This window comes from Miscanthus floridulus, chromosome 4 (assembly GCF_019320115.1).
Source record: "Miscanthus floridulus cultivar M001 chromosome 4, ASM1932011v1, whole genome shotgun sequence".
NCBI lineage: Eukaryota > Viridiplantae > Streptophyta > Magnoliopsida > Poales > Poaceae > Miscanthus > Miscanthus floridulus.
Window position 1 is genome coordinate 121,215,453 of NC_089583.1, and position 71,327 is coordinate 121,286,779.

At 45.8% G+C, this 71,327-nt stretch overlaps 3 protein-coding genes, 1 long non-coding RNA gene and 1 pseudogene across 5 annotated transcripts; 1 reads left to right on the plus strand and 4 right to left on the minus strand.

Moving 5' to 3' along the window:
* Positions 1 to 2,074: 2,074 nt before the first annotated feature.
* Positions 2,075 to 5,058, minus strand: LOC136550581 (CBL-interacting protein kinase 2). Its single transcript, XM_066542193.1, has 2 exons — positions 4,756 to 5,058; positions 2,075 to 3,920 (listed from the first exon to the last, which is right to left on the minus strand). Exon 2 carries the CDS (start codon positions 3,589 to 3,591, stop codon positions 2,242 to 2,244), a length of 1,350 nt encoding a protein of 449 aa, XP_066398290.1. The 5' UTR covers positions 3,592 to 3,920; positions 4,756 to 5,058; the 3' UTR covers positions 2,075 to 2,241.
* Positions 5,059 to 14,866: 9,808 nt separating this feature from the next.
* LOC136552920 (dolabradiene synthase KSL4, chloroplastic-like) lies at positions 14,867 to 21,781 on the plus strand. 2 transcript variants are annotated; one of them, XM_066544494.1, is made up of 11 exons: positions 14,867 to 15,352; positions 15,420 to 15,600; positions 18,860 to 19,071; positions 19,180 to 19,300; positions 19,387 to 19,484; positions 19,569 to 19,795; positions 19,876 to 19,988; positions 20,110 to 20,205; positions 20,307 to 20,522; positions 20,622 to 20,763; positions 20,869 to 21,781. In XM_066544494.1, exons 1-11 carry the CDS (start codon positions 14,911 to 14,913, stop codon positions 21,436 to 21,438), a joined length of 2,418 nt encoding a protein of 805 aa, XP_066400591.1. In that variant the 5' UTR covers positions 14,867 to 14,910; the 3' UTR covers positions 21,439 to 21,781. The 2 variants fall into 2 exon arrangements, with proteins under 2 accessions (XP_066400591.1, XP_066400592.1); XM_066544495.1 differs by having other exon boundaries at positions 14,868 to 15,352; positions 19,581 to 19,795.
* Positions 15,838 to 18,663, minus strand: LOC136552921 (uncharacterized). Its single transcript, XR_010782890.1, has 4 exons — positions 18,320 to 18,663; positions 17,160 to 17,513; positions 16,487 to 16,792; positions 15,838 to 16,351 (listed from the first exon to the last, which is right to left on the minus strand). It is a non-coding gene; the product is annotated as an uncharacterized lncRNA (long non-coding RNA).
* A 3,002-nt stretch (positions 21,782 to 24,783) lies between the features above and the next one.
* On the minus strand, positions 24,784 to 26,010 carry LOC136549235 (uncharacterized; annotated as a pseudogene).
* Positions 26,011 to 42,802: 16,792 nt separating this feature from the next.
* On the minus strand, positions 42,803 to 47,102 carry LOC136550582 (probable potassium transporter 9). Its single transcript, XM_066542195.1, has 9 exons — positions 46,682 to 47,102; positions 46,294 to 46,528; positions 45,936 to 46,181; positions 45,735 to 45,788; positions 45,058 to 45,318; positions 44,890 to 44,942; positions 44,528 to 44,651; positions 44,176 to 44,430; positions 42,803 to 44,079 (listed from the first exon to the last, which is right to left on the minus strand). Exons 1-9 carry the CDS (start codon positions 46,718 to 46,720, stop codon positions 42,977 to 42,979), a joined length of 2,370 nt encoding a protein of 789 aa, XP_066398292.1. The 5' UTR covers positions 46,721 to 47,102; the 3' UTR covers positions 42,803 to 42,976.
* Between the last annotated feature and the right edge of the window lie 24,225 nt (positions 47,103 to 71,327).

Here is a 71,327-nt window from a genome sequence, read left to right on the forward strand (position 1 = left end):
GGCACGATAAGGCCGCAGATCTGCCAGCCCGCCCCGCCCCGCATCACTCTGAACTGATGATGCATGCTTGGCCACGGGCAGAGGATGGAAAACGGTGGATTCCACGTTCCTGTTACTGCTACGTTCACTTAAGCTGCGCCATCTTTCCATCTGAAACTCAACTAAAATATTTATAGAAACGGATTTCCACAAACCCGAATCGTCACTGATCGAATAGCTGTATTTGTAGACCTATATAGTTACAGCAAGAGTTTAGCTAGACAACTGACACCACTAATGGCATTCATGTCATCAGCTTATGAGTGCACAGCTCCACCAAACAAAACCATGGCCACTCTCGTGATCTCGTCAGAAGCAGAGAAGCTGAAACGTGCAAAACGACGGATCACACTTCACACGTTACTGGCAGCAAGCACAGTGCTATGAGTGTTCATTTAAGCTGACACCCTCTATCTATCTGAAACTTCAACATCTAGAATTTCCCACCCATCCAGTAGTCTCAGTTATTCAGCTGCAACAAACCTCAAGAATTTCGCTTTGGATAATTGACACTAATGAATTATGTCACACGCCTAGCTATCAGCTGAAGGAGAACGCTCCCTGCATGATCAGTACGGTAGGCCAGTGGCTCACCAAAGGAAGCCTATGTGCACCAAAACCTCCTATCGCTTGCCTGCATGGCCACGATCTCTCGTCGTCTCTGTTCCCCTCAAATTGAAAGCAACGGGGCCTGCAATCATCGCAAGAGAACAAGCAGTTTCAACAATGAGCCTCCCCACTCCCCAGCCCACTGGTTCACCGATGAATGCAGACGTCGGCAGCCAAGCACCCATGTCCCCTCCACGCATTGCTCGATTCCATTCCAGTTCACAGCATCCCGGCCCCTTTAGAACGCAGGAATTTCGTAGAAATCTCTTGGAAAGTTTCTAGAAATCCGTTTGTTTCATACGAAGATCACAAGAATCTGGGGAAAATATACATGACCAAGCTATACTGTGTCAAACATCATTCTGGTTCAGCAAAGAGACATCTTTTGGAATTATGCGTAGGCCAGGTTAGGTTGGCGAAGTGTCCTGGTCCTGCCAACAGCAAAGCAAAGCAAAACAACAACCAAATCATGGGTTTGCTAAGCAATCGTGCAGGTAAAATATAGAATTAAAAATGGTTGTACTTGCCGCCTATGATTCCATACAGTTTAGCAACCACGGTTCTTTTTCTGGGTAAATTTACTTATTTTTCTTCTTGTTGGAGATTAATTTAAGACATAACTAATGAGGATGGATCAATTGTGCCATATGTTTGAACCGTGTTTTCCTCATCGCATAAAGAAAAATATGAGTCGTAGTTAGCTTCTCTTTTTTCTTTGTTTTTTTTAAGAAAAAAAACTTTTGTTTGATCTTTGAAAGAGTAAACTTACCGCTTGCTTTTAATGCCAATTGTTAGAGCTAGAGCATACAAATGCAAATGAACTACTTCATTTCAACAATATCGATGGTTTGGTAAAGACTCCAACATAAAAAGACAATGTATGAAACTAGCCACAAATGCGTTTGCAGGCCAATATAAACTTTGGTGCTTCAAAGCATGCCATTTATTGTTCCTTAGCTGTCAAGATGCATCACATATATCGGTTATTTATTTTAACAAAGCTGTCCGAAAAAGTCATGAACTCTCACAGAAAAACAACAACATTGATACATGGATCTAACACATGAGTGTTTGCACCACCAAAAAAAAAAACTCTATCGGTGAATAACATGCACCTTATTTTACCTACTTGATAAACATATAACTCTACCCCTAAACTTGTATGCTATCTACAACTTGTGACATAGTATTGCTCAAATGACGCCTGAAAAAGCATTGTGCAAAGGGGCGCTTTACAGATAGGATAAATCTTTCAATTATCTTAGGCCACGCCAACACAGCTTTGTTATATATATCAAACGTCCAAACCTTAGTATAAATAAAAAGACACCTCTTCTTAGGTGTATCCAAGATAACATTTATAACAAATACCTTCTGGTGTTGAAAATCACAACAAGCAAGGATTCAATCATGAGAAGATCAACACTAAAGCAAACTCTTATAATAACATAAACATGACTTTAAAATAAATTTGTCCTTGGACGATAACACAAGTTTATGTTGATAATACAAGGGGAACAAAAATGAATAATGAAAAAGTGAGAACTACACAAATACATGAAAGATTGGAAATTGTCCAATAAAAGCGTTGCACTAGCTCACAGTTTGTTGCTGCTTTGATTGCTCACCTTGCCAAGCCCATACTATGTCTTTTAGCGCAGGCCTCATTTCTTGGTTCAGGACCTTTTGATACTCTAGAGTGTCGCCATTCGTCTTCTTTATCTCCACAAGATGAAAGTTTGGGCTAACCTCAAATATCTCAGCATCGATACCCATCACCCCTTTCCTTCCAGGCTTCGAAGCTTCCATCTTTAACAAACCACCATCCTTTTTTGTCACCTTCAATTGCAAATTTTTCGCAACATCTTCGATCTTCGATATGATTGTTGAGCTTGTGTTGGTGGATGTGAATTGGGATTCTCTCTTCTTGTCAGATTCTTCAAATAAACCTGAGAGGTCCAAACCAGTTGATAGAGATATTATATCAAATGCATTCATGTTGGTAGGCTTCTTTTCTTCTTGTTGCTTGCTCTCTGCTGTTATGTTGGTGCTCAGTGAATCAAAATCTGCATTCTTGTCCACTTGAGGGGCATTCTTAGTTTGTAAATTATACCTAAGTAGCTTTGCATCTAAACCCTTCCTAAACCATGGATTTTCCATGATTTTTTCCATTGAGATCCTTGTATTGGGGTTAGGATCAAGAATCCTTAGCAAAAGCCTCCGAACATCGGTAGAAAACCAACACGGGCATTTGAACTCTGCTTTCCCAATCTTTTTATACATGTCCATTAAGTTCTTGTCATGGAATGGAAGATAACCAGCCAATAGCACAAAAAGGATTACCCCACAAGACCATATGTCAGCCTTTGCACCATCATAACCCTTTCTGTTAATCACCTCTGGAGCAACATAAGCAGGCGTGCCACAGGTTGTGTGGAGCAGGCCATCTTGTCTTTGGCATTCAGCAAGTGCACTTAGACCAAAATCCGATACCTTTAGGTTGCTATTCTCATCGAGCAAAAGATTTTCTGGCTTCAAATCTCGATGATAGACACCCCTGCTGTGACAGAAGTCCACTGCGCAAATCAGCTGTTGAAAGTACTTCCTCGCTGCATCTTCCTTGAGCCTTCCTCGCTGCACTTTATTAAAGAGCTCTCCACCTTTAACATGCTCCAACACAAAGTATATTTTGGTTTTGGTAGCCATGACCTCATAGAGTTGCACAATATTGGGATGTCTGACAAGCTTCATCACAGAAATTTCTCGCTTAATTTGATCAATGAGCCCAACTTTCATAACCTTCTCCTTGTCAATCACCTTGATCGCGACACTTTCTGAAGTCTTAGTGTTGCGAGCATGATAAACCTTAGCAAAGGTCCCTTGACCAAGCAATTTCCCCATCTCATACTTGTGCATGAGAACATTTCCTTTATGTTCCACCATCGTGCCGTTGTATGCTATGCACACAAAGAGCACTTAGTTATCCCTGACTGAAAACGAACTAGCAAAGAGGCTGAGAGTGGATACTTCAACCGTCTCCCCCCAGATGGTGATCTAAGAAGACGGTTGAGCCGCCACGTCGAACCCCATTGTGCGGAAGCACAAGGAGGAGAAGATGCGTGTACTCTTGAGCTGCAAGGTCATCAAGAGCTGGCAAAGAAAGAATATGGTGTGCTACCCTGCCAAGTCCCTCACAAGGTAGCTCTTTAACATGCAAGCACATCTTTCTGCATTCCCTAAGGTGTTTCCTCTTCCTTACTGAAAACCCAATACTGCCAAAATGTGAAAGAAAAAAAAATCAGTCATAAGCTCACAGAAGTATATATAAATCGTTAATAAAAAGAAATCAAACACAATTAGAAGTTGGAAGCAAATGAACAGATATTTTTACATGGATATGCATGCACAAGTCAGTTCAGCTGATGTTAAGAACTTGACTGATCTAGTCTTTCGAACAGAACTAGCAAAAGCGAAATTCTTCCACCTCTGAAACTAGATTCGGAGGGTTGACTCATGCTAAAAACCGCAGACTACAAAATAGGATGTGGCCTCAATGGTTTTTTATTAAAAAATTCTTACTCCCACAAAATCATAACATTTGAGAAGAGAAAAACAAAAAAAAGACATACGAAAGCCATGGCATGGGATCCTTAGTCTAATCTTATGTAATATTTTAGTACCGCTGCATCATCGAATTCAATTTTAATCGTGGACAGTACATTAAAACTTAAGAAATTAAACACCGTTCTAAATAAACAACCAATAAACAACTAAAGTGGTGGATAATAAACACTAAACATCCCACGCACAACGGTATGTTGTTCTCCTCCTCTAAATCGCTACGAACATACACTACTTACTCTGTCAAAAAAATCTTAATTTATACTATGAATCTAAACAAAACATACGGAAGTGTGGAGCATAGATCGAGCGAAGGTCTAAGTCGAGTTATTAAAATTCGAAACGGTTGCCATATATATAAACAAACAGTAGGAAAGCGTAGACTACGGATCGAGTCAAGTCGAGTTATTAAAATTGAAAACGGAATTGAGGAGCACGACGTGGTATGTATGATACGGAAGCGAAGAGCAGTAAATAGGCACGTACCAGATCCGGTAAAGACTCGACTCGGGAGAGAAGACGGAAGCTGGGACCAGGACGAAGTTCCTTTCCTTCCCTTGCTGCTGGCACCGGAAGAAGACGAAGACGAAGACGAAGACGGTGGGCGCGCACGACGGCGATGAGGCGGAGTCGGTGCTGCAGGCCGGCAGACGGCACGACGGCGATGAGTCTGAGATGCAGATGCCGAGCTGTTGCGATGGATGTGGACCGTGTCAGCCTAGCGGCAGCTTTACTCTTCTCTGCGGCAGGTAGGCATGCAGAAGTCTGGACCTCTTCTCTGGCTTCGGAGCCGCCCGGCTGCTTATAAGGCGTGCGCTTGGCTGGGAATCCCCGTCGCGGAGGACGAGATATTCTGTCGCCCAGTGCCTGCCCACACCGTTCGCTCCTACCCGTGGTTCGGCGCGGCCGGTGGGCCCTATCGGTTAAAATCATGGACCGGTTCCGTTCAATCAAAGCCGCCTATAATTAGGAGGCGGGTGGGGCCGGGCGGGCCCACCAATAATTGCTGGCATTGGGCAGTGGCAGGTGTCTGGTCACTGGTGTGCTGCCAACCTGTCGCCGTTACTAGGATGTGTACTGTACTCCTCTACCACCCGTGACCGTGAGCTGTGGTGTTAAAGCCACCTGGCAGGGTGAGTCGTGACGCGTCTCTGCTCTGAGGGGAAAAACGAATTTGGTTTGTTGGGCATCGTTTGTTCGGTGGGCTCGTTAGCTACTACTAAAAGCACTGTAGATTGATTTTGGGTGAAAAAAATATTATTCATTAGCTAAAAAAAAATATAGCTTATAAACTAAATAAGCCCAGATAAACAGGCGGGGCAGAAACGAGGCACGTGCAGATGGAACAGAGGGACGAGCCGAGGAAACCAAAGCGAAACAGCTCGCCGCCTTCCCAGCTTAAACTCGACCTCCACGCACGGTACGGTGGTGTTCAGTGTACGTACTAGCCATCATCATAGACTGACTAATGGGTGCGTTAGGGGGGTGTTTGTTCCTAATGGAAAATTTTAGTCCCTGTCCTATCGGATGTTTGGACACATGCATAAAATATTAAATATAGACAAAAAAAATAACTAATTGCACATATTGTGGCTAATTTGCGAGACGATTTTTTAAGCCTAATTAGTCCATGATTTGACAATGTGGTGCTACAGTAAATATGTGTTAATGACGGATTAATTAGGCTTAATAAATTCATCTCGTAAATTAGTCTTCATCTATGTAATTAGTTTTATAATTAACTCATATTTAGTTCTCCTAAATAGTATCTGAACGTCCGATGTGACATGGACTAAAATTTAGTCCATAGAACCAAACACCCCCTTAGTTTGCGAAAGTGTGCTGAGGACCGAGGTACTAGACTAGGGGCGCGTTTAGTTGGCCCCCAAGTTGGCGTCGCCGGATATCTACCGGCATTGTAACACATTGTAGCATTTCGTTTGTATTTGGTAATAATTGTCCAATCGTTGACTAATTAGGCTTAAAACGTTCGTCTTGCAAAGTACAACCAAACTGTGCAATTAGTTTTTGATTTTGTCAATATTTAATACTTCATGTATATATTATAAGTTTGATGACAAGAAATCTTCTTTTTACATAATGCCAAAGTTAAGATTTTGAGTAGAACATCCGTCTCTCTTTGTAACCACCGGCGATCTGCACTTCACATCGTACACCAGTGCAGTGCAGTGCAGAGCAGTGACGTTGTTCTTGTAAACAGACAGGCACGCAGAGAGAGAAGGAGAGGGACCATCTGCTGCGGTGCACGAGTACGTCCGAATCAGCGTGCAGTGGGAGGATGGAAAGAATTCTCGAGACAGATTGGACGGGTTTCACTGGTATTAAAGTCGACTATTAGTCTTGACTAATTTATTATGAGAAAAAAATACTATAAATTTATAGCTAATAAGTCGACTAATAAGTTCAAACAAATAGGTTATACATAGGAATGCGACGTCACGTTCTCTCTACCCTACTCGCCTCCTCCCTCCCATCACACTGGTACGGTAGGTGGTACGTAGCGTTTTCTTTCTTTCTCTGTCTTTTTTTCCACACTCAATCTTTTTTTTTCCTTTCCTTCCGTTCTCTCCTTTTTTTTGTCTCCCTTTTTCCTTTCCTTGTGAAATGAAAGCGAGTTACTTTGTTTCAAATGTTTGAATTTTTATTAGGAGTATATATAATTAATTAAATTAAAGGGAAGAGATAATTTATGTTTTTTTTTTCTAATAACCAAACAATGATAAATTATATGTTGTCTGAACAATACTAAAAAAAATGAAGCACCTGAAATATAGAAGAGGTGGAAATAAAAAGGCATGTAGCTTGCTTTCTCTGAACAATACACAGCATGTTCGCTTGGTCGTAAACGATCGTGGATTATAAGCCAGAACAATATTTTTCTCTCACACCAAACCAGTCAGCAGTAATAATCCACGATCGTTTCAGCCGAAACGAAACTATTCGCTATAAAGCCGTTAATAAAAAAAAAGGTTTGAATCTTTGAAATCTAGAATTGCATCATCATCTCGTACCAGCTGCCTTGAGTGGTCATCAGAAGCTTTCTCGAGCGATTGTAATCAAGAGCACCAACCAATAATTATACTAAGTAGAGTCCTGAAGTGAAATGTCCTGGCTCCGCTCCTTTCCTTTCCTTTCCTGAAGGGAAGACGTCATCTAACTCGTCACTCCTGCTGTAGCCGTCACTGTCACTCCACTCCCACGTGGCCTGCGCATGGGCGCGGCACTGCAGGAGCCCCGTCCGGCCGCCTCCACCTTTGCCCCTGCGATCTCCACGAAAGGATTCGGTGGCGCTCTGGGACTGGGACCCGCTACAATACTCTGCTGTTGCAATGGTGGGCGCGACTTGCTGATTCAACCGTACGTCTCCCTCACAGCCCGGTGCCGGTCCTGCCCGTCGAGGGGCGCCGTTGTTCTTGTGTCGGCTCTAATTTGTCAGCCAGTGCTGGGCTAACGGACGAAACAGGCCGGCCGGCCCCTTTCTGAATTTCCTGCACCGAGTTTCCAACGAGCTTATCTTTCGAAAACAGTAAACAAGAGTTTCGTCCCCATAAAACTATTTCTGCTGCTATAAAATTTTCGTCATCTCTCTTAATCAATAAAGTGTGCTGGCTTGCACTCTATTTTTCTTCAGTCAAAATAATATGTATGATGAACAGAAAACAAAGCAGGATGACTGACGACCCCAAATGCTTGAGAATGCAGCGTCTTCAGAGTTCAGACAACGAACGTGGAATCTTTAATTTCCCAGAAGTTTCTGCACATTGGTGTGGCCCAAACCCTATTACTACCCTAGCGCTAGCTCGGTACCTCCTATGATGTCATGAAGCGGCAGGTAGCGACCAGGTCATTTTCGACAACTTAGACTAATCGTCCACTAACAGCGAATAGGAATCTAATGGACCCTAGGTATGCCATCAAATGTTGGACTTGCGTTCTCAAATGCTACCTGTCTGAATCACTCGCCAACTGACGTTTACAATGCAAAATATCTGCCCTACTTTATGTTTCAGGCCTCGGTATTACATCATTCACTCCAAGAACTGACAAGCAACTAAGCTTTCATTATGGTATAAACAAGGCTTTCCGGAAACGATGACACAGTTCAGGATCTAATCGTAATGGCGGTGTTCTTGACTAATAGGAACAAGTTAATGAGGTACAGAACTACAGATAAGAATGGCAGTTTGGTTTTTTCCTCCCAACACCTGTCATATTATTATGAGAGAACATATCTCTGCAAATAAATCACGGTACCCATCCAATTTGACCAAAAAGAGAAAATAAAGATAGTGAATACGTCTTGCTGTATCATATCATTAGTTTCAAGGAAAAATCTATAAGACGAAAAAGTCTCACTTGTAAACTGCACTGCAAGTCTCCAAGGTAGAGAAGAAATGCACCTAACCTAATTAACTTTTTTATCTCCAAAACCACGAGCCAAAAGTTGGGCTTCCTGGTGCTTTCACCTGAAGGAAGCAAGTAGGATTAATCAACTAATAAATATAAACAAAGATGAAACATATAAAAATCTCCCAAATCACTGAGAGCCGCAGAAGCCGCTGCCACAATGATTGCCCAAAGCACGATAGGCCAAAATAAAATAAACTGGTCTCCTACCAAAGACAAGAATCATACCAAGAATCTGTAGTACTCCCTCCTGCGCATGCAAAACAGTACGATGCAGCAGTATACAAGTGCCTATCATGGCACTCCTAACTCCATGATTGTTCTTGTTTAATTCGTTCTCCCTCTGTCCTATGAGTTCCTGATGTGCAGCTATTAACCGGAGCAGGGTGGTACTAGCACGTTCCATTCCATTGCCAGCTGATCGATTTTCATTTAATTTGCATGTTGCAATGGAAAGGACAAGGAGAGATTATTTGTCTCGTGCTTTGACATAACAAAGAATTTTCGAGACCGGTGAATGGTGAGCGATTGTTCCTCCAAACTGCCGCTGGGCTACTAATCATATTCATGCATCTGTTTATGATGGCTAACCCTTTGTCATAGCATACTCATACACGTCGAAGATTCTTCTGTCTCTGTTTCGAAAGCGCCTGCATGTTGAAAACTCTTATAAGAGCACATAATTCTGACCGAGAGGAAAGCAACTAGAGGAGAGTTTTTATTTTGTCCATTGTGGACATTGTTGGAGCAAAATCGTATAACCAAAAACATGAGATAAAATATATATGCTGAAGAAATCATCCTGATAAATATATATCCTGCAGTCCGCACTTGAGTTTGCCGGGGTTTGTCATCGCTCTTCAGACATCACACATATAATACATAGCATGAATGAATAAAAGAAAGAAAGAAAGAAAGAAAGAAAGAAAGAAAGAAAGAAAGAAAGCATGAATGAATAAAAGAAAATATATAGGAAACCCTGTAGGAGTCTAGGACACTAAAGCAAGTAGGACAAGGGAAATATATAGGAAATCCTGTAATGATAAGGCGTGTAGTACATATGCCACTTTTCTGAACCGTTAAGCAACGCAATTGTGTCGTTGAGTCATTGGCTCCTTTCTCTCTTTTGGCTGCGGTGACCGAAAGGTTTGCGGTGCGTCGGTGACGGCGGACGGCCGTGGAGGAGAAGGAGACGAAGGGAGGGGGAGCGCGAATGGATCCACGAGCGGGCAGGCGGGGAGCCATCGGGTAATCCTCGCGGTCGCGGTTCACAGTTCACTGCCCTGCCCCCGGAGGATCCGAGTCTAGATGGAGAAGACGATGCAATCGCCTCGGTCTAGTTAGCAGGACGATCGCGCGATGGGCTGGGATAGTGAGTTTGGGCTTAAGTGGGCCGGGATCACATGAGGGCATGCTGGGGATAGTTCGGACTCCGGCCCAATCCCCACAATAGTGGGCTGGTATTTTGGAATAAGTTTTGGCCCACTCACTAGAGTCCGCCAGGACGATTTTGGAGTAATGAAATTTGTAATAAAGAAAATTATAGCTCTTGCCAACACCTATGAGGTTGTAGTTTTGAGTTTTTTATTTGTTGTTAAGATGTTTAAATAAACTAGTGGCCATGCACGTGTGACACGCACGTGTCTAAAAAAAGTTTGTAAACATGAGTGCAATAGTAATGTCATTTTTACAACTCTTCATCATCATTGTCCACCCCCCCCCCCCCCCCCCCCCCTATCTTCATCTTCTCATGTGTAGTAAAGTCCAACATATGTTTCCTCGAGCAATGACCTTAGCTCTAGACTCACTCTCTTCTTGAATCAGAGGACTGCCATCTGCTTGACAATGCCATCCCGTGATTCTCTTTGATTGTTGATAGAGAAAGAAGTCGATGGCTATGGAAACTTGTAGTTTGCTTGACAATAATGGACAATGTACCCACTTTCCAGCATTGAGCTGCATATAGCCTCGCTAAGTGCTAAAGGCTCAGTCTTCATAAAACTACAGTGAAAAAATAGATGCATTTAGATTTGTGAAAACAAATAATTTTGATATGAAAAACTTCGGTGGGAGTCCCTTTGTGCTAAATGCAAAGACATATTTGCAAGGTAAAAAAATAAATTTCATTTCAAAACTTGTCATTCCATACAAATTTTTTAAATTGCTTCACAATTTCAAGACAATCAAACCCTGCTAGAAACAAACCTAGAATCAATTTTGGAGACGAGTTATGTGGTTTCTTCTGGCTCGTTTGAGAATTGCTTGGTGGAAGAAGAACATGTTTCTGTCACCAGAGATGCACCAACTTTTTTTGTATCTTTGTTGGTGGAACACTTCTTGTATGGATAAGATTATGTGGTGTTGGTGGGTGAGCTCTTTTTGAATGCTTTGGTTTTGAGCAGATAGAGGTTTCATTTGGTGTTGAAGGAGGCTGTCTTCAATGGTTTGAAGCTGATCCAAAATTTTAGGTTTAGATTTTCTCCATACTTTAAGGTCGGCAGCGAGATAAGAATTTTTTTTGGTGGAAAGCTCTTGTCGGGTTCATAAACTCAGGGTCCTCGATGAGCCCGCTTCCCAGCAAAAACTCGGCCCAGCAGACAGCATTACAACGACGCGCGACTCCTGGGCCGACCCAGATACCTAACGACAGGCTGGAAGAGCGATCCAGTCTTCGACCGGAAGGCCTGGCCAAGGAGGGGACGACGCTCACTTCCGACTCCGACCCGCTTTTTCGACCGGGAATACACTAAACCCCTGCTTACAGCCCTTCTCCGACCGGCGCGGTCGAAGCCGACTGGGAACGACCAACCGGGGACGCCCGCTCGTTAAGGACCTAAGAAATATGCGGAGCAGACAAGGCAAGGCGCTCAAGTCAACCGCAATACTGAGGACCGTACCCTGCACACCTACAGGACAGTACCACCAGGCCATGCCAGAAGAGTGCTTTGCAACCTTTTAGATATGTCAGAACACGAACAGTGTTGTGGACGCCGACATTTGTCCTACAGTATGGTAGACGCCGACATTTGCCATACCAGAAGAACACGATGAAGCCTGCCACATGCATCTAGGCGTCAACAATATTGTGGGCGCCGACAAACCATCTTGTACCCAACGGCGTGGGCAACAAGACTTGATAGCACACACACCCTCTCTCTCTCTCTCCAAACTTGTAAGCCTGTCCCCTTCACCTATAAAAGGGGATGCACTCTCTCCTAAAAGAAGGACGATGGTCATTCCGACTCTCTCTCTCTCTGCTGAGCTCTAGAACTCTAAAGTTACACAGAGCATACGATCCAATACTTAGCGCACGTTGGAGCTCCCGTTACTCTTGGCCCTTCGGTTCAGAGTCCGACCGGACCTTCGACACCCCCTTCTTATTTCTATTTGTTTGTAACCCCACAACAAACTTCGAGCACCTGGGCTTAGGAATAAAGTCATCGACCGACTGAAACTGGACGTAGGGCACGTTACCTGAATCAGTATAAACCCTGTGTCATTGAGTGCTAGTCCACATCCGATCACAACGTACGGCAAAACTACAAATATTTACTTGTTAGTCACTTTTTGCACCGACAGCTCTGCATCTAGATTTTTGCCAACTTTGCTTCGCAGTTTTATGGAAATCATTTTCAAGCAACCACCATTTTTCAAAACGGAATGTTTTTTGGATTTTGGACGGGGGTATTCAAGGAGAACCAGAATAGGTGCATGATCACTTTTCATCATTGGAAGATGATAGACCAAGGTTGCAGGGTAAGTTGCACACCATTCTGCATTGCAAGAAATCTGTCCAAACGCTCATAAGTAGGATTAGTATTAAATCTCTTATTAGTCCATGTGTAAGCAGGTCCATTATATCCCAAATAAAAAAGCCCAGTCTTTGATCATACAACAAAACTCAGAAATACATTTAGCATTAGCTGGATTAGGATCCATCTTTTCATTAGCATGCATAATATTATTATGATCACACATGCATATTATAGGCAAGTTCACATATGTTACAACAAAATTTTGAACTCGAGCCCAAATGGTAGCAGTTTGCTGGTGATGTGGATCACCATACATACGTACGAAACCAAGACCCTATTCTGCAGCACTACTTCAGCAGTACTTTTCAGCGAACGAATATTGTTTTTCTCTCACAATAAATTAACATAAGCTAAATTTTAGCGAAATGAACAGTATTCAAACTTCTTCAGGTTTTGCTTATTTGCACACAAAGCAAGGAAGAAGTGGTTACTAGCAGAAATTACTTCTACTTCTACATCTTGCGAGGAGAGGAGCTAGAGGCCACCCGATTAGCCTTGAGCTAGAATAATGAAAGCTTGATCAACGTTGAATCTTTTAATCAGAGCATGAGCAGTGACTTTGGAATTCCAGTTTCGCAAATGAAAATTATTCGAACTTTTATGGACGAGATAAGGCGGGCAAGATGAAGCATCTTAGAGCTGCCAAGGTTTCCGCCTGAACCACGACAGTTCCACGCCAGGAGAGTCGCGGCGCCCGTGGCGCCTTGAAGGCTGGTGCCAGAGCCTGTTGTAGGGTTTTCAAGTCCGGTGTGAAAAGGGTCGGGCTTTGGTCAAGAATCGTAACCTGTTGAGACATAATAGCAGCGAGCCCAGCGGGACTCTGAGGACAGCCAGCGCTCGCATGCTGATTATGCAGAGCAGCGCCCTGCGGAGCAGCAGCCCGCACTGGTGCCTGGTGGACCGGGCCGGTATTGGTGACCATGCCTTCTCTCAGCTGGGGGTGTTATCTAGATGCTAAAGTTTAATCCATGTTACATCGGATATTCGGATGCTAACTAAGAGGACTAAACATGAGCTAATAATAAAACTAATTGCACAGAAGTAGACTAATTAGCGAGGTGAATCTATTAAGTCTAATTAATCAATCATTAACAAATGTTTACTTTAGCACCACATTGTCAAACCATGAACTAATTAGGCTTAATAGATTCATTTTGTAAATTAGTCTCAATCTGTGTAATTAGTTTTATAATTAATCGTATATTTAATACTCGTAACTTATATCAAAGATTCGATCAGACAAGGCTAAACTTTAACCCCGTGGAGACGAACACAACGCACTGTTGCCTGGTGAAGCACAGCAGCATTCTTGACCAGCCGGAGCAGCAGTAGGGGCAGGAGCCTGTGCGGCCGCATGATGCAAGCTAGAGCACTGATTGTTGTCCGTGGCAGCTGGGAGTTGGTGCATTTGACGCCGGTTAGGATACGGAAGCAAATCCCAATCTCAGCTGGCGAAGTACTCGAATTTGGCGCACTGGAAGTTCAGAGATCTTGAGTCATCCAGCATGGTTGCGCTGCCCCTTCCACATGACGCGGTCTCCAACAACCTGACCCCGAGGGATTCGTGCATCACACAGGAAGAGAATCCACAGAGATAATTATTTTGATAAAGCATCAGAGGTGAGACAAAAAACTGGACGATTGGTCCTAGAAGATCGATGCCAGCAGTAGACCAAGAACGAACAGTGCGCATGTGTGGCTTTTGAGTTTGATCGTGGGTTCGTTCGGTGCTCTCCTCGTCGGGGATGTTGGAGTCGGCGGCGGAGACGAGGTAGAAGCGCTCGAGGTCGTTTCCGCCAGGCGGGTTCCCACGGCCGGCGTCATCGTCCACGGGCAGCGAGGGGATGAGCGCACCGAGGCATTCGTCGCCGCCGTGCTCAACGTGCACGACGCGCTCATGATGCTCCGTCTGGACACCAAGATCGAGCTCTCCACGCCGCACTCGGAGGCCGTCTTCGCCAACTCCTACCCTCCGTCCGCCTGCGTATTCAAAGACGAACTCATGGTGTACCTCCGCCCGCTGGCCGCTGCTCAACTTCTTCTCCAAGACCGGCGCGCCCTTCTACGTCAACGCCTACCCGTTCCTCGCCTACATGAGTGACCCGTCCCATCACCATCAACTAGGTTGTTCCGTTAATTTTCCATGCGCATGTCTTCTCACATGTTTTCTGCCGAAGACTTGAAGAATACACGTGAGCTGACCGTTGTCTAGTTTAGCTGAAGTCTTACCGAGACTTTGACATAATTAATGGCATCATATATCACTGAAGAATTCAAGCAAAGTTACATCTTGATGAGTGGCAAATCAATGCCGTTTGCCTTTGCTTTATAAAACCTAGCAATGTCTTGCACAAACAACGAGTGGGTTTAGCTACGGCCCGTTGCTAAAGGTGTTACTATGACGCTGTTGTGGTACTCCTCACCTCACCAGCCCTTCCTCGGCTACCAATCCTCCAATGTTCTTGGTCACAAGCCTCAGCTGTTCCTGCGATCACGAACGCGACGGGCCGTAACTGCTGAGCGCAGCAGCAGCAGCAGCACAAGTGGAAGTGGGCGAGAGCTGGAGGACAGGATCAGGGAGCAGCTCGTGAACGCCGAGCTTTCGCCGTCGTCATACGACACGGCATGGGCCGCCATGGTGCCGGCGCCCGGGTCCCCTCTGGCGTCGCGCTTCCCACAGTGCGTGGATTGGATCCTGCAGAACCAGCGCAGCGACGGCTCCTGGGGGCTGGGCTGCGGCGAGGACCAGGCCTCGCTAGGCAAGGACGCGGTCTCGTCCACGTTGGCGTGCGTCCTCGCGCTCAGGACGTGGGGCGTCGGGGAGGAGCACGTCGGGAAAGGTTCGTTTAGTGTTTCAAATTGCCGAGTCTCGTGCTGATTTGATGATGCCATGTATATCGATCGCAGGGCTCCGCTTCATCGGGTACAACTCGTCCTTTGTGACGGACGACAAGTGCGACACGCCGGCAGGGTTCAACGTCATCTTCCCCGGGATGCTCGAGCGCGGGATTGGCATGGGGCTGGAGATCCCTCTGGCCCATGCTGACGTTCACGCCATCCTCCGGTTGCGTGACACGGAGCTAAAAAGGTTTGTCCATCTCAGAGCGTCTCCAAGAGTATCCAACGCACTCTCCCATTCCAGGTTTTTTAGCAGGATAGTAAAAAAATAATCTCCAACAACTCCTAATCCTACCTCTCAATTTTTGACACTTGGGAAAAAAAACCCTTCCATATCCCCTCCCGTGCAGATCTAAACCGCGTATCCTGCGGCCAATCTAAAGGTGAATAAGCGGGGAAAAAATAAAGAGTAAGAAAGGATTCCTGATGCAAATGTACAAGAGAGAAACAATATATAAAAGTGGTTAGGATAATTTAGAAATAACATAGGATTTCTGATGTAAAAAATTATATTCTATATTTTAGGAGTGAATTATTGAAAACTGTTGGAAATGATCTTATCTATTCCTCCTAATATTTTTTAGGGAGTTGGAATACTCTATGGTTTTGGGAAGAAAATATTGAAAACTCTTAGTTCGGATCGCCTTGCTGTGGCTGTGCTGCGCTGCAGCTGCAGCAGCTCTCAGCAGGCCACCAAATATATAGCAAATTGCAGCAGCTACAGTAAACGGCTGCAAAGTATTGCTGTGACTTGCCAGTTTGAAACCCCATTGCCTTCTTCATCCTGCTGTTCCTCTTTGCACAGCTGCTGCCACTGACTTGCCAGTTTGAAAATTGAAACCCCATCGCCTTCTTCATCCTGTTGTTCCTCTTTGCACAGCTGCTACTGGGTGGCAGCTACAGCACCAGAGTCACATACAGTTATGTGTATCTTTAATTTCCTATAAACCAACAATCATAATTAAGACCTGGAAATAATTAATTCAAATAGCTTCCTATATTTGTAGCTCAAAGCCAAAAGAATAATATTCGCCAAGATAGTAACTCCGATGATAGCAACACACATGCTACATTACCTCTAAATTTCTAATTTTCTCAAAGAGAGGGGAAAACTCTGAACTCAGCTCTGAATTATCTTCTCAAAGAGAGGGAAAACTCTGAACTCCTGAACGCTGAGTACATAAGCTCTGAATTTCTAATCTTCTATCTTTGGGGTGGGGGTGCTCTTAGCTCCTGAACGTTGAAACATTGTGCCAGGATGCCTAGTACAGACTGAATGTCAGCTTGATGAAGTGCCCATATTCTGAGAATGCCAATGCATATTTAATGTGTTGATTGTTTCTTCTGTCTGCAAACATGAGGCTGCTGAAGGTGGCAAAGATCTGTAGAACATATTGCTCAAATTAAGAGAGGTTTCAGAGTATTAAAAAGATGTTCATCCTATCGGAGCGTGCATATTTAAGTATGTATTTGAGAGATTGTTTGAAATAAGCAAGTAAACAGAAAAGATTTAAGTTAATTAAATTGGGAATAAGCAAGCAGCTTACAATTAAATTAAAAATATTAACTCAATGGAACACAGAGGCAAGAAATAAGTGACTAAAGATTATCACATATACAATGAATTCATGCTAAATTGTAAAAATCAAAGGAAAAATGGTTAGCAGTACATTCGATCTGTATGTGACCCCTCAGTAAAAAGGAAGAGAACAAATCCAATTTTGTGATAACAAAGAAGATGGTTCCTACTTTGCACTTTTGCAGGGGCTGTAGTTCACCTTCTCTGTAAGGCCAGTGTGCTTTGCACTTTGGAGTTTGGAGATGGGTGCATGAATATATCTTTCTCTAAAAAGTACATATTAATTCACCAAGCTCTTGTAAGAACACATTCTCTTAAAAAGTCAAGAGTGCAATTTGAATCTTTGTTCTTTAAGTCCTCTAGCTCCAGTGACGACAAAAAATGGTGAAGACGCTCCCGTCATAGCCATAGATACCGTGTTCAGTCTGGTGACCTGTGCATTGTAGCTACAGAGTGCTTCCAGCACCTTGGTGAAGACACCAGCCTTATTGCATTAGATCTTGAGGAACCAGGTCAATCTGACACTGCGAAGATGTATGGCACAGTGAGTCTGTGAGGATCAACGAACACTAAATGCTCTGTTCGCTTGGCTGATAAGCCATGGCTGAAAGTATCGTTGGTTGATTTGTTGTGAGAGAAAAATACTTGGCGTTGGCTGAAAAAGTACGGCTTATAAGCCAAGCGAACAGAGCGTGATTCTGCTGCAAAGTAGAGATGGCCCAATAGTTAATAGTCTCAGGTTTTCTGTTCTCGTTCATTCTAAGAAACTTGAGAGCTTAACCTTTCAGGACATGATTGGTTGATAGCTTAAGTCTAAGAATATTCTACTACATCAAATAAGAGTCAATTTGAGGAAATTAAAATTGTATTGCTTCAAGCAATTGCTGGTGGTTCTCAGACACTGAAAGAGTGGAAGTGACTACATTAGTATTCAGATACTGAAAGAGTAACCACATTTATTTCAAAACATTATCTGAATTTTTGGTTCAGGTGATGCATAATTACTAATCCTAAAGTGTAAAGTCCAATGTTACCCTAACATTTCTCCTTGAACTATTATTTTCCCATCATTAGTTGAACTACCAATATCCTTAATTGAAGATAATGGAAATGTGCCTCTTCTTCTGTAGTTAGTATACAAAGACCAAAGCACAATTTCAGCTTATATTGAGTGGCGAAGAAAAGAGGCTTCAGGGAAGGGATCCGCAGCGAAGGAGGCGATGGGATCCGTAGAGGAGGAGAGGAAGCTGGGGAGAGGGCACGGAGGGGGGGTCTCGGGTTAGTGTTCGAGTGGGATTTGGTGGTGGAGGAGGCAATGAAAGTGACGAACCTAGGTCAAGGAGCGTCGGCAAGCCCACCGAGACCGCCGTCGAGCTCCTCCGATCGTCCCAGATCGAAGACGGATTCGAACGATGCCTTGCTGGATCGGCGCACCATTGGCGACGATGGCCGGCGTGAGTAGAGGAAGGGATGGGGGCGGCCACGTGTGGGGAGAGGAAGGGGTTGGGGGCGCAGGGCAGGACCCGGGGGGCAGAGCCACGCCGTTTGCTGCGCCATCGTCGATGCTGACCGGCGTTGGGGGAGGAAGCCGCCCAGGAGCCCGCATCACCGGCGGCGACATCTAGCAGCCGCTGGCGCCTGCCCTGGGCGTGGAGAAGAAGGCGGCGAGGCCAAGAAAAGTCTGTGGTGGGTGGAGGGATCGTGGGGCGCGGGGGAGCGGGAGACGAAAGCGAGAGCTGTTTTTTTTTTTTTTTTTTTTTTTTTGGTTTTGAACAGATGTATCTAACTACATACATGCTCATTTCTTGTGGACTATCTATCCACACAGATGATGGACTTACATTAATTTTATCATCGACGACACGTACAGCATGGCTTCCGGAAGTAAAGCAGCTTACATGGCCTATATAGCAGAAGGTTTGGGGAACCTACTGGACTGGGATCAGGCCATGGCTTACCAGAGGAAGAACGGGTCCTTCTTCGACTCACCGGCCACAACGGCCGCAGCTGCGATCCACAGCTACAATGGGAGAGCAGTCGATTACTTGGATCTTCTCATCACCAAGTCTGGCAGCTCATCAGGTGTGTCCATGCATATGGTCGTCATTTTAATTTGCATACGAGAAAGATAGAGATTTCTTCCTGACATGTGTGTCCATGCATATGGTCGTCATTTTAATTTGCATGCAGTGCCGGCTGTGTATCCACGGAACGTGTACAACCAGCTTCGCATGGTGGACACTTTGGAAAAGATGGGGATCTCTCCCAGCTTTTCCTATGAAATAAACAACATACTTGACACGACATACATGTCAGTTGTTAGTTTGTGATGAAACCCAAACCTGCTGATCGATGATGAGCTTTATTTTGTTTGATACACGACTTGCATGCATGCAGTTCCTGGCTGGCCAAGGACGATGAGATAATGCTGGACATGGCGACCTGTGCAATGGCGTTCCGGCTCCTTCGTATGCACGGATATGACGTCTCATCCGGTAATTTTTCTTGGTTTTTATTTTATGTTTGAACCCCCTGACATGACATCCGGAATCGATCGAACTCAAGCCTGAAAGTGCTAGCTGTGCATGCAGATGGGCTGTCCCAATTTAGCGAAGAATCCAGTTTCCATGATTCAATCCAAGGGCATCTAAATGATACCGAGGCATTGCTACAACTGTACAAAGCTTCACAGGTTCAGATCTTGGAGGAGGAGTTGATCCTAGAAAACATTTTTTCATGGTCACGTAAACTGCTGAGGCAACAACAGTGTTCCAACAAGATATCAACATGTGTAGACCCGGCAGAGGTTCGCGATGATGCTTTTTCTATTTAATTGGCGGTGCATTTCAGATGCATTTGTAATTAATAAATAAATATACTTTGCAGGTAGAACATGTGCTGAAGTTCCCCTCCTACGCGACCCTGGACCGGCTGGAGCACAGGAGGAACATACAGCATTTCAAGACAGGGGGCTTCCAGATGCTAAAATCAGCATTCCGGTGAGCGAGGTCCTTGCCTGGCTAGCTAGGCCTGGAAGCAGCAGCTATGGACAGATTATTTCACTTCCGTTACATACATACATTGGTTACAATTTTGAACCCACCGACTCCGTCGGATCAGCGTTTCTCACGCAGATGAGGAAATTGTGACGCTGGCTACCAACGGATTCCATTCCTCCCAGGCTGTGTACCAACAAGAGATTGAGCAGCTCAACAGGTCCGTGCATAACGCAAACTTATTAGAAAAATCGCCTTGTGTATATTTTGGGTTTTTTTTTTTCTCTCACGATCTCTTGAATGTCTGATGCATATATATAGGTGGGTGAAAGAGGTGAGGCTGCCGGAGCTGGAGTTCGCAAGAGTACTGCCTCTGCCCATCCTTTTCTCGGCAGCTGCCACCATGTTCCCCGCCCAACTATCGGAGGCTCGCATTGCGTGGAGCATGAGTTCCGTGCTGACCACCATCGTCGACGACCTGTTCGACACCGGGGAGTCAATGGAGGAGCTGGAGAATCTCGTCACGCTCTTCGACCTGTATGCATGCAGCAAACTCGAGAAAAAAAAACATTGACCAGACTAATCCACATTTCGACTGATCCACCGTTGCCTTCTGGTCGATGCTGTGGCTGACAGGTGGGACGCGCACCAAGAAGCTGGCTTCTACTCGGAGCGCGTGGAGATTGTTTTCCGCGCCGTTTACGACACGTGCAAGCATCTCGTGGGCAAGGCGGCGTCGGTGCAGAACCGCAGCGTCATGGACCACATCGCCGAGCTCGTAAGTCCTATCTCGTCTCATAATTTCAGCTCCAGTGCTGGCCGCCGGTGCCCCGGTGATCGGTAGATGATGACAGAAGGATGATGCTCTCGCGCATGCACGCAGTGGGTGGACATTGTGAGGGCCATGATGTCCGAGGCGGAGTGGAGGATGAGCGGCCGCGTGCCGTCCGTGGAGGAGTACCTGCCGATCGGGGAGGTGTCGTTCGCGATTGGCCCGATCGTCCCCGTGGCCGCCTACTTCGTCGGGCCAGAGCTCCCGGAGGACGTGGTGAGGTGCCCCGAGTACGAAGAGATGCTCAGCCTCGTCAACTTGTCGGGACGCCTCCTCAACGACCTCCAGACGTACCAGAGGGAGAAGAAGCAAGGGAAGACCAACAGCGTCCTGCTGCTCGCTGATCCGTCCTACGGCGGCTCCATCGAGGCCGCCAAGAAGGAGGTGAAGAGCATCATTGAGGCCTCCAGGAGGAAGCTGCTGAGACTGGTGCTCAGAGAGGGGGCCGCGGTACCCCGGCCTGCAAGGCAGCTGTTCTGGAACATGTCCAAGGTGCTCCACCTGTTCTACATGGACAGGGACGGCTACTCGTCGCCGCTGACGAATGCGATCAACGACGTGTTGCTCAAGCCGCTCCAGGTATGGAGGGAAGAAGATCAACTCCCCGGACGCGAACCGTAATACAAAAATTAGGGCGCATCTTCCGCGACGGCGCGTGCCTGTATGATCCGGCGGTCTGGTGGCCTTTCTTTTTTTTTTTTTTTTTGTTCCTGGTCTGGCCTTGCATGCTAGCTTGTCGTCTGGCTGTCCACTAGTATGTAGCGTGCGCAAGGGCATGGACAGCAAAAATTCATAGAAACATGTGGATTTTTGATAGGGTAAGCGACTAATAAGAGCAATGGAAGAATATATGTAAGCATACATAGTGTCATATAGGAGCATTCATGCTGATAATTATAGACATGACATACACATAGCATAAAGTATGTTAAGTTCATTCGGAGATGGAATCTGCAGTTCTGAAATTTTGGAGCCCCACAACGCTCATATATGTAGGCAGACGCACTAAGTTCGTGTTCTGCTCCTAAATCTTGACAAAATCACTGATGCAGTATTGTGGTTTCGAACCTGTAATGCATAGAACAGGTTGTTGGTTCAATCAACATAGATGGTATTGCAGTGTTAGCTGGTTCTGAATCCGTAATGCATATAGGTTGGTAGCTCGATATCGTGCTTGTTTAGGGCGTGTTTGGGACTGCTCCGCTCCACATTTTTCAGCTCTCCTCCACGTTTTTTAGCCAAACGGTTTTAGCTCCACGCACTCTGCTCCAGGAAAAAGGGTGGAGTTGTGAGAGCACCTAAAGAGGTACTCCACAAACTCCAGTTTTTTGTGGAGCTGCTCCACGGTGGAGTTTGTAGAGCAGAGTTTGTGGAGCAGTCCCAAACACCCCCTTAATAGACCAGCTGACCAGCCCGGCTTATTGAAGAGATCAACTGATCAGTGTTGCTTATTATATTTTCGTCCTAGGTGCTTCATTCTTCATATAGCTCCGATATATTCCATATGAACGAAAAAAAACAACAAGGTAAAGGGGCAAGCCATTTGGTTTAGAGCACACAGTCTGTTCAAATTACTGCCTCTCCAAAAAAAAATAACCTTCACAATGGATCCATATGAATGGAAAACTATCGTTAGGTTTCCCTTGTGCCCTGCCCTAAAATACAGTGCACATAACATAGGCGGCTTCTACTCTATGTGCAAATTAAAATAGAGGAGGCCAGAGGAAGACAATCTACTATATCAAACACTAAGGATCACCCTAATTTTTTACAATTTGGTCTTTTTTTAAAGAAAAATTACGTTTGGCTCCCTAACAGACGTAAACTCATCTTTGGACCCTGGAGGTCGACGTCAAGACTCATGGGTCCGAGGTAACATGTCTCGGCGCCACAGATCTTGGCTCCAAGGTGCCTGGCCATGCACAGCAGGGCATCCTAGGTGGCGTTGACGTGGCCGGTACCTCGGAGCCATAGATCTTGGCTCCGAGCTCGGCGCCAAGATCTATGGCTCCGACCTCGGAGCCATGGATCTCGGCTCCGAGCTCGGAGCCATGGATCCTAGCGCCGAGCATGGATACAAAACCAGTCAAAAGGCACACGCACACCATGACACCAGTCCACTCCTGCTGGTAGCTAGCTAGATATATAGTAGATGCATGGACATATTACCTCGGAGCCATGAGCCATGAGCCCCGGGGTCAAAGATGAGTTTACGTCTCCGAGAGGGCCAAACGTAAACTTTCTTCAAAAAAATGACCAAATTGTAAAAAATTAGGAAGGATCACAGCTAACTGAGCACAATCTGACCCAAATTGCTAATTGAATTTTAAGAAAAAAGACGGATGAGAGTAAGAAAAGAACACTGCCTTATAAAACACTAAAGGGCCAGAACAAACACATCCTAATCAAGTAATGGGCAAGATGACCTGGGAACTTTATTATATTCCATGAAAACTGAACATATGTATAACTGAGACACCAACACTCTTCGACTACTAAACCTCATGTTTATTTGGCTGACGGTATGTAAATCTAACAGAGGCATTACAACATCGAGGAGGCAACTATACATGGGGATAAACAGACCATAAACGCATCTACAGCTGAACAAAGGATGCTACGTTAGCAACCTCAATACTGCTTCACTAACAACACCCACAACCAGATACAATCGAGATGGAAATTGGGCATAAGTAGCAAGCAAGGGAATAAGATGCTAGAGGAAGGTACTAGAAGGATCTAGAAGGACTGAAAGTAGGAATCAGGATACAAGAGGAAGAGGGGCTGGAGGAGGAAGAACTACAGTAACTAGAGAGGAGATGTGTTTGTTCTGATATTCGTTGATGCCGTCCTTGGCCTCCTGGTTCCCTTTTGTATCTGAAGTTCCCCTTGACAGCCTGGCATGGGCCCACACGACAGCCATACTATGACCTTCCCCTCTCCTTGAATTGCGGCTTGCCCCTAAGCCGCGCATAGGATGTGCGAGGGTTGTAATGTTTGCCTGTGTACCTGAAGTCCCTGATTGCGTGCACTGAACAAACAGCTTGGAGCACGAGGTCCATCATCAAGTCTCTTGAGAGCAGAAACTGCAGCTCAAAGCTCAACACCACTATAGAAGACTGGCAAGCAGCTTCAGCTAACTGATCAGCCAACTTCTGATGACTTTCAGATATAGCCCTCTTTAAAGCCTGAATGTCAGTTGTGGTTAGAGTTCCCTGCGGTTTGGCACCAGCAGCAATCCGTTCTACCTCATCCAAGGCATCCAGTGCTTCATCCATTCCTCCTTCGTGTTGGGACATGGATATGTGAGTAGCGGAGGCTAGATCCCACTTTGGACTACAAAAACTAACGCCAACAGGTCGCGTATGTGATGATGTGCAGGAACCCCTAAAGGAGCCTTCGCACGCGATCAACGGTCTGGCAAAGACCCCGGACGCGGCGGCGAAGGCTCCCGGGCATGGTCTGAGGCAGAGGTTCAAGAAACAGGAGCGGAGGCTCGGACAGCAAGGCGGTGGAGATAGCTCGAGCGGAGGCTTGGCGGTCTCCGCCGATTGAAGGGAACTTCCACGGCGCCTTGGCTCTGGGCCGGAGATGGGCCTCCCATAGGCCAACGGCAAGGCCCAAGAAGCAGAGGCGGTGCAAGAAGAGAAGGCCTAGATTGCCCCCGGCAGTTAGTATAGGTGCGGGAATATTCCAAGAATGTATCTTAGCTGGCGCAGGGTAGAGATATAAAAAGAAAATCTAGCAAACAGTGCCCTATAAAAAGGAGGAGTCAAACCCTGTGTATGGAAGGTTGGTGGATTCATTTATGAAACCCTAATTGACTCTGGGCCCACTTACCCACTCACCTTCGCCTGGGGCAAAGATTTTGTTATCTCTAACCCCGTCGGAAACCCTGTTTTCCAACACTTCGGCTAGCACAACAGCAAGTATGCCAGGGAATTATGTGGACCATTTCCATATTTTTTATGGCTCCTGCACAGAGATTGCTTTTTTTAGGAAGAAGAGATGCTCCTGCACGACAAACTTGACATCTCCAATGCTCACTGGGCTCTGCTCCTCGAGATCACTCTTGTTACGAACCAGCATGATCACAATGTTCTTGACATCCTGGGCTTGTGCATCTAGCCAGCAGGGTATATGATGGAAGCTCTGGCGTCTGGGGATGTCATAGAGCAGCAAGGCTCCCAGTGCACCTCTGTAATAAGCACTTGTCACAGCTCTGTACCTGATTTGTTGGCGAAGTTGTATCGGCCATGGTGGTTTCCAACTAATAACCCAATTCATGGAACAACTATTGGTCAAGGTGAAAGAAATACAAAACTGAACTGAGTCTTGAGGTTTTGTGAATATTAGATTTGTATTGCTACTGCATCCATTGTGATTCTTCTGCTTTTGCTCTTGAATTAGCTCACCAGCTAGCAACAGAATTAGGACATTTATATCACTGGCCATATGGACACATCCTGTCAGAACCACACAACAACATAGATCGGCAATGAAACATCCATCTAGGAAGCAATCTCTAGTGACACCAAGATGTGTTGGCTCCAAGCAAACAGCACACTGCCAATTCTCCTTGAGCTTGAGTAATTCTAGCAATTGCAGCACAGTGGTGGTTGCACAACAGAGAAGAACTGTAATGGCTTCACCATATAATATTAGAAATGTCATCATTATGTCAGCAAACCACTTGGGCACCATTAATCTATTCTTATGCCAAGCAAGTCTAAAAGTACCACCACACTGTTGTTGCATTTCTTCCTAAATGAGCACATGGAGACTCCACTCTGTTATCACCATCTTGTGTTTCCAACTTTCCACAGTTTCAGCATGCACAGTTCTGAGATATTGATGAGCTGGGGGTGGCCATGGAGGCTTCCTGGACAAACTGTAGCACTTCCGAATAGCAAGCTCACGAACTACTGTGGTGAAAGATGGCCATGAAATGGAACGTATATCATCACTGCCACATTCAAACTCAACTTGCATGTGTGGCGGTGGCCAAGAGGGCTTTGACCATATGACATCCGACTCCGCGTCAAGAAGATTACCAACAACTGGTCTGTGCATACCTTGCTCGTTGAACACTTGAGCTTGAGAGGGTGGCGGCCACAGTCGCTTGTCAAAGTTGTTGTCGACCTCAGCGGACACCCAGGTTGGAGAAGACTTGCTCAGTGCTATGGTCAGCATGGAAGTGAAGACACTACAGCAAACATCGAACACTTGGTGGGCACGTAGTCAGCTGTACTGTATTGTTGGGGGCGACGTGATGTAGAAGCTAGCAGAGGTCGACTGGAAGAGCTTCCTGACGGGCGTAGTGGCGAGCTCAGTGTAGGCGAAGCCGAGGACGAAGTGTTCCGGCTTAGGGATGAGCGTGACGTCGATGTAGAAGCTAGCAAAGGTCGACTGGAAGAGCTTCCTGACGGGCGCGGTGGCGAGCTCGGTGTAGGCGAAGCCAAGGACGGAGTGGTCCGGCTTAGGGATGAGCGTGACGCAGGCGGTGGGGAAGCAAGTGGTTGTGTCGGAGCGCACCAGCGACACGAACAGAGCGGGACGCCAGATATGACTCTAGCGGCAGGAGAGCACCGCCATGCGCGCGGCGTCGTTGATGGGGAGGCGGGAGGTGATGTTGCCGATGGGCACGTCGGGAAGGAGGCTAAGGCGGTCGAGCGACAATCTGCAGCCGCCGGTCCTCACACACGGGCGTGAATCCTCGGGGAAGACGCGCGTCGACGAAGGCGAGCGGCGTGCATTGTCGGCGGGAGAGCGCAGAGCGTGGCCAAGGCGCTGGCAGAGTCTGCGGCGAGGTTGGAGGAGAGCTCCGCGAGCACGCCTGCGACGTCGGCGAGGAGGCACGCGTACTCGACGCTGAACCGCGCCGGGATGCGGCTGCTGCGCGCGGACTCGAAGTCGAGGGTGGCGGACTCGAAGTCGAGCTCGAACCAGGAGCCGTGGAGGCCATCGTCGTCGACGCTAACCTGCGTGGTGCCGGACGGTAGGGGCGTATGCGGGTCCACCGCGGGGTGCGAGGAGAACTTGGCGAGGGAGACGGACGCCGGGGAAGCGCCGCCAAGGTGGTGGAGGTGCTGGTAGCCTGCTCCCGACTACCAGTGCCAATGATTGAGGGGGCTGCGTCGGAGGGTCGTCAATGGCGGCGTCGAGGAGGAGGACGGCGCGTGGAGGAGGTTCATGCGCTCGGCGGAGTCCTGGCGAAGGACCGAGGTGGGCGCGCCGTCGGGGAGGACCGTGGGCTTGCGCTCGCTCGAATCCTGGTTCCCGTCGGCGTGCTGCTCCTCGCTGACTAGGGCAAGCTGCTCGAACAGCCCATCCCAGTTGTCGGCGACCACCACGGCATCGATCTGCTTGGTGGTGGTGCACGCGGACGTCGCAGCGCCAACGGCGAGCTGCTCCGGGCAGGCGAGGTCGGACTCGAGGACGGAGCCGAGGCACGACGACTTGGAGCTGTGGGGCAGCGCGATGGCGACCATCTGGACGGCGTCGAGCGGCGCGTCGGGGTCGGTGGAGGTGACGAGCGCGCCCATGGGGACGGCGCCAGAGTCGTCGTTGCAGAAGGAGGGAGCGCATCCGCGTGCGAGTTGCTGCAGCCTGGCGAAGCGTCGGTCCCAACGAGCATCAGCCTCATCGAACCTCCTGTGGATCTCATCGAGGAGGCACTGGGTAGAAGGAGAGATCTCAGTACAGGGATTCACGGTGCTAGGTTTCGAGTAGCAATCTCAATACTGCTTCACTAACTAGCCCTAGGTAAATTTTATCGAGAACCAACAACCCTAGGTCTGGTTTAGATTGAGGTTAGGAATTAATATTTGATAATGTAGCACTTTCGTTTGTATTTGATAATTATTGTTCAATCATGGTCTAACTAGGCTCAAAAGATTTGTCTCGTAATTTATAATCAAACTGTGTAATTAGTTATTTTTTTATCTACATTTAATACTCTATGCATGTGTCCAAAGATTCGATATGATGAAGAGACAGTGAAAAAACTTACAATCTAAACAAGGCCCCAACTAAAAAAATCTAGAACCAAACTGAACTGAATTTACCGAGAACTGAAGTCTCGGTTCGTTACGTAGGGGATCATGACGCCTAAGAGAGAGAGGTGAATTAGCTTAAAAATTTAACTCTAAACTATGATTTTTTTTCTAACCTTAGCAAAACCTATTTAAAAGATAAACTATTTAAATATGCAACTACGGTTTTGCTAGTGTGTTGCTATCTCTACCGCAAAAGGAGTAATATAATCAATATAAATGCGGAAGCTAAAGAGCAAGGTAGAGATATGCAAACTTTCGTCGACGACTCCGGTATTTTTACCGAGGTATCGAGAAGCGCGCAAGCTTTCCCCTAGTCATCGTTGAAGCCCCTCGCAAGGAATCCCGGCCAAGCTCCCGATTGCATAACTCCGTAGATAGCCTCGGACCTTCCCCACGTGCAAGTGAGTCTCCGACGTGCCTTCTGTCAAGCCTCTCCCGGATGCTCTCCGCCGTCTTCACTATCAAGCTTCCGGCCAAAACGCCGCGGGCCTTGTTCCTTCAGGTACACGGTGGCAGCCACACCACAAATGCGGTTGGTGTGATCTCGCAAGACTACAAACCCCTCTGATGTACAACAATAGTGCTCGCAAGCACCGAATGGTAAGAGGTATGCAAACCTCACTAAACACTAGGTCTAAACCTAGAGGAAGCGCATAAGCGGTGGTCTAATCAACCTAAGCACTTCGCAAAGCACCTACGCTAATCATCTAATAAACACTAAGCACTATGCACATGGAGATCACTAAAATGGTGTATCAACATCCTTGATATGTTTCCGCAGCCCCACTCTTCTTAAATGGCCGGTTGGGGGTTTTATTTATAAGCCCCACTGAGAAAGTAGCCGTTGGGGACGAAGTCCTATTTTCTTGCTACTAACCGGACGCTGATCACGTCCTGATCGGACGCGTCCGGTCGTCCCGACCGTTGGAGCCGCGAACAACTGATCGGACGCTGCCAGCGTCCGGTCACTTGCCACCGGACGCGTCCGGTCGCAAGTTCGCCGCTCTGGAACCTCTATGTACTCGATCGGACGCTGTTGTCCTACGTCCGGTCGGTTTGCCGCCAGCATTCGGTCGCTGCTGCTGTTGCCGAGCCTCCTGATCGGAGCGTCTGGTCGCTTTCCGTCAGCGTCCAGTCGCTTTCCGTCAGCGTCCAGTCGCTGCTACTATTGCCGAGCCACCTGATCGGAGCATCCGGTCGTTTTCCTCCAGCATCCGGTCCAGCGTCCGGTCACCTCTGTGAGCCGTTTCTTCGTGATCTTGCGTGCGGCTTGGTTTCTATCTTTGTGTTTGGACTTTGCTTGATATCTTGGTTCTTTTCTTGTGCTCCTAAGGTCTTGCTTAAGGTGTTGATCATCGGATCATCACGTCGCCTTTGTCCAAGTCACGTCATGTATCCTATTGAACTACAAAGCAATCACTGGCAAATTCATTAGTCCAATTTGGTTGTGTTAGTCATCGAACACCAAAATCCAAAGTAAATGGGCCTAGGGTCCATTTTACTTACAATCTCCCCCTTTTTTGTGATTGATGATAACACGACCAAAACAAGCAAATAATATAATTTTAAAATTTAAAAACTACCTACTTGCTAGGATGCAATTCAAGGGGCAAGATTATATGATGCTAAAAGATACTACTTGTACGACTATATGAAAAACTTATCTTGCCCTTGCAAATGTCCCCATGTGGTATTATGGATTTAAGCCTTGCTTCCTATAAATTCTCCCCATTATATAGGCTAATCCATAATCCACTATCCGTCCTTTCTCGGACCATTACCACTTGTAGACACCACTTGTAGACCATTACCACTTATAAAAGATTAAGCTTTTGGTCCTACAAATTAATGCTTGCTTTTGGTCCTCTAAATTCTCCCCCTTTGAAATCAAACACCGAAAAGGAAGACATTAGTAGCACAAGGGATGGTCAAACTTTGTGATCCTTTATATGTAGAGTGAAATAGGTCACAAAATTTGACTATCATATTATATAGATTAAGCTTCCCCTAAATATATGCATACATATGGTAGAAGACAAAGCATATGCATAATTAGCAAATTATTGCACAAGGAAATTTAATCTATATAATGCATGGAGAGCATGTAAATATCAAAATAAAATCAACATGATGATATCGGTTTAGAAATATCACATGTGGAAACCAATTTGAATTCTACCATTTGCAATAGGTGGTGGATATTTGAAGTATGATGCTTAACTCTGGGGACTCTATTTTTCTTGCAATGAGACTACTGCACACATGATAAGCTTGAAAAGGTGTTAGTCTCAAGGCATCCAATTTATAGAGCAACCTCTCTCTAAATTTATGCACACAAGTATGGAATACTTATTGAAGACATGCACATTGATTTTAGAATCAATAATACTACTTGAAAGATGACATCTCATGAATGTGAGAATCATTTTTGAGGATGATATTCGAGAGAAAATATCTACAATTTGGACTTTGGCACATATTAGATGAACAGATGTAAGACAAGCTATGTGTCGTGCTTCTAAACAATTTTAAACCATGTAGGTTTGCTCTAAGGGTTAAGAATGAAACCGAGCAAGCCTACCATATGTTATACCTAATGTATGCATGACAAGAAATATTAGAATTCAAATACAAACCTAGGCATGAAGAGTAACTAGATGCTAAAAGATATCGATTATAGGAAAATTTAAATCTAATACCATATGAAGGAAATTGAATCTAGTTACCTAACATGGGGAGGAGAATTTGGGTCCATAGTATTCACTAACCCACTTGGCAATGATTTTGTCCATCATGATGTACCCCATGAAATGCATCCACACTTTGCCAAGTCTCCAAATTTCCCGACGTCCATCGGACTTCTCACTTCTCTTTCGGGATCCAAACCTTCTTGGTGCTTTTTATGTAGATGATTTCCCTTAGCACCCAAAAATGTTTGACCCCATTGTTGGCTTGCTTGTTCACCTTAATGGCCACCACCTTATCATTTTTCTTCTTCTTTAACAAGTATAGTGTGGATGCCTTCTTGTCCACCTTGTTAGTGTAGGTGTTGGAGAGCTTGCTTATTTGCTTTTTCTCCTTCTTCTTTACTCATCCCGCATTCTTCACCTTGCACTCATAGGACTTGTGACCTTCCTTGTGGCACACGTAGCAAACCACGGTTGTCCTTCATTAAGCTTTTTCACTCCCTTAACGATGTTATCTTGATGAAGTTGGGCTTGCTTTGCCTTGCCTTTCGCTTGAGTCAAGTCCTTGGTGAGCCGAGCTACTTCTTGCTTGAGTTGCTTATTCTTCATTGCAACCTCTTGTGTGCATGTATCTACAACAACTTTCTCAACACAAACTTGGTTGCACAAAGATGAGTTTAAACATAAATCATTACAAAAAGTAGAGGCATCCTTTTTAGACATGTTAAAGATAGAACTTTTCTTTTTAGATGCCTTGGTGGGGGTTGTACTAACGGCTTCAAGATTAACAACTTTATTAGTTAGCTCATCACAATGTTTGCACATGGTTTCCATTTTAGCAAGCAAACTTTTATCAGCATCTTGTGAGCTAGCTAACTTTTCTTTTAATCTTTCATTTTTCTTTACAAGTTGCTCATCATTGATTGGGCATGCATTTGTTTTTACACTAACCTCAAGTCGCTCAATTTTAGTCGATAGTTCAACATTGAGATTAGCAAAGTTCACATATTATTCAAGCAAAGTTTTGTATGCTTCTTGTGAACTATCTAGTTTTTCTTTTCTTTTTCGAACTTCTTTTATTGATTAGTGCAAACTTTAGCATAATTAAGATTTTATTGCACAATTTCATCAAAAGAAGGTATTTCATCATCACTATCACTCTCACTAGAGGATGAGTTTTCGTTACCTCGTGCCATAAGGCACACACGAGAAGAGCTTGATGATGAGTGCTTGCGCCCCCGCCTCTTGTGATGGTCTTCTTTTTCGCTTGAAGAATCATCACATGTTCTTATTGATGTGAGGGTTTGTTTCTTGCATGCCTTCTTCTTTGTCTTAGGTGTGGGCTTATTTGGACAAACTTCCACAAAGTACCCCAACTCGCTACATCCATAGCATCCTCTCTTTCTTTGCTCTTTTCTTTAATTGGTGAAAATGAGATCTTAGATTTGGATGGGCACACCTTTGACATTGAGCTTTTGGATCATCTTCTCCACCTTGTTGATTAGTTTGATTGATTCTTCATCAAGGTCGGAGGTGGAGGAGGAAGATTTATCATCACTTGAATCTTCATCATCATAATAACCATCCTCATTTTCTTCATCATCTTCACTTGAGGAGCTTGAGTTGAGCTTGTCTCAACTTGCTTGCCCTTCATCTTCTTTTTCTCGCTGCATGCGAGAGCTTTACCTTTGCTTGATAAAGAAGCTTCTTCTTGACCCATCTTTCGTGACATTTCAAATGCCACTATCTTGCCAATGACTATGGGCGGGGTCATGGTGCTCAAGTCCTCCATGTTGTGAAGGATGGTGATGATGCTTGCATATTTCTTTTGTGGTAGCATGGAGACGATCTTCCTCACAATGTCCGCATCATCTAGCTTTGTTAGTCCTATTGAATGGAGCCCATTGATAATTAGATTCAAACGAGAATACATATCACAAACAAGCTCATCATCATTCATTGTAAAGGAATCATAATTTTATTTAGCTAGACAATATTTTTGCTCACGAACATTAGATGTGCCATCATGGAGCTCTTGGAGTTTTAACCATATTTCATATGCCGTATTTAACATGAATACTTGGTTAAACACATCCATGCTAAAAGATTCAAATAAGCAATTCTTAGCTCTAGCATTAAAATAAATTTTCTTTTCTTCACTCTTTGTGGGTTTATTGGGATTCTTAATAGGTTTCATCTCGTCCCGAGTGACTCTCCAAACTCCAAAATCAACCGTCTCAAGGTAGCAAGCCATTCTAGCTCTATAATAGGGGAAGTTAGTGCCGTCAAAGTGCGGAGGCCTAGAGGTATCCATTCCAACCAGTCTAAATAGCGTCGACTCAAAGGCGGTTAAGCCAAAGGTCCAAATTTGAGCCAGCCGGCTCTGATACCACTTGTAGGGGACCGTGACGACTAAGAGGAGGGTGAAATAGGCAACTTAAAAATCTAACTCTAAACTATGGCCTCTTTTTCTAATCTTAGCAAAACCTATGCAAAAGATAAACTATCTAAATGTGCAACTACGATTTTGCTAGTGTCTTACTATCTCTACCGTAAAAGGAGTAATATAATCAATGTAAATACGGAAGCTAAAGAGCAAGGTAGAGATATGCAAACTCCTGTCGACAACTCCGGTATTTTTACCGAGGTATCGAGAAGCACGTAAGCTTTTCCCTAGTCCTCGTTGGAGCCCCTCGCAAGGAATCCCTCATAAGGGCCAAGCTCCCGGTCGGATAACTCCGTGGATAGCCTCGGGTCTTCCCCATGTGCAAGTGGGTCTTCGACGTGCCTTTCATCAAGCCTCTCCCGGATGCTCCCCGCCGTCTTTACTATCAAGCTTCTGGCCAAAATGCCGCGGGCCTTATTCCCTCCGGTACACGATGGCGGCCACATCACAAACACGGTTGGTGTGATCTCGCAAGACTACAAGCTCCTCCAATGTACAACAATGGTGCTCGTAAGCACCAAGTGGTAAAAGGTATGCAAACCTCACTAAACACTAGGCCTAAACCTAGAGCAAGCGCATAAGCGGTGGTCTAATCAACCTAAGCACTTCGCAAAGCACCTACGCTAATCACCTAATAAAACACTAAGCACTATGCATGTGAAGATCACTAAAATGGTGTATCAACACCCTTGATATGTTTTCTTAGCTTCACTCTTCTCAAATGGCCGGTTGAGGGTTGTATTTATAAGCCCTACTGAGAAAGTAGCCGTTGGGGACGAAGTCCCGCTTTTCTGCTACTGACCGAACGCTGATCACGTCCTGACCAGACGTGTCCAGTCGTCTCGACCGTTGGAGCCGCGAACAACTGATCGAATGTTGCCAGCGTCCGGTCACTTATCACCGGACACGTTCGGTCGCAAGTTCGTCGCTCTGGAACCTCTCTGTACTCGATCAGACGCTGCTGTCCTACGTCCGGTCAGTTTGCCGCCATCGTCCGGTCCAGCGTCCGATCGCTGCTGTTGTTGCCGAGCCTCCTGATCAGAGCGTTCGGTCGCTTTCCATCAGCGTCCGGTCTAGCGTCCGGTCACTGCTACTATTGCTGAGCCTCCTGATCGGAGCGTCCGATCGCTTTCCTCTAGCGTCCGGTCCAGCGTTCGGTCACCTCTATGAGCTCGTTTCTTCGCGATCTTACGTGCGGCTTGGTTTCTATCTTCGTGCTTAGTCTTTGCTTGATATATTGGGTCTTTTCTTGTGCTCCTAAGGTCTTGCTTAAGGTGTTGATCATCGGATCATCACGTCGCCTTTGTCCAAGTCACGTCTTGCATCCTATTGAACTACAAAACAATCACTTGCAAATTTATTAGTCCAATTTGGTTGTGTTGGTCATCAAACACCAAAATCCAAAGTAAATGGGCCTAGGGTCCATTTTCCTTACACCTTGTTCGGTTCTCATTTCCGAGGAACCGAAATTTGTTCGGTAAAATCGGTTCTCCCCTCGGTTAACCAAACTAACCTAGGAACCAGCCCATTAGGCAGTAAGACCCAGCCCAACTGTCTTGTACTCTTACTGAATGCTGATGCCTTACTTTAGAAGTTAGCACTCTATTTATGTATTTGTTACTCTGTTTGATTGTTATATTTGTCACTATGGTTTTGTGTGCAATCATGTTGAAATGCTGTCAAAATTTGCTATTGAACATGCTGTTACATGGATTTTGGGTATTGTTCGGTTTTTCGGTTCTACCCGGAATCGAACCGAAAGAACCGATACCGAACTTGGTCGGTTCCATGTTTTTTGAAGAACCAATCGGTACTGGTTTTCTAAGAACCGAACTTCTTCAAAAATCGAATAACCGATCAGTTCGGTTCGGTAGAACCGAACGCCCAGGGCTATCACTAATAACACCCACAGCCAGATACAATCGAGATGGAAATTGGGGATAAGTAGCAAGCAAGGGAATAAGATGCTAGAGGAAGGTTCTAGAAGGATCTAGAAGGACTGGAAGTAGGAATCTGGATACAAGAGGAAAAGGGGCTAGAGGAGGAAGAACTACACTAAGGCTATGATGAGGACATGGCACCTTCGGATACGAACAATGATTATAAGGTACGCTCGTTCCTACATTTGCATAGTGGCTTTGGTTATAATTCACTTGGTTCCACATGTACATGTCACTATTTGATTGTAGGTTCAAATGTGTTTCATAATGGAAGTTTATCAAAGTTGAACTTTTGGTTCATCGATAGCCCGATAGTGCCTCATTGGGAAGGCCATAACTCATCCATCCGGAGTGCGATCGAGGTCAATAAGCACTTAATGGAAAGCTTATTTGATAAGCTTTCAAATAGATCTGGTTCCATCTCAATATCACATCGTCAAGACCTTTAAATCACCAATATATTCTGTCACTGTTTCTGCTGGGAGCTACACTGTCGTTATGGGCTTGTTATTCATCCTTGGGACCCTGGCCCAAGTGGGAGCATGCCCTAAGGACTTGGAGAACCCACCAAGAAAGCCTTTGGACGTCCTCCTCCTTGGCCACCACCTTAGGAGGCCAGCAAGGACGTCCAAGCCAAGCCAGAGGCCCAGTCCAATCCGAGTTCGAGTCTGCCTCGGCCATCAGGACCAGTCTGCAATAAAACGGATGCCCAGGACGCATCCAAACTCAGTTTTTGATGATCCACATATGGATGGAAAGATAATTTGATAAGGAAGCCAATCCAAGTGGTTTAATATCAAAAGCTCTTCGGAATCAACGGGAATCATTGAAACAAGTCAGCATCCAGAATCTATTAGGGTGCTGCGACACCTTCTTTTGGGCCGTTGGGCCTTGTAACGTGTTGGGACACCTTTAGGACGTGAAGAGAGATCCTTGGATGTCCCTTAGGCTATATAATCAGTAGCCACCACCTACTTTAGGGTTTGGGTTTTGCTTAGATTATTCTGTCAAGAAACAGTTTTGCCGTTCTTCGGTTTGTGAGACCCCAACTCGTGAGATTAACCTTTCATCTGCAATTTGGTTGCGTTCTTTCTTGTTCTTGCTTGTGTTCTTCATTGCGTAGGTAGGGATTAGCCTTCTTGGCGAGGTCAACCTGGTCCATGACTTGGTTGATAACCAGAGGAGCTATGGTGCTAAGATTGCAGGGTTCGATCTTTCAATCTGAAGCCGGATCGGTGTGTCATTCTCCGCCACAACGATAGTTACCATCACCTGATGGAAGATCGGAATCCCCGTCCCCATTAAGTGGTAATCAGAGCTAAGGTATACCGTCAGGTTCACTTTTATTCCCTAGTTTGAGAGTTTCACATTCATCCTATAGTCTAGTGCCATACTTTTATTTCCTATCCTAGAACCTTCCGCGCCATAGCCTTTGCATATTTCAGTTTCAGATTTCGTTGTTGAGTTTGTGTCCTAGGTCAAAGTCTCGTTGCTAGTTTAGATTGTGTTCTTTTCTAGTTTGTGTTGATCCCTCCACCCGTCGCTATTCTGTATCACCATCGGTTTGCATCTTGTGTCCACTAAAACCCTTATTCGAGCAGCTTCCTTAAAACAGTCATAACTTTTGCATCCGAACTCGAAACGGGGAAAATTTTATATCTACGGAGAACGCCAGAAAATTTTAGATCTATTTCATCCCAGCATAGCTGGGTTCGCAAAAATTAGATTTGTGAAATTCGATTAGAAAAATTGAGTTTCTGGGCCCACAAGTTTTGGTATGCTTTTTAGAGCACAGTCCTAATTTTCTATATGCCACATCTTTTATTCAATTGAGCTCAAATTTTTTGTGGTTTATTCTTGTGTGCTCCTTGCTAAGAAAAAATATCAAAAGAGCAAAAGCAAGAAAAAAAGATTGGACAAAAAAAATAAAAGAAAAAAATAGTAAAAGAGAATAGAAGATATCGAAAAGGAGCACATAAGGAACACTCAATAGCTCTATTGTTTGTGGTACCTTTTGCCTTGTTCATATCCGTTGCTACCTTTAATACTTGTTTCCTTTCATCCTTGTTTCCTCTCTTGTTTATCACAACTGGTGATAGGAACAAGTATAGGCCAGCAACTAGGACAAGTGCTCTAGATATTTATTCAATATTGCTGTCTGTCATTGACTTGTGTGCCACATATATATATTTGTTCTTTTTCGTACCTCCCAAGCTCCACATATACTTCAGATCGGTACAGAAAAAGACCCTTGCAATCTCGGTACCACTGCCTCACAGGTATCACGAACCAGCTGCCGGTTGTACCGCCACTGCTTGCGTTGGTAAGAACTTTGTAAGAGCTTGGTAAGACGCTTCCACTTGTTGTGAAAAGTGACACCACTACAACCACGTAGTCATTTGGTAGGAATAACTTTCACCGTTTGTTCCTTGTTTTTGTGTTTACAATGACAGGTTATTCGTATCCACCGACTTATGATGGTATAGGTGCTGATGAGTACATGGAGTGGGAAATTGCCATCGATAACATATTTGCTACTCGCTTTATGTGTCCAAGGAGAAAGGTAAAAAATGCAGCTAGTGTTTTGCTACATTCTGCTTTATCTTGGTGGGAGTCTTTAGATCCTTCTGATAAGCCTCAAACTTGGAATGATATGAAACTTCTTATGCGAGAAACCTTTGTTAATCCACCTCCTGTTTTGACTTCATATGATGAGGTGCACCATTTAGAGGAAGAGTCTGTTGTTATTCCTCCTACTATGCCTAACCTTTTGCAGGGTTCGATCTTTCGATCTGAAGCCGGATCGGTGTGTCATTCTCCGCCACAACGATAGTTACCATCACCTGATGGAAGATCGGGATCCCCGTCCCCATTAGGCTATCTCCAACAACACCACCTAAAACACAAGACCCATTCGTCCTTTGGGTAGCGCTACAGGCAAAATGTTCAATATCTATTCGGTATCTTCTCCAACAACAAGACCCAAAAGAGTATCCTTTCTGTAAATAGGTTTCCAGGAGAGATGATGCCCATATTTGGGTTGTGCGTCTCAGGCAACCAAAAATAGGTCTCTTGTATAGATACTATGTTGGAGACTGATTTTAGGTCTCTTGCTACCCATTTTAAGTTTAGGTGCCCATATAAGTTCTTTGTTGGAGACAGTCTAGCCAGTGGGGAGATGTGTTTGTTCTAATATTCGTTATGCCGTCCTTGGCCTCCTGGTTCCCTTTTGTATTTGACAGCCTAGCATGGGCCCACACGACAGTCATACTATGACATGCTAGATCATGCAACCTGACAGATAACCTCATTTTGAAGCAAGGATCAAATAGGGAAAGAGACAAAAGGGGAGAGAAAGAACTGTCATTATGAATGCATACGAACTAGTGATGATGCATGATCACTAGTTCTTTGGTCATAAGCTTTTTTTTCTAGGAGTCATTGTAGGGCGCATGATGTTCTAGTGGTGATGCAAACGTACCACCGCTGGGACACTAACCTAGTAGTCCTAGAGCAGGACGAACCAGTGAACATGCCAGAATCAGAATCTGATGAACAACGTCACACCAAGCAGCCGCGCACAGTGACACCGTGGAACAGAGTGCAATCGCTCACGCTTGTCTGACCGATCGACTATAACGTCCGAGCGACGAACAATGACACCGAAAGCTTTGCGGTGCGTCGGTGGCGGCCGTGGAGAAGGAGACAAAGGGAGGGGGAGCGCGAATGGATTCACGAACGGAGCCATTGGGTAATCAATCCTCGTGGTTCACTGCCACGCCCCCGGAGATTTGAGGGCTGGGATATTGAGTTTGGGCTTAAGTGGGCCGGGATCACATGAGGGCATGCTTGAGATAGTTCAGACTACGTCCCAACTCCAACAATAGTGGGCTGATATTTTGGAATAAGTTTTGGCCTACTCACTAGATTACGCCAGTACTATTTTGCAGTAATGAAATTTGTGAAGTACTTGACAACATCTATGAGGTTGTAGTTTTGAGTTTTTTTATTTGTCACTAGTAGATATGCACATGCATCACGCACGTGTCTATAAAAATATCGAGATGGATGAGTAAAAAAAAGTGTTTAACAATTGAATTCCTACATATACGGCACGCACGCGTTCATAAAAAGGTTCATTCTTAATGGAGGAATTACGGTGAAAATTTTGAGAAATAATAATACACATTCAAGAGGATTCATATAATAGATAACAAGAATCCAAATAGAAATAAGAATGTGTATTTGCAGCAGGAGTTTGCTGCTCAATTTATATACCGAATGGAAATAAACAGTGTATTACAACAAGAGTTGGTTGGTAAGCACCAACACCATGTTTGAATTCATATCAAAATCCAACCCACAACTAAAAGGATAACTTTCTTTCACAACAACGGTCATTTCCGTTATGGTACGCTTCAAAATTTCAATTGATTGAATTATCAATTATACAAGGCCTTAGATGAGTAGGCTAAGAAATTTCATGATATACTCAGATGTTCCACCATAATAATGGTTCTGCAACATAGCCTGCTCTTCCCTTGCCACTTGCACCAGCTCCAATATCAGTAACATCATTAATTAGAACAATCCATATGAGCCAGCACCAGGTGGGTATTCAACCATACACAATGATAACAGTACCTACATATAAAAATAAAATCAACAAATTTATAATAAATAATTGACTATATACATTTATCATCGTACTCTATATACACTTCTAATGATGACACCAGTGGGGAGTGGGTTCGTGCTATCTGCTATACATACCAACCACCTCAAAATAAACATATACAAATTGAATCTACCAATGTGTTGACATTCAGTGTGCTGTGATGACGCGGCCATGCCCTTCCTTCCAACAAGACCGGTGATTTTCAATATTTCTTCGTGCTGTTAGGCCATTTTGTATAAATAGTACAATACAATGATAACGCGGAATAAGAGACATTAGACAGAATGATGAAACTGAGGTTGGAGGTGCTACTCTACTGCACCAGATTTCTATATGAAAATTCAGAGTTGAATTGCCTGGGTCACAATTTGTATATGAAGTTATGAACCTAAACTCGACTCAAAATGATATGAGCATCAATGATCTATCAAAAATAGGAGCGCGGCAAATCAATACCAGTTAGAGCACTGCAATGCTTATTCTCAGGTGTCAGTGACAATCTAAAAATGAAAATAGGAAGAAAATAAAATATGTTAGTATATGTATGGCTATCTCGCTCATGCATTTGCACTGGAATATTGATGAAAGGATGGTTCAAACCCACTTTTAAGAAATCATTCCAGGCGTATATTTTCATCCCAATATGATCTGCGTCTTTGATTTGTTCATTTTCGAAGTGAATGCCACCAATGTTGTAACCATGTGTTGGATAATAATGTTTGAGAAAATATAGTCTTTCTAAACTACAAATGGACCCTAAAATTTTTGACACCGCTTACCTTTGTATCCTCTTATTCACATACTTACAATTTGGGGATAGTATCTGCATATGAAAAGCTCTCTTGTAATGTCAGAATTTATTTAAGATGAAAGATCCTAAAGATAGCAACATGGATAATTTATTTTAATTACACCTCTTTTATTTTATTGCCCTGTATAAACACAACATCAATCTCAACATGATCAATGATATATTAATTATAAAATTTAATGCATTACTTGTTTTCTCATTAAAAGCATATGTGTTCCATTTTTTTGTTTAATCTGAAATAGTCTACGATGTGTGCCTACTATTTAATGGTCTCCTACTTACCTAAAGTATCATATAGTAGGACACAAATTAGACTATATAGCCATTAGAAGCCTAGGAAATTAATAGTGGTTTGGCACACAGAAAAGATCTGATGGGAAAAATTAAATTTTGTACATGTCACTGACGGTTGCCACTATCCACTGAGGATAGTTTCCTCTGTAGATCTCAACTCAAGAACCCTGGTATTAGTGTGTGGAATTAAACTGCACAATATCCTCTCAGATTCTCAAGTCCAGAAAAGAGACATTCTGTTTCCTGCAAACAGAAAGCCGGTCAACATAGATGCAACTAATGCTATCAGAAACAACAGACCAATCAAAGTTTCTAATAAAAAAAGACGTTCCTGCCCTGCAAGGCTAAGCAAAAGAAAAAAAAACATGTAGAAAGATTTAAAATAAGTCTACTTAGGCCGGCGCCCGTCCCTCCGCAACTTTCTTTGCCGCGGGGGTGCTGCTGTGCCATCGTCTTGGCCTCCTCCGCCGCCGCGGAGAACGAACTTATAAAATACAGTAAAGGATATCAACTTGTATCCGTAAACATCCATTACAAGAACTGCAACAGTAGAAGATGTTGGAAAGCAAAAGATGGAGGAACACGGGGCAGTCATTCAGGATTACGTACCTACCTCACATGCATTGCCTCACCAGCGCTATCTTCAAGCTTGAGCTTGCGACTATCTGGATCTAAAGGGAGATGAAACCAATAGATGAATGGAACGGGGAGCATTGGAGCCGAAAAGAGAGAAGAAAGAAATAGATGGAACTCACGCTGGCTGGTGCAACACATCGCACGTGGTGTTGAGGAGCGCATCCGCCGGTCTTTCGTCGCCGAGTGACTGCAGGCGTCCAGCGTCCCCCAGCGTGCAATGGAGAGGAGAGGGGAGGAGGATTGGCGGCGCCGGGAAAGAGAAACAAATAAATTAGCATCACCGAAGCAAGCGGCGGCAGAAGAAAAAGGAAAGAAGTGGTTGCCGATGGGTATGGGCGGGCGGGTATGCTGAAGACGCGTGGAAAAAAACACTGTGAGAGAAGGGACATAAGAATACAACGGCAAGAACGAGTAAGATTTCACCTGTAAGATGCGAGATTACAGATGGTCCACCATCAAGTTAATATACGCCATTGGATTTAAAGACAACTTACCATCCAACAGTTGTAAGAGAAGAGGGCTATGATTTTTTGGGTAACAACTATTTTTTAATTACTTCGCTCTTTTATAGTATAGATTAACAGCCTATTTGGCTCGACTTGTCTCACTTGTTTCACCTTGTTTCAGCTTATTCTCTCTCACAGAACACTATTAAATCAGTTGAAACCAGCCGGCACCCGCCGATACACAGTAGTTTTGTGTACCAGCCGAACACCCACTAAGATGTTTAAATAAATTATAGAAAATTGCAGCAGCGTATTAATCACGTACCGTGCTCGTCCCGTTGATAAATTTTATCTTTCTCGTACAGAGTCGAATGGAAATGATTTTTTTTTAATGAAAGCTATAGCTATCGACTATGAATACTAATTTAATTCATTATTCATATTTGTATCAGTGTATATATTTGAAGTTCAGTTCACTGCTTTGAGCAACACAATAATGGGAGACACGTCGGCAACGGCGGGCGTGGGTAGCGAAACGCCCGGTGAGCATGTCACGTTATCCTACGTAGTAGGTTACGAAAAAATTGGATGGATACTGTATCCACGGTGCTCCATGTGGACTCGGATAAGGCACGTAACCAAGTTTCAAGACCAAAATATCATTTTATAAGTTTCGTGAACTGCAACACCTCACCAAGTTCAACGACTGCTTGGACTAAAAATATCAATTTTGAGAGTATAGACCAGGATAATACCCGTCGTGAAGTTCAAAGACCGGTCATGAATTTTACTCTGTAGCTCATACGTAGCATATGGAAGTGGGTTAGGCCCTTTTTGCATACAGATAAGAACTGAAACCAAGTTCAGAGACCTAGAAATATCATTGTCCGAAATGACACTCCCTGCTATTGAACTTAATCATTTTTTTTTGTGTTTTTTTATTTTGTATAAAGTTAAAATGGTATATAATTAGGACTGGTGTACCATAGTCAACTTAATTATCACCGGGAAATGCCAGTGCATCCTCTATTATCATTGCATCTCGTTACAATTTAAACAAACAGGTAGAGATCTGCATACTGCACGAAAGCAGAGGGATCCGTAATTTAAGCAGCGAAAACCGGACGCAGAGATCGCAGTCACCCATCACCGCCACGTTCTGATCACAGCACGTACACCATGCCCACCTCGAGCAGCGACGCCGGCGGCACGCGCAGCGCCACGTCCGGGCCGCGGCAGTTCCGACGCAAGAAATTGTAGCCGACGCCGACGGCCAGCCTCTTGAGCAGCGACGACCCGGGCTTGGTCTTCACGTGCGAGTGCCCCAGGATGAACGCCGTGCCGGCCTCCCGCGCCTCGCACAGCTCGTGCAGCTCCTCCAGCACGCTCTCGTCCACGCCGGGGCTCCTGGGCGGCGCCACCGCGAACCTCACCTGCTTCTTGACGACCGCTGGCGCCGCCGCCGCCGCCGCGAGCTCTATACCGTCCACGCGGTCAGAGTCAGACGACGCGCCGTCGTGGGAGTGGGAGTCGTCATAGCCCAGGCCCATGTGGCGCCGCAGCGGGTTGCTCCCGATGACCGTCAGCGCGTTCTCGCGCTCGTAGTAGTTGCTGTCCCGCTGCTCGCCGCCGCCGGCGTCGCTGCAGCGGAACAGCGCGTCCAGCTTGATGAACGTGGCGAGGCTCTCGACAAGCTCCGTCTCGAAGGAGTCCACGTTCTGGTGCACGTCGCGGTAGCCGTAGCGCACGATGCAGCGGTAGGAGCGGTGTCCCGGCGGGCCGACGCGGCCGACGAGGTAGCGCTCGGCGGGGAGCACGTGCGGCACCGTCACGGACTTGACGCAGACGAAGACTAGCACCCGGTGGAACGCCGGCAGGTTGGTGACGAAGCGGGAGAAGTTGGCGGGCACGCCGGAGGTGAGGTCGGTGTAGACGAGGCCGATGCCCGGGACGCGCACCATACCCAGCTTGTCACCCAGCGCCAGCAGCCACTCTAGGGTCACCTTGTTGTGCATGTCGTACTCGTACTTCTTGATCGTCGTATGGTGCCAGACGAACATGACGGCCAGCAGGATGAGTGCCAGGAGGATCGGCAGCCACGCGCCTTCCAGGAACTTGATCAGCGACGCCGAGAAGTAGAGCGACTCGATGGAGCCGAAGAAGAGGAAGAAGGCGAGGGCCAGCCATGGGGACCGGTCCCAGCACAGCATGATCACCAGGGACATGAGGCACGTCGTCACCAGCATCACCGTGATCACGGCCAAACCTGCATAACAATTCAGAAGCAAAAGTTCAGGTATATGGTTTGATCAGTTTTCTGCACATGATCATCAGTGCCAGGACAGCAAGATACTCTACTCACCAGACGCGTTTCCCATGTGCTTGGTGTTACGGAAACCAACAGTGACAGCAATGCAGAGGACCATGAGGATCCAGTTGACCTCAGGGATGTATATCTGGCCATGAACTTTGTCAGACGTGTGCACGACTTTCACCCTGGGGAAGCAGCTCAGAGACTGGCTCTGGCTGATGATGGAGAACGTGCCGCTGATGATGGCCTGGCTGCCGACTACCGACGCCAAGATCGCCAGCAATAGCACAGGCCATCTTACACTCTCTGCATTCATCACAGAGGCAAAAGCCTGTGAATGTCTGAAACTCTGAAAGCGTAGTGTGATGTGAGAATAAACCAACCATGTAGTAGTGTGGCGTACCAGGAACTGCAATGTAGAATCCAATTTGGTAGCTTGCGTCAAGGTTATGGTGCTGGGACAAATAAGCAGCTTGGCCCATGTATCCCAGGATCAGTGAAGGGTACACCAAAGAATTGAAAGCAAGCTAAAAAAAAAAGGACAGACTTCATCAGTTCAGAGTTCAGATTTACTTACACACTGAGGCTTTGTTTGGATGCACATGTATTCATCTCAATCCACATGTGTTGGAGTGGATACACATATGGATTGAAGTGGATATACATGCATCCAAACAAGGCCTAACAAAGAATGAACCATGAAATGAAACATGCAAATATTCATAGAGGAGGTCAAGTATAAGAAGTGCAGGGTCAGGGGATTGCCTGGATCGCGCTGTAGGAGAAGTGTCCAAGATCGGCGAACATCGCTTCAGATCCTGAATAATGGCAGACATGTCACACACGATAAGTTCATCCACCTGCTCTGCTTCTGCAGCTGTTGCGAGTTGCAGACGAACGAAATGGTCTATTTTATCATAGAGCAAAATTTACCTGTCATGCACAGCAGAATTCCTCCCAGGGACATCCAGCCAGACTTCTTTGTCTTCCTGAGGAATCTGATCATGTAGGAGGGATTGAGTGCCGTGTAGACCTGGGGGTTCCAGCGGATGATGTTGTACAGGCCGATCGTGCTCATGCAGAGCAGCCAGGCGAGGATGATCGGCGCGAAGAGGAACCCTACGCGATGGGTGCCGTAGTGCTGGAGCGCGAACAGGAATACTAGTATGGCGCAGGTTATCGGAATGACGGCATCTGCGAGGGAAGAAACTTCGATGAGCATTGGAGAAATCCTACAGGCAGGGTTAAAATAAGATGTTTCTGAAAGCTAAGACTAGCAGCTTCTAGGTAGCATGTGAAGGTAACAGTCAGGTGATGGAGATTAGTGAAGAGATAGATAGAGTCACATGCCATGTGCAAGAACCTGCCCTTCCCATACCCTGTTTCAGTTTAGGGCCCATCAGTTTAAGAATTCTGGGATGCGAAGTTCAGATGCAGATTGAGACAGAAGATGCTAAGTCTAGATGATCGGATTACATAGTCATGAACTCATAATATTGGCACCAAACCTAAGAATAGGTAGTTCTAGGATATGGTGGTATGTAAACTATAGGAAGCAAGTAAAAATTAAAGAAAAACGGCTTGTGTTGTGTGATTTTAAATAAACTTACATTCATGCTGATCCTTGGACAAGGAGAGCTCGAGCCCTGAGACGGCGGAGAACACTGAAGAAGCAGGGAGAAGAAAAGGCAGAGAGGTCGATCAGAAACTGAACTGAAGTGAACCATCGTCAGCATAATTCTGACGAAGCAGCAGGCAAGGCATGGTGGACAGACAGAGAATTAAAGGTGAGCGACGCCGACTGTACGTACCAGAGATGGCGGGCGTAAGGACGCCGTCGCCGATGACCATGCAGGTGCCGATCATGACCATGACGAGCAGCGCGGTGTGCAGATTCTTGTGCTTCTCAAGCCAGGCCTTGATGCCGGACCTCCCGGCGGCCTCGGGCGGGCGCTCCAGCCTGTAGGTGGAGAGCTCCTCGTCGGCGACCTGTCGGTTGGGGAGGAGGCTGACATTGGCGTGGCGGCAGATGAGGGAGTAGAGCGCGAACGTGCCTCCTGTGGGCATGCCGGAGAGAGAAGAGATGATCAGAACAGAGCTGGCTGGTGGTGCTGCACTGCAGGGTCAGGGTGTAGGCTGCAGCTAGCGGTGGCCGACGCACGTACGTACCTTCGCCGTTGTCGTCGGCGCGCAGGACGATGGTGACGTACTTGAGGAGCGGGATGAGGGTGAGCGTCCAGAAGACGAAGGAGAGGGCGCCGTAGATCTCCTCGTTGCCCTCCGAGTGCGTGATGTCCTCGGCGAAGGTGCTCTTGTACACGTACAGCGGCGAGATGCTGAGGTCGCCGTACACCACGCCGAGGCTCTGGTACGCCAGCAGCAGCGTCGTCCGCCACGGCTCCCTCTGCAATCAAAACAACCACAGGACGCACCGAGGTTGCGGCAGCTGGGTTCAGAGCTCTGTCTGAGCAGCAAGCACTGCATACCCCCTCAGGTGCTGCCTGCTGCTGGAGCCTGGAGGTAAGGCAGGAAGGATTGGGAGCTGGGTCTGACTGACCTTTCGTGGCGCCGTGCCGACACCAAACTCGGGATCCATGGCGGCGCGCGCGCGGGACCGAGATTAGAAGCCTGCTGCTGCTAGCCTCTGGTCATCCACATCCAGGAGAGAACACGCATGAGCATGAGCAGGACAGGGCAAGGCGAGCAATGTCGTACGTGTGTCGTCAGCCGAACGGATTGAGTCGCCGGCCGCCGGCCTTCGCCCAGCTGCAGCAAGATTGCAAGAACACACACGCAGAAACGTGGATGGACGGCAGCGGCAGCCGGCAAGAGACAGACAATGCGAGTGGGTGGGGAATGGGGATCGATGCGGGGGGGCGGGGGGGGAATATAAATAAAGATAAAGAAACACAATAGAAGCGAGAGGGGGAGGGGAAAGCGCCCGCGAGGAGGAGAGACCAAGGAGCTCGAGCTTGGTACCGTGCCTTGGAGGAGCTGCAGCCCCACAGCCGGGAGGGGATGAGTGCAGTGGAGGATGGATCAGACAAAGAAGATGGTGAGATGGGCAATGTGCACGTGCGGTGCGGACGAGGATGAGCAGTGTAGCTACAACTCTGTAGCTAGCCTCTCTAGTGCTCCGTCGGCCCACTCCCCTGCCTAGCTTGTTCCGTTTGTCTGCCGGCTCTGAAAGCAGCTTTCCGAAATGGAGGCAGGCCAGGAAAGCCTCCCCTGGATCACACAATTCACAGCACATCCACCTGTCACTGCTGTGTCAACACGGTGTGACTCGCTTGGTGGCCGTGTCTACTCTCCTCCTCGTCCAAAAAAGTACTCCCACCGTTCACATACAATTCTCAGATAATTTAAAATTTAATCAATGTTAACAGAAAAATACTAACACTTACTCCCTCAGTGGCGGAATATATTTTCGCTTCTCGATAAGTCGATCGCGCTTTTAACTTTGATCAAATATTTATATAAAAAATAAGTCATACAAAATTAGCACCAGTAAATTAATTATAAAATATATTTTCGAGGTAAACTTAGTCGGCAACATAAATGTTATATTACTAATCATTATAAACTTGATCAAAGTTAAGCTATTTTGACTTATATCAAATCTAATAATATGTTCTGTGATTAATCTAATAATACTTATACGAAAATGCTAACAAAAGAGCGCACAGGCTCCACTCGTTCCGCCCGCACGACCTTCGCGCACCCGCCCGCACGGCCTCCATGCGCACGCTCCACTCGTTCCTCCCCACTGCACCCCTCTCTCTCTCTCTCCGGCGAGCATCTCACCGGTGGCCTCCGCGCCCCACCGGCTCCTCGCGCCTGCGCCTGCGCCCCACCGGCTCCTCCGCGCGCGGCCATCATGGATGTGGCTGCGGCGACGGAGGTGGATCCGCCGGATCTGGCGGCAGGTAGGCCTTTCTCCTCCTCCTCCTCCTCCTCCTCCTCCTCCTCCTCTCTCCTCTCTCCTCCTGGATCCGCTTTTCTAGGGTTCCGGCGAGCTCTTCCCTTTCTTCTCCAACTCCGGTGGGGTATAGAAGGGCCGGCCGTGGGGAGACGAGTAGGTCAGGCGGTGGGGAAGGTCGACCGACAGTTTAGGGGAGTTGGCAGCAGTCGTGGCGGCCAGGCCAGGTCGAGGCGGGGGAGCTCCGGCCATGGTGACGGCAGTGGCGTCGGCGGCAGAAGGGGGGGAGGGGGTAGGGGAAGAAGGTGGCGCCGTGGGCGAGCTAGGGTTTTGCCAGAGCGGCCCTAGCTCACCGGAGCTTCAGCGAAACCCTAGGGCGGCGGCGGCGACGGCGGCGGGGGCGAGGGCGTCGTAGTCGAGGAAGAGAGAGCTGCTAAGTTTTTTTTTTGCGACTCAAATCTGTGCTGTAGAGGTGTGCGTGATGGAAGTTGAAATCCTGCGCGTGCATGCTCTAGCAACGTCCATACTTATACGGTACGTAGTTGTTAGTGCTATTTTGTACATTTTGTTAAATTAAAGTTATTTTACTCCTATAAGAGTGAAAAGTGCATTCTTTTTTTAACAGACTGAGAATACTTCTTCTTATAGTAATCAATACTAAATTACTAATCTAGGACTAGCAAACATTTGCCTTTTACCGTAACCACTGTAGAAGGTAGCGACTGATCTGTGATCTGATCCATGCTAGAAAAAGTTCCCGCCCTTTTTTTCAGTCAGCGGTTCAGAGTTGGGCAGGAGGCCAGGTCCAAAACGACAAGAAAAGCGGCGGCCGATGACGAAACGGGCAGTGAGTACTGACTGTTTGAGTGTTTTTTCCGCGTCAGCGTTTTTGTCTCGTAACAAAACATTATTTTAACTTATTTTTTCAGCAAAGTAATGAACTTTAGTTATTTCATCGTTTCCTTTGTTTTTCTTTTTTCGTTTTTTTTTTTGCCTGAAGCTTCCACGCACAATCGAGCAAGGAACGGCAACAAGAAACAGCAGAAAGCGCCAGCCAAGGGATCGAAAGCAAGAAGATTCTTTTCTTTCAACAAGGGTTTGTTTGATGTGTATGTATTTATCTTAATTCACATATGTTGAAGTGGAATTAAACAAAGTTTTATGTCAACCCACTCCAACACATGTGGATTGAAACGGATACATGCGCATCTCGGCTAATCCGTTGCGCAGTAAATTTTGGATTATTTCGGATGGTTTAATAGTGTTCTGTGAGAGAGAATAAGCTGAAACAAGCTAAAACAAGTTGGAACTTGAGCCGCCGAACTATGGGGGACTGGGGAGTGATGGGTGCAAATTTTTGTGGCCTTTGTTTTACCAGGACAAACACAAGTCGCAAATGACAAATGAGGCTATATATTTCCATGATACGGATCCAATACAATACAAGCAATGAGGCGTACTGTCCCTCCCTTCCTATATAAGTGTCACTTTTTCTATACAGAGCAATTTAAAAAAATGACTATACTGTATTTATATAAAATATTAACAATATTTATATCTTTAAATATATTTATTTTAAAACATATTCAACAATTAATTTAATAATACTTATTATACACCATAAATATTAATGATCTCTGGTATATATATTTATTAAAGTTAAAAGCGTTTGCCTTCTCAGAAGAATGACACTTATTTTGGAATGGAGGGAGTACACTTGTAGCCCTGTTATTCAGCAGTACTTTTCAGCGAACGAACAATGTTTTTCTCTTACAATAAATCAGCATAAGTCAAATTTCAGCGAAATGAATAGGGGAGACGTGTACCCCCCTGTCCAACAATACAAGAATCAAATAAAGAGTCTCATAAAACGCTAACTTGTCTATTAAGTTGTCAGGTTCATAAATATGGGGTCCCTAATGGACCCGTTTCCCTACAAAACTCGGTCCAGTAGGCGGCGCAGCGACAGCACGTGCCTGGACCAGCCCAGATACACAATGACAGGCCAAGACCACGATCCGGTCTCCGACCGACACCTCCGGCCAGGAGATCTGATCGGAGGTGCGACCGAAAGACCTAGCCATGGTGGGACCGCGATCTGACTCTGACCCCCTTTCTCCGACCGAGAATACGGTAGGACCTCTGGTCGCTGCTCTTTCCTGACCGACACAGCCGGGGCCGACTGGGAACGACCGACCGGGGACACCCGCTCGGTGTGGGCCTGGAGAGCAGGTGGAGCAGATAAGGTAAGGCGCTCAAGTCAACCGCAATACCGAGGACCGTACCCTGCCATGCCCTGCGCACCTGCAGGACGGTGCCGTCGGGGCATGTCAGGCGAACACGGTAGAACCTGTCAGACGCGTCAGAGCATAAACAGTATTGTGGGCGTCGTCGTTTGTCGTATTAGGCGAATACGGTAGAGCCTGCCAGACGCGTATGAGCATAAACAGTATTGTGGGTGCCGTCGTTTGCCGTACCAGGCGAACACTGTGCAGCTCGCCAAATACAACAGAGCATGAACAGTAGGGTGGGCGATGGCGACCATCCCGTACCCGACGGCGTGGGTAACAAGACTAGGCAGCGCCTGTATACACTCTCTCTTTCTCTCTGACTTGTAAGGCCATTCCCTTCAACTATAAAAGAGGATGCGCTCGCTCCTACCAGAAGACTCGAAGACTCGAGGACAACAACTCTAGAGCTCGACAACTACACAGTCTACACGCTCTCAACAGCTGATAAGCTCGGACATACAGAGCATACGCTCCAATACTTAGCGCACGTTTGAGCATCCGTCACTCTCTCCTATTCGGTTTAGAGTCCGACCGGGCCTCTAACACCCCCTTCTTATTTCTTATTCGTTTGTAACCCCACAGCAAACTTCGAGCACCTGGGCTCAGAAATAAAGTCACCAACCGACCTCAACTGGACGTAGGTCCTGTTGCCTGAACCAGTATAAATTATGTGTCATTGAGTGCTATGCCACATCTGATCACAACGCACGGTAAAACTACAAATATTTATCTGTTGTCCACATTTTGCACCGACATAAGTACTAATTAGTTAGTTTGGTTGTCAAATTGATTAATGTCCTAGTGATGCATAGTTTTAAAAAAGATATTGATGCATGTCACCGATTTCCTTGGTGTTGACATAATTCTTAAACAGGACAATGTGACCAGAAAGAACGTTTTAGTCAACACGATGTCGGTGTTGACATTTGAAACCCTAATGCTTTCATCTGTAATGGAAACAATGTAAATCAGCTTGACCTAACAAACAATCTCTGTTAATGGAAATAATGTAAATCACCTACCCGATCAAACTCATGGCCCGAGAGCCCCTCGTCTGGTTCATCCAACCCAGTGGTAAATTTAGGATGCGCACCCAAAGCTCCAATTGGTCAAAGGTGATCTCAGATGCGGTGAGCTTCTCATCATAGTTTTGCAGCAGGACCGCATACCTCCCAACCATCCATGGCGAGCCAGCCAAAACCTTTCCAGATCAACGCCGCTGCCAAACTCTGCCACAAATAGGTTATCACCCTTCTCTCCGATCGCCCTAAATTTTAGGCCGATCGGGTTTCCCCAAGCGGGTTTCATCGTCGATCGCACAGTGCTCACGTGCACTGGCGAGGGCGACAGAACCTTCCCCACAAGCACCCACTGGCGCTACCTCCTCGTCTTCCTCGTAGTCACAGAAGTCCACCATGGCTTCTTCTTCCTTGGTGAGGTTAAGTCTCCGCAGTAGGTCCGCCACATTAGGGTCGGGGGTATCATCCCCTCCCCCCATACGGCCACCTCTTGCCGCCGCCATGCGATCGGAGAAGAGGGCAAAAACTTGGTGGAAACTGCACGTGGATCAGCGCAGCCACAACGCTCTCCCGACCTAGGGTTCCTAAGTAGCTTAGTTCCCTAGGGGAATTCTATGGTCGACGGCGCCGAAACAGCTAACCGTCGATTTGCGGTGTCCGGCACCAACTGCAGGTCGGTGACGGGGCATGGACGTCGAGACCGGAATGGTTGCCGGCGTAGCAGATCACGGGCACCGGCGGTGGTGGCCTAGATCGTGGTCAGGGGCGGAATCGCACTCAGGATCGCCTGCTTCGCCGATCCGAAGTTTCCAGACATAACCCGCGGCGATTCCATCTCATGGTAAAGAAGTACTTAGTTTAGAAGGAAAGTACTATCTCCATTTCAAATTATAAGATGTTTTTTTTTTTTTTGTTATGCATTTGGATATATAATATCTAGAAAGATGAGCTCTTTTACGGTGGTTAGTAGGTACCTTTGTGTACCTAAGCATCCCATTTATTCTGACCATCCGTTGAGTTCTTTTACGATGGTTGGTAGGTATCCCTGGGTAACTAAGCCTCCGATTCATTCTGACCATCCCATGCGTGTAAAATATTTTAGGAATTAATTTTATTTGTTTAAGGGTAATATGGTAATCGTAAAACCCCCTGTGGTTGGTAGGTACTCGATGTGTGTGTTCGTTGGTCCGAGAGAATCAGTTGGGTAGGAACAGAGAAGACGTATAAGATATACTCAACTGATTATGCCTCAATTCACGACTTACTAATGAACCCTTAATTAAATAATAAAAATAATAAAAATTGCTGATAATGGACCCACATTTTAAGTACTTGTCCCACCAGTTTAGTGTATACTGGGTACCTAGTACCTCTATTTTTTTTAGCCATTCGATCACTGCTCACCAACGGTACTCTTTTCTTTAACTATATAATTTTTTAAAGTATATTAGAAATATGAATGTTTTATAATTTAGGACAGAGGAAGTAGTATTTTTTCTAAAGATAGTTTAATATAATCTTACTTATATTGTTTAATGGAGAGGAAGGAAACCCCGAACCTAAGAGCATCTCCAAGAGTTTTTTAAATCCCTTCCTAATATTTGGTTTTTAGCAAGATAAGAAGACCCCCTCTCTAACAACTCATAATCCATCCTCCTAATCTTTTATTAGAACTTGAAAAAAGTCACCATGTCCCACATAAAGTTAGGCGCTTCTAAGTCGTGTTATCTTCTCTCTCCCGTGTGTATTTGTGGGCTAATCTAAAGGTGTAAGGACATGGAAAGAATAAAGAGTAGAAAATAGTTTTTAATGTAAATATATAAGAGAGAAAGAATATATAAAAGTGGTTAGGATAACTTACAAATAGTACAAGATTTCTGATGTAAGATTGTGTGGATTGTTAGAAACTCTTAGAGATGATCTTCTTTATTTGTTCTGATACTTTTTTTTAACGAGTCGTAAAACTTGATGTTTCTAGGGAGAAAATATTGGATACCTGGAGATCCTCTAACGCAACGCGATGGAACACAATCGGGAGGAGCACATGGGCGGATAGGATGATGCTGACTGGGGCTGTGATACTCCTGCCTTGTGCTCGTGGACCTCGCGAGTCCCAATAATAATGCACCGTATCCAATTTCCTGCCATGCGTCTGCATTCTGCACCACATGAACGAAGAGAAACAGAATCAGCGGGATCGTGGCGGGATCGCACCGCAATCAGTCTATCACGTGAAATTTTTGTATTTTTGCCCCTTTTGAAAACATTTTTTTATAAAAAGACCTACGGCAAAACGTTTGCTAAAAATAGACTATTTTTCGACGTCTTAGGACATGACACCGAGGTATGTGGGTCGGCGTCGACTGACACGACGTCGAGGTCTTGCCACGTCATGGACGACCCCGGTCGACGGAGACACGGTGGCGCGTGGGGTCCGAAACGTCGACGTCGTGTCAGCCAACGCCACAGGCCGAAACTCGGCGTGTAGTCACGCCGCGCCGAGCTATTGGCACCCCTCGGCACGCGGCCCAGGCGGCCCAACAACCCTTCGTGGCCCAATAGCTCGGCGCGGGGTCAATTAACGCCGAGCCACCAGGCTCGGCGTGGCCCGACTCAACGCCGAGGTCTGGTCCCTTGAAGCCGCGCTGCGGCCCCCTTCTTCTTCCTCCCTCCATTCTGAAGACCGCCGGCTCTCAGTCTCCCAAATCCCCCCACGTCCCCCACGAAACTCTAACCCCCAAATGCGACTCTAGGTGCCCGGATCTCGTCTCTCGAAGCTTCCTCGAGGTAATGGTCCCTCCCCTCCTCCAATCTATCCGCGTAGATGTGCTTGCATTGTCTCTAATCATGTGGAATCATGGGTGTATGGTATTTTGGTATATGTGTGTTTGCATTTGCAAAATGTATGGCTTAGGATGATTGAGTGCATTGTTGTTTAACTGTTTTATGTGCTGAACATGTTGTGTTAGTTTGATTTCTAGTTATTTTGGTCATTAGGGTTCTTTGTTTATTGTAGGTGTCATTAGGGTTAGTTATTTGTTGGTCATTAGGGTTAGTATGTATTTTAGTTATTTCTTGGTCAGTAGATTTTAATTTTTTATGACCAAGGCGTTTTGCCAAGGTACTACTCTTTTCGCTCTTTCATTTCATCCATTTAGATTCGGTTTTTAACTTGGCATTATAGGTTTGGTTCATGTTCATGTCATTCGTGCAATGTTTGGTGGTCCAAATGATTGAATGACACAAATATATGATTGTTGTTGTTGTTGTTATATATGTTCTGGTTTATAATCATTGAGTTAAATTTTGTGTTTATTGGGATTCAAATTTGCTTAGGGTTTGTAATGAAAAGCTTATTTGGGAGATATTGTGATTTAGTGTTAGTAGCTTTACATTCGTTGCAAGGTATTTTGAATTGATTTTTTTCTACGTAATGTTAGGATGCCAAGACGTGGTAAAGCTCGTATTCCAAGGTAATCCCAATGTTTATTCATTATTTGTGCAACAAATAGAAAACCCTAGGTTTAGGTTTGGTTCTCCGTTAATATGACTAAATTTTTTCAATTGTAGCTATGGTCGCCAGAGGGCAAATCCCTACGACCTAAAGCCTCTCCCTGAAGGTGTTCCTCGACCAATGTGCTTTTGTGGTGATCCTTGCAAGGTAGACATCTCTGAAGATGAGGAAACATATAGACAGAGGTACTGGATGTGTCCCAATTATGCATGGGAACCTCCAAAGCAACAGCGCCGTGCATCGTTTGTGAGGAATTTTTATTGTGTGATAATTAATTTTCTTGTGATATTAAGTATTGCTTATTTATTTGTTTTGTAACAATTTGTTTTTCTTGCAGACCGTTCCACCACTGTGTGACTTTGAGCAGTGGATTGACACTGAGATCAAGGAGTCAGACAAACAGCATCTAGAAGGCCTGAAGGAGTGGGATACGGAGGTTAAGGAGAGGTTTAAGCAGAGACGCAAACATGAGGCTATAGAAAAGGAGCATAAAGAAGAGGAGGAAAGGAGGCGTGTTGCTGCGTACAGGGCGGAGAGGGAGAAGAAGCTTGAGCGTGTGCGCCGAGCGAAGGCAGCGATGGAGGAGAATCCCGATGCCCAGAGGAAGAGAAAGTGGCCTCGTTGCACTCAGTAGGTATTTAGTTTATTCATGAGCGATGTCCTGTAGCCCTGGACTTTTTTTACTATGTTGTAATGCACTTTGCTTTTATTTTAGACGAATTTATTCCCTGAACTTTTTTTCATTATGTTGTAATGCACTATGCTTTTATTTCAGATGGTCTTATGCCCTATACTTCGTTAACTATCCTAGGACTGTAGTGTTACTGTTTGTATCACTGAAAAGGCTACTTGTGTTGTTGCAGTCACTGAAAGGGCTACAAGTATTGTTGCAGTCAATGAAAAGTCTATTTGAAAACTCACTGAAAAGCCTAGATTCGTTTACTGTTGTATCCGTATACGTAATGAATTAATATCAGAGTGATGTACTGCATTTAGATGAAGTGACAAAACATAGGTGTAGCCTTTTCAGATGAAATGACCAGTCATGGTTGTAGGCTTTTCAGATGAAGCATCTAGCCTTTGAAGATTCAATAAATGAGTACGCACACAAGTTTTATGTCAAGTAACATTCATGGTGAACCTGCCTTCATCTCTATATATAGTGGTCCATGTCTTGCTCCATATCCACACAACTTGTTTTCTGGTTTAGTTTTAGCAAATGTCGAGCGGAGGTTCCTCGAGTGGAAAGGGTTTCGGCGGAGGGAGAGGAAAGGGGGTGAGGAAGGGACCTCCGATTATGTGGGAGGGTTCTCTGGGTCGTGATTCTTTTGAAGAACCAATAGAGGAATTTCCTTTGGAGAGGAAGAGTGACTTCACCTGTGAGAGACCTCTTAGATCATACGACAAGTGCATTGAAGATTGGCCAAAATGCCACCACGGTTTGGATTGCGTTATGCAGATGTACAACGACTGTGACAGTGGAGGCCATCGTTTCTTCAGATACCCGCGAGGATTTGTATTTCCTTTGAACTCTCTCCTTTTTTAGATTTGCATTTGGTTTGTAGTAGTACTTATTGGTAGATGGGTTTTCAGGATTCAAGCTGTCCAGATAACTGTGGCTTCACTAGATGGGTCGACCCTCCTCCTATCTATCCCTATCAACAGTACATCACATATCTACAGGGACGCATATTTGACCTAGAGTATGGCCCTGGAAGTGGTAACAGGGACAAGTCGAACGACGATAACAGCAATGATGCAGAGGAGGCACTATGCAATAATCCGTACTGCGAGTGCCCGTACCATAAGAAGGACGGGCCTCCTTCTCCACCGCCACCACCACCGCCGCCGTCAATTGGAGGATACTATGGGAAATGCGCAACTTAGTTCAATATGTGGGAGCATTATTAGGACCAACCTTTGTTAGTCAATCCGAATGTGGAATGCTTGTATGAGTTGTTCTTTTCAATCCACTAAGGCATGCTAGGTTTAGTTTGCAACATGCCATTGTTAGTTTTCATGTGAGTGTGTGCCCTTTGCAACGTCTGTATCACTTGTTTCTTTCAATCCCCTAAGGCATGCTAGGTTTAGTTTGTGACATGCCATTATTAGTTTTGATGTGACTGTAATCGTTGTGCATTCACTATTTCATAAATTGCAGTTTACCTATCTCTAAGTTTCATGTACTATGGTGGATTCCCAAACTGAAAAAAAGATTTGACACTCTCTAAAAATAGGGGATTGAAATCGAACCAACCTTCGGTTTTTCCTGCAGGAACAAACATACAGACATAAATATAGCATGTCTACTCTTATTAGTATAACTCGTGTTAGTAGAAGAGGAATCGTTGAGAAAGATTTTTTCATTTGAATCATGCAAATAGGATTTCAACCTATACCAAAGGTTTAGAAGACCTCTGTCTTTAATACTTTATTCTTTCTTTTTTATGATTCATAGTCTCGGCGTCAAGTCAGCCAACGCCGAGGTAGATGACCAAGGCGTTGATTCGGCCCACGCCAACCCTAGGGTTTGGCTCGGCCGTTTTCGTGTTGGGCTGAGGCTCGGCATTGAGTCGGCCCACGCCAACCCTAGGGATCACAACGGCCCGCGCCAGTTTTGGGCCAAACCTCGGCGCTGAGTCGGCCCACGCCAAGATTAATGGCTCGACGTCAATTTACGGCACGCCGAGCTTGGGCACCTTGTCGCTTCGAGGCAACGGATTCCAGTATGCACCAGGGGTCGGCGTCAATTGACTAAACGCCAAGGTGCCCACACTCGGCGTGTGTTCAATTGACGCTGAGCTCCTGGGTTCACCAAAAAATAGTTAACTATACACATAACACATAATACACAGAATACATGAGCATACAGAATTTCACATAACAAATGACCACACCGACTTACACATTCATTCAACATCCATACATACATAAGGTCCAACACATTCAACATCCAACATAGTCCAACACATTCAACATCCAACATAGTCCATACATATGGTTCATCAATCAACCAACATAGTCCAAACATAGTACAAGGTCCATACATAGTGCATTACATAAGGTCCAATGCATACATAGTTCATGCACAAAATATAGCATATGAAGTCTTTGGATCTTTTAGCTCGGTCCTTGTACCTTAACATGGACGGCGAGCGTAACGCTTTCCCCTCCCAAATGGATAGGTATCTAGAGTGTACCTATCTACTGGTCTGAGCGTCCTGTGTGGACGTCTAGAACTGGAGGGGCCTTGAGTTCCTTGGGATGCATCTCCAAGCTAGGACATGCCAATCTCATCATACTCATGATCATAGTACTCTCCCTGTCCTTCATCATCTTCATCATCATAAGGACCATGTCCTTGACCACTCTCTGCACTACTTGCTGCACCATGTGAAGAAGAAGTCCTACCAACATGTGCACCATGTGAAGATGAAGTCCCTCCAACATGTGCAGTAGAAGGTCTAGCACCAAGCTATTGTGGGATTGCCACATTTGGGGAATGTCTACATCCAAGGCGTGCAGCTACCTTTTGGAGGCGATGCATGGCACGCTGCATTTTGAAAGCACTATTAGTAAGTGGAGTTGGTCGCAAAACTAAATAAAGATGTAACATCAACTGAATGAGAGGAGACTACCTGAATGTGTTGTCGTAACATGGAGGCCTCATCAGGATCGCCCACAGGAATCATCAATGCCCTTCCTTGCTCGGCCACTGTCCTCATTATCTCTGTGCTCTATGCAACAAAAACAAGAATTTAAGTCTCCATCACAGTAAAGACCTCAAAGATGGAAATAGTTGTATCACTTACAGCTCTGGCTAACACAGGGGTGATCTCAACTTGCCTGCCTTCTCAGGTAGCTTGGTCATATGGGTTGTTGCCCTCATCCTCGCTCGCAATGTTAGCAATGTCTTGCTCCGTCCAAGCGGGCCTCAATTGAAGCCTTGTTCGTTGACCAAGCCAAACAAGGTAATCATCGAATTCCTTATCACGATGGACGGTGAGGATGCCCATGTTGTTCTGCTCCATCAACATCCACTCATTAATATAGCGCTGGTGCTCCAGCTGCCAGTTGGTGATCTTCTTATTTTTTTTGTCTGCTAAACCTGCAAATTTTACACCATAGCGGCAATATGAAGGCCTACTCAATGATTCATTCATGTGAAATGAATAAAATATTGCATGTTACGTACTTGTGGAGCTGCCAACCGGTGGAGAAATCCTCGGGCGGAGAAGGCTGCAGCCTACCAAACTACCGTGCTACATAGTGAGGGAGATGGTACTCCACTGCATAGAAACAAATAAGGGGGTCCTCATCGTCCAGATGTCCTCGTTTTCCATGCACAAGGAGCTCAAGTTGAGATCCGTGACTTGCCTCCGCCGATATGGGCACCATTGAACCTATACACAATGTCGTCATCAACTAGTCGACGCTCAATTTGTGCACATATCCTCGATTAGGCCAAAAGGGTGGGAAACTTACATGCTGTGGCAAAAGGGTGTCCAGCTCGTTGGTGAAGCTGATGTACGCGTGGCGTGACACATGGTAAGTTCCATGGGCTCGCTCGTAGAGGTGTGCCACGGTAGGGGTGACAACTGCGTCTCCTTGAGGAAACCAAGGTTGTGGGGGATCAAGCTGATGCGGTCTCCCAACTGGAAGCCTCTCCCACATCCAAATCTACAAAAAAGAGTGGAGACTTGAATGTTAATCACTTTTGTTAAGAAAAAACATTTAATTGTAGTGGAAACTTGTACAACTTTGCTTTATTACCTGCAATAGTGTGATGCACCCTGACATTGTAGCATGCGCGCCTCCAGGACAGCGGCAAGCCTCGCAAAGCTGACGGTACAAGAAAGCAAGTATAGCCGAGCCCCAACTCCTATTGCCGACATCCTCCCAGTTCCAAAGGCATTGGATGTACATCCAGGACGCCGTGTCTCCAGTGCCGTCAAGGAAGAGAACCATACCAAACATGTGCAGGACATAGGCCCGACAGTAGTATGTCACGGTCTGGGCGTCTACGTTGGGTGGGCACTCTCGAAACTGCTGACGAAGCCACCTTAGGGACACCCCACTACTGCGCCGTTTCTTGCCAGCCTCAACTGCTTCTAGGGGATGTCCTAAGAAGTGGTCAACCCGCTACTGCCATCCTTCAGACTCCGTGTCTCCTGTCACTGGGAATCCTCAGATTTTGACTCCAAGGATCATGGCAACGTCCTCGAGAGTGACCGTCATCTCCCCGCACGATAGGTGAAAGCTGTGTGTCTCCGGACGCCACCGATCTATCAACGCCATCAGCGCCGCTGGGTTGAAAGGTGGCATGCCTCGACGATAAACACGAGCAACAGTAGCAAGGTTCGCCAACTTCAGGAGGGGCGTGTACCTCTCATCGTAGACCATGGTCGTAGAGGCCTCATGTGTCATTGGCCTCAGCACATTCAAAACCTGCAAAAAAAAGACAAGCATGAAAAAGTATTAGTTCATGTCACTTTATAAAGAGCATGGAATATAGAGCAAAAGATGAACAATGCACTATTTCATACGAATTATTGAATATACCTCTCCGTTCTCGATCCTCCGAGCCCGGTGGTGCTCATCGAACCTTGGATCAAGAAGGGGAAACCGATCCATCCTGCAACATAAGGAATGCCAAAGCATTAGTATAAGTTAAAGCATGTATATGTGGTATGAAGTAACATAACAATAAAAAAACAAAAGTAAACCAATGCACTATTACACAAAGCAATTCAAGTAGCAAGCTTGGTGGATACCTGTTGTCTAAGAAGTTCAGGACATTTTCTCTTATTGTGGCCTGTCTTATGGCAACCAGAGCAATGGCTCTTTTGGGTGTCCTCTATAAAATGTCTCCCAACCTTACTCGTGGTTGATCTACCTTTCATGGCTCGGTCCATGTCCATCCTGAACCGCTTCCGTCACCTAAGTCCTCTACTCTTCCAGAGTAAACCAAGATCAGCCACATACTTGGGGCCATCATAAGTAGGCCATTGACTCTCGTCAAGAAATGGCTCGAACTGAGGATTCCAGGTGCTCATTAGGTTCCTCAAAGAGAACTCCATGGCCATACGGGGAGGGACCTCAGCGTCAACACGTCTAAGGCGACAGGCCGTAATCATGCGGGAGCAAGGCCTATGGTATATGGTCGGTTTTCCACATGTACACTTGTTCTCATTGATCACTACTTTATGTTTTCGAGCACCCTGGTCTTCACCACCAATGTTAGTTCCACCACCCTCTAGAATCTCATATCCATGGTTGATCGGATCGAAACATGAACCCTTCTATCATTTAGACTTTTTCTTTGAGAAAGCTAGTTCCTGAGATGCTAAAAGTGGCCAAGCTTTGCTTGTTGTCCATAGAGACCTCACATGCTTCTTCCTCGAAACAAACCAAGCATTCAACTTGTAGAAGGTGAATGAGGCAATAGCAGTCACAGGCAGACCACGACAACCTCTTAGAAGGCTATTGAACATCTCTGCCATGTTACTAGTCATGAAGCCCCATCTCCAACCTCCGGTGTCATATGCAAGTGACCACTTATCCTTCGACGTCATCAACTCGCTCAAGAATTGCATGCCATCAACATTTGTGGCTAACTTCAGGGTTGAAAGGTCCTAATATGGCTAGAGGGGGGGGGGTGAATAGCCTATTTAAAAATCTACAAATCAACTAGAGCAATTTGATTAGTATGACAAATAGCGTAATGCAAACTTGCTCTAGCTCTACAAGGATTTCAAGCCACCTATCCTACAATTCTAGTTGCAATGATTACTTAGGCAAACAACTTCAAATGTAATTACTCACTAAGAGCTCTCAATCTTGCTACTCTAAAGAGCTCCACTAGATGAATATAAATAATAAAGCAAGCTCTCAATTCTAATTACACTAAAGAGCTTGTATCAACTAGTTTGCAAGAATGTAAATAAGTGAGTAGGGTGATTATACCGACGTATAGGGGATGAACCAATCACAAGATGAATATATAGCCAATCACCGGGAGAATGCCAAAGACAAGAGACAATTGATTTTCTCCCGAGGTTCACGTGCTTGCCAACACGCTACGTCCCCGTTGTGTCGACCAACACTTGGTGGTTCGGCGGCTAAGAGGTGTTTCACAAACCTCGTCCATACGATAGGACACCGCAAGAACCGACCCACAAGTGAGGTAACTCAATGACACGAGCAATTTACTAGAGTTACCTTTCGGTGCTCCGCCGGGGAAGGTACAACTCCCCTCACAATCACCGGAGACGGCCACGAACAATCACCAACTCATGCCAATCCTCCACCGCTGCACCGAGCCATCTAGGTGGTGGCAACCACCAAGAGTAACAAGCAAAATCCGCAGCGCAACACGAATACCAAGTGCCTCTAGATGCAATCACTCAAGCAATGCACTTGGATTCTCTCCCAATCTCACAAAGATGATGAATCAATGATGGAGATGAGTGGAAGGACTTTGGCTAAGCTCACAAGGTTGCTATGTCAATGAAAATATGCAAGAGTTATCCCTTGAGTTAGCCATGGGGCTATAAATAGAGCCCCCATCAAATAGAGCCGTTATACCCCTTCACTGGGCAAAACGCGCTCTGACCGGACGCTCTGGTCAAACTGACCGGACCGTGGACTTAGCGTCCGGTCCACTGTCTTATGCCACGTGTCACTCTAAGTTAAAACTGAACCGTCAGATCACAACGGCTACGTGCTGACCGGACGCTCCAGCTAAACTGACCAGACGCTGAACCCCCAGCGTCCGGTCGAGTACAGTAAGGGTCAAAATCTATTTCTCCTCGACCGGACGTGTCCGGTCCACCTCGACCAAACACAGCCCAGCGTTCGGTGATAAACCCTAGCCACTGTACCACCGAGTCAGCGTGACCGGATGCAGGCAGTCAGCGTCCGGTGCTTTTAGACCCAGCGTCCGGTCAGTTGACCGACGCCAGCGTCTTCGCGACCAATTCCTTTTCAGTTCTAACTTATCCACCCTTGCTCCAATGTGCCAACCACCAAGTGTATCACCTTGTGCACATGTGTTAGCATGTTTTCACAAACATTTTCAAGGGTGTTAGCACTCCACTAGATCCTAAATGCATATGCAATGAATTAGAGCATCTAGTGGCACTTTGATAACCGTATTTCGATATGAGTTTCACCCCTCTTAATAGTACGGCTATCAATCCTAAATGTGATCACACTCGCTAAGTGTCTTGATCACTAAAACAAAATGGCTCCTATATTTTATACCTTTGCCTTGAGCCTTTTGTTTTTCTCTTTCTTCTTTTCCAAGTTTAAGCATTTGACCATCACCATGCCATCACCATTGTCATGATCTTCACCATTGCTTCATCACTTGGAGTAGTGCTACCTATCTCATAATTATCTTGATAAACTAGGTTAGCACTTAGGGTTTCATCAATTAACCAAAACCAAACTAGAGCTTTCAAGGGTTTCTAGCTTGTCTTTGAATAATTGAACCTCTTGCTGCCTGCAAACCTCCTCAAATAATTTGAAGTTGTCCTTTGTGTGATCACGCCTTATAAGATTCTGAGCAAGGTGTCTGGTGCACCACCGGTGATGTATTTGGCCGTAACCAGGAATCTCTTATTCTACGGCATTCAGAATGCCTGCATGCCTATCGGATATCACACAAACATCACGTCCTAGACCAATTACCACTTGTCTTACTAGCCTGAGAAACCAACACCAACTATTCGTGTCCTCCTTCCAAACAATCGCAAAGGCCAATGGCACAAGCTGGTCTTCTGCATCTATCCTAATACAAATAAGCATTATGCCTTCAAATTTCCCTATAAGAAAGGTCCCGTCAATTGAGACGACGGGCCTGCAATGCTTGAATGCTTCGATGCTCTGCCCGAACGCCCAAAAGGCCCTTCCAAATACCTGGCTACCATTCCTTGTTTCACCCTCCTTAGGTAAATACTCGAAGTGCATCCCAGGATTTACAGCCCTCATTGCATTCAACATTATAGGGAGGCGCTCATAAGCTTCTTCCCAATTTCCAAATATTATTTCCAGTGCACGCTGCTTTGCCCTCCATGCTTTTCCATACTTGACATAGTAATTGTACCGTTGGAAGATGATCTCAACCAACGCGGAACCGTAATGGTTGGCATATGCTTCACCATGGGGCATAACTGCCTTTCAATGAACCTATAATTGAGCTGCAGATGGTTCTCTTCTGCCTCAGCAGTGGCACAAACATGTGGTTGCTTCACTAAGGTAATCTTCCATTTACCTGCCTTCGTCTTCCTAGCACATACTCTCCAACCACACTGTTGTTCTTCACAAGCAACAATGTACCTCTTCTCCTTGAATGAATTGATGACCCTAAAAGGTCGGTTGTGTATAATGGAGTACTCTTGCAACCATGTTTTCAACTCATCCATGGTAGCAAACAATATGCCCTTCCGTATGATGAGGCAACCGCTAACATCAGGCACTATTGTATCACTTGGCCCACCATCAGCTACTGCCATGTGACCATGGCTAAGGTCCTTAAAATCACCAACTAGTGGATCTCTCCAAGGCAAGACCCTAGACAATATCTCTATTTCCCTAAAATTGAGACGACCAACAGGGCGATCGTCATCAGAGTCTTCGGCTATCTCCTCTATGAAGGATTCATCATCTCCAGCTATCTCCATGTCAAAACGGTTCGTAGCCCTAGCATCACCAAAGTCTTCTTCACCACTAAGATCATCTTCGTCGCTAAGCTCATCCTCAATAGAAAAGTCTCCGCTAGCGTCGTCCAAACCTTCTTCTGCATCACCAAATACATAATCATCATCCTCTTCATAACTATTATGATTGCCCTCACCATCGGCAACCGCATTCTCCTCCTCATCTCCACCGTAGCCTAGTTGTGTGATAAGTATTTCTTCTTCAGACAAAGGACCATAACCTATGTGAGCGGAGGAAGATGGGCATGCTTTGAAGCTATCATTTCCTAAGCTGGACTCCTTACTTACTACTAAATCCAAAGATTGCACTTCTGAGGCCAATACAACTGCCTTGTAATCATTCCATTCAGACTCGCTTGTAATTTTGAGCAACCGCTTGATCCGAGGACCCTTCGACGACCCAACATCTATGACACCTTCAAACTGAACATGCACATCTCCTTCATTCCAGCCTAACTTAACCTTCACTCGCTCCACTAACTGGGTCAAAGATGGTGTTTCAGAAAAAATCAACAACTCCTCACACATGTCCAGAAATTCCAAACTATCATCTCTTGTCCTAACAATACGGCCTCCATGGTGCAACCTCACTAATTTATCCATCTACAGCCATCACACAACAAGTAGTGTCACATATCAATATATCATGCGAGTTTCAATCCAATAAGTAGAAACTAAAATATATCATTTAATCTTTTTCAACCCCAACAACATAATCATTTCTAGTCATAAAAAATTGAAATCTACTGACCAAGAAATAACTAAAATATATACTAACCCTAATGAACAACAAATAACTAACCCTAATGACACCTACAATAAACAAAGAACCCTAATGACCAAAATAACTAGAAACCAAACTAACCTAACATGTTTAGCACATAAAACAGTTAAACAACAATGCACTCAATCATCCTAAGTCATACATTTTGCAAATGCAAACACACATATACCAAAACACCATACACCCATGATTCCACATGATTAGAGACAATGCAAGCACATCTACGTGGATAGATTGGAGGAGGGGAGGGACCATTACCTCGAGGAAGCTTTGGAAGACGAGATCCTGTCACCTAGGGTCGATTTTGGGGGCTAGGGTTTCGTGGCGGTGTGGGGGAGAAGAACTGAGAGGAGAGCCAGTGGTTTCAGAATGGAGGGAGGAAGAAGAAGGGGGCCGCGCGCGGCTTCAAGGGACCAGACCTCGGCATTGAGTCAGGCCGCGCCGAGCCTGGTGGCTCGGTGTTAAGTGACCCCGCGCCGAGCTATTGGGCCACGAAGGGTTGTTGGGCCGCCTGGGCCACGCGCCGGGTGGTGCCAATAGCTCGGCGCGGCGTGACTACGCACCGAGTTTCGGCCCGTGGCATTGGCTGACACGACGCCGATGTTTCGGACCCCATGCGCCACCGTGTCTCCGTCGACCGAGGTCGTCCGTGACGTGGCAAGACCTCGGCGTCGTGTCAGTCGACGCCGACCCACATACCTCGGCGTCATGTCCTAAGACGCCTAAAATGGTCTATTTTCAGCAAACGTTTTGCCGTAGGTCTTTTTATAAAAAATGTTTTCAAAAGGGGCCAAAATACAAAAATTTCACGTCTATCACCAGCTGCCGCCTATGTGCAGGTGTGTCCGTCGACCTTCCTCAAGGCAAACGTACTATTCCGCAGCTCGTATTCGACTGATAAATGTGGGCTTATCAGCCAATGAACAATATTTCTCTCTCATACCAAACCAGCCAGCAGTACTTTCAGTCATGGTTTATAAATCAATCCAGACGAAACGAACATGCTGATTATTATTAGATTAGACAGATTTATTTGAACTTTTTTTACAACAGATTTATTTGAACTTTGTTATTAGGACATGCGGGCAGTGGTAGAACCGCAGACGAGACGAGATTACCGTCGTTGCCAGCGGCAGCGGCGGGGCGTCAACTCCGCACGCAATTTTATGAATTATTAGCTGCTGGGCAGCTGTCAACGGCAGGGATGTGTCCGCGTCCGTCGCTCTCGAGGGATACGATACGATTTTGTCCGATGCAGGACTCCATCCACTCGAATTTTCTTGATGGACCGGCGCCGAAAGAAAACCGGTAGGCCTAGCGCCTCGACGTCTGGCTCTAGGCCTATATCTAGACGTAGCTCCGACGCCTGCAACCGCTTCGCATCAGACGTCCCCCGCTCTAGCATCATATCCTGCGCCACCGAATCGCGTCCAGCCACCCGCGACCGATCCCGCGTCAGTGATCGTGTCCGACCATCCACAACTCGATCCCCATCCTGGTTGCGCCCCTGGCGTCAAGCCCGCCGCACTCCTTCCCTCGCCACGCCGCGCTCCTCCCCCGCCGTGCCCCCGTCCTTTGCCGTGCTCTGTGTCTGCCGCGTCTCTTCCCCGTCCTAACGTCTCATCTCCTCTACAACATTCCATCCGACCATTACAACATATACAATATACTATTGAAACATACTCACTCCATGTCCCTAAAGAAAGTCGTTTTGGATATCGACACGGTCTCCAAAAAACAACTTTGACCACTAATTTTTGCTATAAAATATTTATAGAATATAGTCAATATATACTTTTATAAAACTACATTTCGAAATGAATCTACTTACACCGCTTTCAAAATTTTAAACTCAACCCAAAAGAATTTATTTGTAGTCAAAGTTTAAAATATTTGACTTAAGACAACCTCAAAACGACTTTCTTCAGGAACATGGAGGGAGTACTTGTATAGTCATTGCAACATCTAGATGAAACACATGAAACATGCGTTTAAAATAGCTGAAACATTTGGAACATACGTCTAAAACATATGAAACATGTAGAACATACACTTGAAACATACATGTGTAGCCATTGCAACATATGCAGCATCAAGATGAAACACATTGAACATACAGATGAAATACATGAAACATATTGATGCAATGCGTGAAACATACGTCTGAAATAACTGAAACACTTAAAACATATAATTGCAACATACGTATATAGACATTGCAACATACATATGAAATACTTGAAAACAACTTCTGAAACACACCTAAAACAAAACATAGCGCCACCGGCATCTATGGCCTAACTAGTGGGGAATTGTAGTAGCTAGCAAGCGATGCTTGGGTGCAGTGGAGAGGGAGGATGGCGGCAGGCAAGCGACTAGCCGTGGTAAAGAACGTCGCGCTGGAGCAGTCGCTGTGGACCACGTCGCGTTGCCTCAAAGAACTCGGCGGCAAGTGGTGACTGGCGGTGGGGAGACAGGAAAGCAAACGGCAGTGCTCGAGCGCGGTGCAGCACACCGTAGCATTGCGGGCGCGGTAGAGCCAGCCGCGGCGATACGAGCGTGGAGAGTTGGTTCGAGAATGGATGGGAAAACAATGACGATTCGAGAAGAAGGTGAGAGCGGTGATTTTTTTATTTTTATTTTCGTGTAGACTGTTGGACCGTTCGGACGTCGAGGCCCACCAATGCGTGTCCGGATAAAACGGACGCCTTACCCACAGCATTATCGAAAGAAAACAGAAACTGTGATGCCTTCACTGACGACGGCAGCGGCAATCCGATCGCCATCGTGTATGCCGTCTCCGCATCACCAGTACCCATTGGAGCGCGCCGCCTCTCTCAACAAACGGCCACGCCACGCCACCGCGCGTCGTCGTTGGCGCCGATCGATCGCGATCAGGTTCTGCAGGAATATGGTGGGAGTGCTCGCTAGCTCCTCTCTCGTGCGGTTGTGCATGCCTGTGTGCGCGTGTGGGGGTGCGGCGCACTGGTGGGGAGGGCGGGATCGTATGGTGTGTGTTGCACCAAAAAAACACGGTACCGTCACTGTTACTCACCCCTCTATTGATGCTTTTTTTTATGTTTGGAAGTATTTTAGCTACTAATGTGTAAGTAGAAAGAGAGAGCAAGACATTGACGTGTTAAAAAAAAGGACCGACCCAAACCTAATACGACATGTGAATAAAAATAGAGGGAGTAAATAACATAATGAAGGTACAAGCGAACCAAATGTAGCTCAGTTGGTTGGTTTTCTTGTAGTGAAATTTAATCAACTAGATTTAAGTTCTCGACTAGACATATGTGCTCGTATTTTTAATGATTTAACGGTGTTATATATTTTTCAATGATATGATGTGCCTATCAATTGTGGAGCACCTGTGGTGATATTGTTAGCCTCAAGATGTGCATAATATTTTTTCCGGTGGTTCTCATAGAGATATAATGTGTGTGTGCACGTGCGTTTATATAGGTGGGTGTTTTGAATTTGTTTTCCGAAAGTGTGCTCATGGGCGGAGCCAGCTATTTGGCAAGCTCCGGCAGCTGCCATACCTAGAATATATAGAAAAGATCAAATATATGTAGTACAATATATATAATACGTGCTGGCCTGCTAGGTAAATCTTCACTTAGTGAGGTATATTAAATGTCAATGCTTTGCTTTTGAATTTCAATTATATTTGCTAAACTCAAAGTCATATATATTTATGTAAGTTCTAGTGAGCCTTTGCATAGTTACATTACACATGTTTGATTTTTATAAATCATGTCACACCTAAAAATTATTTCTGCCTCCGCCACTGAGTGTGCTCGTACGGTAAGCTGTATGTGGGTATAGACACAATATCCAGTGTAAACAAGTAGCCTGTTCGCTTGTTGGTTTCAGCCAGCCCAAACCAGCCAGTCAACAGTGTTTTCCTCTCACAATAAACCAGCACCAGCCAGTCCAAACCAGCCCAGAATACAACCAACGAACAGGCCGAAGGTGGAAAATAAAAAGGCACCAGCAGGCAGGGCAGGTCGCACTAGTTAGGTACCTCGCGGCGCACATGGTCAACAGTGAAGCTCATGTGGTGATTTTGTTTGCCTATATGCATAAGCTTTATATATATATATATATATATATATATATATATATATATATATATATATATATATATATATACACACACACACACACACCGGTGGTTCTCATAGAGAGATATAATATATATGTGTGTGTGTTTATATGAGTGGGTCTGTGTATCGGTAAGGAAGCGAGCCTAGCCTAACGGGTTAGGTGGGAGGTGCGGTCATAATTCAACCATCTAGGTTGAGCCTAGCCTAACTGGTTAGGTGCGAGGTGCGGTCATAATCCAACCATCTAGGTTCAAGTCATCTCATAAACTGCATTTGTATGTCTATTTTTCTTTTTAATAAATAATAAATAAAATGATTAATGAAAAATATCTAGTTCCTTTTAGGTTGGATATTGTTTTTTTTTTTGTTGGATGCCTATTTTTTCTTAATAATGATTAATGAAAAAACATCTAGTTTGTCTTAGGTTGGATATCATTTTTTGGGTCTGTGTATCGGTTCAATTTGTTTTTCGAAAGTGTGCTTGTATGGTAAGATGTGTGTGGGTACTATAATACATACACAATGTCCAGTGTAAACGACAGGGCGGATTGAAAAATAAGAATAGACCGGCAGACAAGGCAGGGCCTTCCAAGAATCGGTGTTGCCTTCATCGTCACTTTATTAATTTGCGGCTCATCACCTGGACGTCGACGGGGTGGTCGTGACCACATTATTGACATAGTGCTGCTAGCTAGATTGCTACGTGAACGGAGTAATATAGTGATCCTGTGACTGTCACTTTTTATATTTTGTTTACCGCGCGCTATATGCTGTGTGTATATAGATAATTCTGGTCGTACGTTGATGCTTATCTTGTCATCGTCCATCGTGGCGTGGCGACGACGCGCACTAGTAGCTAGGTACCGCGCTCGCGGGGCACATGGTCACGTGCTGTGTAACAAGAGCTCGCATGATTGCATGTCGCTGTCAGGTCTTTGGGGGCTTTCGGCGCTAGCTCTGGATGCATGCATGCTCCATTGCAACGAAAGACCGGCACGCCGCAGGATTCCAGTCGGGGGTCCCCACCGTGCATCGGTGCATACGACATGCATACGTGTCCCATGCATGTTGGCATGTTGCATGGTGGCCGGCCGGGCCGGGGTTCGGGATCGACCGAGTAGCTTGTAGCTAGCTAGTCCGCAATAATCCGCATATTGCATGCATAGGCCGACCTGCGTGTCAGCGTACGTGCGTACGTCCTCGTGCCGACCGGGATCATGCGCACTGCACGTACGTCCATCGGTCAGCAGTGGTTCCGCACACGCATGCATGTGCGGTGTGGCCGGGGAAAAACGACGGTCGTTCGTCCCTGTTTGTTCACATGCACGTCACGCGTCTGCCTAGTTTGCCATTGCCATGCCCTCTCCTCGTTTTCATGCAATGCATGCATGCAAGCGATTATATTCCAACTACTACTATGATCGATCGGGCAGCAGGCATCGTGTTTAATTTGGAGACAAAAATTCAATTCGTGGCGCCGTTATTTTCTGGAAGCCCTCTCGTCGCTCGTTTCCAGAAGCTGCAACGCCGCGCCGCCGCCGGCGGTTGGCCTGGACCAAACTTTGCTTTGGACAAGTCAAGGTCTCAAGTAGCACGTACTATATTACCATCTCGATCGATCTGGCTGCATGCATGTAGTGACGTCGTCTCCGGTCGACAAGTAGTAGTATATACCATCTCCAGATGCATATGGCTTCCGATCCGTGTGCCGAGGTCACACGTCCCAGTCTCCCAGAGCTGCAACTAACCTGACGACAGCGGGCGAGGCAAGGCAATCAACCAGTCCTTAGCAAACCAAAGCAGATCGTGGAGTTAATCTATACATTATGAAGAGTGATT

What these genes read in the sequence shown, in the direction of transcription:
- LOC136550582 (XM_066542195.1), bottom strand. Translation starts at nt 46,720, where the DNA reads ATGGATCCCGAGTTTGGTGTCGGCACGGCGCCACGAAAG. An exon ending in TCGGCACGGCGCCACGAAAG is followed by an intron (nt 46,529 to 46,681) that starts GTCAGTCAGACC and finishes TTTTGATTGCAG; the next exon opens with AGGGAGCCGTGGCGGACGAC. An exon ending in CCTTACGCCCGCCATCTCTG is followed by an intron (nt 45,789 to 45,935) that starts GTACGTACAGTC and finishes CTGCTTCTTCAG; the next exon opens with TGTTCTCCGCCGTCTCAGGG.
- LOC136550581 (XM_066542193.1), bottom strand. Translation starts at nt 3,591, where the DNA reads ATGGTGGAACATAAAGGAAATGTTCTCATGCACAAGTATGAGATGGGG.
- LOC136552920 (XM_066544494.1), top strand. Translation starts at nt 14,911, where the DNA reads ATGACGCTGTTGTGGTACTCCTCACCTCACCAGCCCTTCCTCGGCTAC. An exon ending in GGAGGAGCACGTCGGGAAAG is followed by an intron (nt 15,353 to 15,419) that starts GTTCGTTTAGTG and finishes TATCGATCGCAG; the next exon opens with GGCTCCGCTTCATCGGGTAC. An exon ending in TGGACCACATCGCCGAGCTC is followed by an intron (nt 20,764 to 20,868) that starts GTAAGTCCTATC and finishes GCATGCACGCAG; the next exon opens with TGGGTGGACATTGTGAGGGC.